Consider the following 72,089-nt stretch of genomic DNA (forward strand, 5'->3'; position numbering starts at 1 on the left):
GAAAACAGGAACCCTAGGACTGTGCAGCAATAAACAGTAGCACAAGGAAGATACATGGACTGTATGAACACTACTGTTTATATATTAGAAATTTTAATCAAATGCATGGAATAGAACCCATTAATGTAAAACTTGTGCAATGCAGTAAGCAAAGTATTTATTTCAGGTTACTAGCTTTCTGGAGACTTTGCTTTGTTTTACTACAAAGTGGTGATTTTTGATACTTGTGTGTTGTAGCCTACAGATAATGTTTAAAATCAATTCAGTACAATGAAAGAAAATAATTAAACATATCTGTCCTAGTTTGCTAATGCTGCAGAATGCAAAACACCAGAGATGGATAGGCTTTTATAAAATGGGGGTTTATTTCACTACACAGTTACAGTCTTAAGGCCACAAAATGTCCAAGGCAACACATCAGCAAGCAGGCACCTTCACCGGAGGATGGCCAATGGTGTCCAGAAAACCTCTGTTAGCTGGGAAGGCAGCCGGTGGCTGCTCCAAAGCTCCAGCCTCAAAACGGCTTTCTCCCAGGACATTCCTCTCTAGCAAGCTTGCTCCTCATCAAAACATCACTCCCAGCTGCACTCCTTTCCCTCTCTTTGAGTCAGCTCATTTATATAGCCCCACTGATCAAGGCCCACCCCAAATGGGCTGGGCCATGCCTCCATGGGAACATCTCATCAAAATGATCATTACTCACAGCTGAGTGGGGCACATTCCAAGCAAATCTAACCAGCACCAAAAACGTCTGCCCCACACAAGACCACAAAGATAATGGCATTTGGGGGACACAATACATTCAAACCGGCACAATATCATTTAAAAAAATCACCATGAAGGCACAATAATTTTTTGCCAATATATCTTCAAATATGTAAACTCAATTTCATCAGGAATAACCTCTGGGAAAAAAAAAAAACAAAATTTGAGGAATATTCTTTAAAAGGATGGTTTAAAACAGTTTTCTAATATGTCCAGATAAAGGAAATAATTGAGATATATTCAGATGAAAGAGAATAAATATACCTAAAAAGGAAATGCCATGTTTGATATGAGACTGGGAACTATTTTTGTTTTATGTCTTTCTACATTTCTATCATTATTATTACTCTTAACATTTTGCTTGATCTATAGCACATGATTTGGTAATTATTGAGTTGGGTTCCAGTCCCCTAGATGAGATAATATTACTGCACTGAGGCTAATTTAATGATTGTGGTAATGTTCCTGTGAATATGTAAAAGACTGTCTCTGTTCTTAAGTGAAATACTACAAGAATAATTAAAGAAACTGATATTTTTAAAACAAATTTAAAATTGTTAAAAATACCATATTATACAAGGTATATGAAACAATGTTAAATCAGTGATAAAAGAAATTAAATAAAGACACCTCACATGTGAAGTTTTTCCTCCTCATCTAGGCACAGGGTCAGATGAGGGTGAGGTTACACTGACCTTTTTCATGGGATATTAGAATAATGGTCACAATCAGTGTGACTTGGGCCTAGTCCTTTGGGTTTCAGCACATTCAGGAATGGAGAGGTTTGGGAAGTCTTCTTACTTTGCTAATAAACTTGCTTTGAGATCTGGAACAAAATATGTGCCACATTTGTGAATAGTATCTCCCAAGTCCAGCACCATGTATAAAGGGGTCTTGGGGTGTGCATTCAGTTACATATTTATCATTTCAACTGACAGATGGAAGGAATGTTGCATCCCAGGAAAGCTATAGCCCTCAGGGCAATGATAAATCTTGGACCAAGGAACAAACAATATTCAGTGTCCACTATCATGCCTGCCCTATGGGAGTCACCATTCCTATCCCCAGTCATTCCTCCAACACACTCAACAAAAAAATATCAGCCTCTCCACATATCATGTGTTCTCTTCATCACAGGAGCACGTTGACTGTCACTCAGGATTTAGGACCCAAATAAGACTTATGGCAAGCATTAATAGAGCAAGAAATCCCACCACTAAGACAGCCATGAGCCAATTCTCATGTCAGCTATAAACAGTGGAGAGGGTAGAAACATCAAAGTTGTCCAAATTTCCCTGACTTAAAGTGGGTTTACTCACTACACATGGGCATGCCTCATGGTAGCCTCTGCTAAGTCAGAACCCAGGATGATAAGCTGCATGTCTTAGATCCATCAGTAATTTCTGTGTCATTGGGAAAAAAAGGCAGGGCCAAGCTTGGCCATGGTCACTTCATTAAACTTCTGCCTACCCCATACAAAATATGAATATGCCCTTGGACATTCCTGTGCAGCATCCTCCAGGGAGAGTCAAACCCTCCCTATACATTGGGGCTGCAGGTGATCCTCAGGGCTGTAGAATCATCCTCATGTACTACAACAATTGCACAGGCCACAACACCTCTACAATCACTGGCAAACTTGGGGTGCCTATTATATTTTCAGACCACAAAGCAGCCATTGGGATAGAGCCCTGTTGCTGGGCATCCTGATGCCTATTGTGAGACAGGAGATGATCAGTGTAATTTGTGCATACAGATTCCAAGCACCCACCAGAATTCTTGGGCACTTTGTTACCTGGGCTGATGCTGTCTCCTCCACAAGTTTGAACCCCAGTGAGATTTCTTTCCTGAGCTTTCTTAACTTGGGATTACCTCCTGTATATTAGGCACACCTGGGTACAGTGTTTCCTATTTGGAGTAATGGGTTAGATTCAGAAACGCTTAGTGTGGTTTGTAGCTGATTCTGCACACAAGGATCAGCAGAGAAGCCTCTATTTGAAAGTGGATTGGAGGGATGGGAAGTCATGTAACTGGAACTAGATGATAAGAGGGGGAAACAGGAAACCAAGGACTGTGCAGCAATAAATACCACAAGGAATATACATGGATGTATGAAGAGTACTTTTTATAATAATAGAAATTTAAATCAAATGCCTTGAAGATATCCCATTAATGCAAACTTGTGCCATGTGGGAAGCAAGGTAGTTATTTTAGGTTACTATCTTTCCTGAGACTCTGCTGTGCTTTATTACAAAGTGGTGATTTTTTTAAATGATAAGTTTAACTTTTGTTTCTTTCATTGTATTGAATTCATTTTAAACATTATCTATAAGTTTCAAAAGCACACAAGTATCAAAAACCACCATGACGACACAATAGATTTCTGTCAATACAGCCTGAAATTCATAAATTCAATTTCATCAGGAAGAATCCCTGAAAAAAAAAACAATTTGAGGAATATTCTTTAAAAGGATGGTTCAGCAGTTTTCTATTATTTCCAGATGAAGGAAATAATTGAGATACATTCAGATGAAAGAGAATAAATATACCCAGAAAAGAAATGCCATGTTTGATATGAGACTGGACACTATATATTTTTGTTCCTTTCTACATTCCTATCATTATTATTACTACTAACATTTTGCTTGTTGGATAGCACATGATAGGGCAATTGTTGAGGTTGGGTCCAGGCCCTTGTTGGGATATTCTCACTGCAACCAGGTTAATTTAGTAATTGTGGTAAGTTCCTGTGAATACATAATAGACTGTCTCTGTTCTTGAGTGAAATACTACAAGAATAATTAAAGAAAGTGATGATTTATAAAACATAACTTAAAAAAATGTTAAAGAAACATTATACAAGGAATATGAAATAATGCTAAATCCATGATAAAAGAAATTAAATAAAACACTTCACCTACAATGATTTCCCTCCTCATGAAGGCATGGGGTCACATCAGGGTGAGATTACACTGACCTGATTTCACGAGATATGAGAAGAATGGTCACAGTCACTGCCACTTGGGTCTGTTACCTTTGTCTACAATGTATTCAGAATGAAGCATTTGTGGAAGTCTTCTTCCTTTGCTAATAAACTTGCTTTCAGATATGGAACAAAATAAGTGCCACATTTATAATTAATCTCTTCCAAGTCCAGCACCATGTAAAAAGCGGACTCGGGGTGGGTGTTCACAATTACACGTGTATCATTACAACTGACAGAACCAGGGAAGGTTGGTCCCCAGGACAGGGATATCCCTCAGGGCAATGATAATTCCTGGACCAAGGAACAAACAATATTCAGTGTACACCATCTTGCCTGTCCTCTGGGATTCTCCATCCCTTTCCCCAATCATGCTTATAACCCACTCAACACAAAATATCAGCCTCTCCACATATCATGTTTTCTCTTCATCACAGCGCCACCTTGATTGTCACTCAGCATTTAGGCCCAAAAATAGACTACAGCAAGCATAAATAGAGCAAGAATTCCCACCACTAAGACAGCCAATGAACCAATCCTCATGTTAGCTATAAACAGTGGTTGAGGAAGACACATCAAAGTTGTCCCAATTTCCCTGACTTAAGGTGAGTTCATTGATTGCACATGGGCATTCTTCCTGTTAGGTTCTGTTAAGTGAGCACCCAGGATGCTAAGCTGCATGTCTTAGGTCCAGCAGTAATTTCTGTGCCATTGGAAAAAAAGGCAGGCCCAAGCTGGGACAGGGACACTTCATTAAACTTCTGCCTACTGCAAGCTCAATTGGAATTTTCCCTTAGGCATTCCTGTACAGCATCCTCCAGGGAGTGTCAAACCCTCACCGTCCATCAGGGCTGCAGATGATCCTCAGGGCTGCAGAATATTCCTCATATACCTATAACAAACTGGACAGCCAACAACACCTCCACCATCACTGGCATACTTGGGGTGCCCATTATATTTTCAGACTGCAGGGCAGGCATTGGGATAGAGCCCTGTAGCTTAGCAAGCTGATGCCTATTGTGAGGCAGAAGAGGGACAACATCATTTATACATGTGTATTCCAAGCACCCACCAGAATTCTAGGTCTCTTTGGAACCTAGGCTAACTCTGTCTCCTCCACAGGATAGAGCCCTAGGGCGATTTCTTCCCTGAGGTTTCTTAACTTGAGATTCCCTGCTGTATATTAGACACCCCTGAGTCCAGGGTTTCCTATTTGGAAGTAATGGGAATGTTTCAAAAACACTTGTGGTATGTATCTGATTCTGAACACAAGTCTCAGTGGAGAAGACTCTATTTGAAAGAGGATATGAGGGATGTGAAGTCATGTAACTGGAACTAGATGACAAGCATGGGAAACAGGAAACCTAAGACTGTGCAGCAATAAACAATACCCCAAGGAAGATACATGGACTGTATGAAGAGTACTGTTTTAATATTAGAATTTTTAATCAAATGCCTTTAAGATAACCCATTAATGCAAACTTGGGAAAGGTGGGAAACAAAGCAGTTATTTCAGGTTACTAGCTTTCCTGAGACTTTGCTTTATTATAAATTGGTGATTTTTTATACCTGTGTGCTTTTGTAGCTTATATATTATGTTTAAAGAGATTTCAATACAATGAAAGAAAAAGTAAACTTATTATATAAAAAAAAACCCATGGGGGCACAATAATTTTCTGCCAGTACAGCCTAAAATTCATAAACTCAATTTCATCAGGATGGACATCTGAAGAAAAACACAATTTGAGGAATATTCTTCAAAAGATGGTGCAGCAGTTTCTAATATGTCCAGCTGAAGGAAATAATTGAGATTTATTCAGAAGAAAGGCAATAAAAATACCTGAAAAAGAAATGCCACGTTTTACATGAAACTGGACAGTATTTGTGTTTTGTGCATTTCTACATTTCTATCATTATTATTACTATTAAGACTTGCTTGTTCGATAGGACATGATTGGGTAATTGTTGAGGAGGACTCCATGCCCCTAGATGAGATATTTTTACTATAACCTGGTTAATTTAATGACTGTGGTAATATTCCTGTGAATACATAAGAGACTGTCTCTGGTTGTATGTGAAATACTACAAGAATAATTACAGAAACTGACATTTCTTAAAACATAAATTTTAAATTCTTAAAAATACCTTATTATACAAGGAATATGAAATAATGTTAAATTTGTGATAAAAGAAAATAAATAGAGATATTTTACATGTGTTGGTTTCCCTCCTTATGAAGGAACATTTCAGATCAGGGTGAGATTACACTGACCTGCTTTAATGGCATATGAGAAGAATGGTCAGAGTCAATGACACTTGGGGCTAAACACTTGGGCTTCAGTACATTCTGGAATGAAGAGGTTGGGGAAGCCTTCTTCCTTTGCTAATAAACTTGCTTTCAGACCTGGAACAAAACATGTGCCACATTTGTGGTTAATGTCTCACAAGTACAGCACTGTGTAAAAGTGGGACTTGGGGAGGGTATTCACAGTTACATGTGTATCACTCTAAGAGACAGAGCCATGGCATGTTGGTTCCCAGAACAGGGATATCCCTCAGGGCAATGATAATTGCAGGACCAATTAACAAACAATATTCTGTGTACACCATCATGCCTGCCCTCTGGGAGTCTCCATCCCTGTCCCCAATCATGCCTCCAAGCCACTCAACACAAAAAATACACTCTCCATGAATCATTTTTTCTCTTCATCACAGGTCCACCTTGACTGTCATTCAACATTTAGGCCTAAAATGAGATTTCTTGCAAGCATAAATAGACCAAGAAACACCACCACTAAGATAACCAAGGGCCAATCCTCAAGTCAGCTATAAACAGTTGACAGTGCAGACACCTCAAAGTTGTCCAAATTTCCCTTACATAAAGTGCATTCATTGACTACACATGGGCATGCCTGATGGTAGGCACTTGTAAGTGAGAACCCAGGATGCTGAGCTGCAGGTATAAGATGCAGTTGTAATTTCTGTGATATTGGGGAAAAAAAGGCAGTCTCAAGCTTGGACATGGAAACAATTATAGTTTCACTACACAACACCAAACTTTAATTTGCCCTTGGGCATTCCCATATAGCTGCCTCAAGGGAGGGTCAAACATTCACCATCCATCAGTGCTGGAGGTGATCCTCATGGCTGTAGATTAATCCTCATATACCTACAACAAACTGCACAGCCCACAACACCTCCACCATTACCAGCACACTTGGGGATCCCATTACATTTTCGGATCACAGGGCAGCCATTGGGATAGAGCCCTGTTGCTTAGCAATCTTATGTCTATTGTGAGGTAGGAGAGTGTCGGTGTAAATTGTGAATGTGCATTCCAAGCACCCACCAGAATTCTATGCCATTTTGGAACATGAGATGACACAGACTCCTCCACATGTTCAAGCCCCAGTGAGATTTCTTCACTGAGGTTTCCTAACTTGGGATTTCCTGCTGCATATAAGGCACACCAGGGTACAGTGATCCCTATGTGAACTAATGGAAAGATTCAGAAATTCTTGGAATAGTGTGTAGCTGCTTGTGCACACAATGCTCAGCAGAGAAGCCTGTATTTGAAAGTGGATATAAGGGATTTGAAGTCATGGAAATGGAACTAGTTGACAAGAGGGGGGAAAAGTAAACCTAGGACTGTGAAGCAATAAACAATACCCCAAGGAAGATACATGGCCTGTATGAAGAGTACTATTTATAATATTAGAAATTTTTAATCAAATGCCTTGAAGATAACCCATTAAAGCACACTTGTGCAATGTGGGATGCCAAGCAGTTATTTCACATTACTTGCTTTCCTGAAACTTTGCTTTGCTTTATTATAAGGTGGTGATTTTTGATACCTATGTCTTGTAGCTTATAGATAATGTTAAAAATGAAATCAATACAATGAAAGAAAAAAAGTTTAACTTGTCATTTAAAAGAAAATCTCAATAATGGCACAATAATTTTCTGCCAATACAGCCTAAAATTCATAAACTCAATTTCATTAGGAAGAACCTCTGAAAAGAAACACAATTTGAGGAGTATTCTTCAAAGGAAGTTTCAGCAATTTTCTAATATGTCCAGATGAAGGAAATGATTGAGATATATTCAGATGAAAGAGAATAAGCATACCTGTAAAAAGAAAGGCCATGTTTGATATGAGACTGGGCATTATTTTTTTGTGCATTTCTACATTTCTATCATTATTTTTACTATTGACATTTTCTTGGTCAATAGGACATGAATGGGTAATTGTTGAAGTGGGGCCTGGCCCTTATATGAGATACTTATACTACAACCTGGATAATTTAACGACTGTTGTAATTTTCCTGTTAATACATAAGAGAATGCCTCTGTTCTTAAGTGAAATACTACAAGAATAATTAAAGAAACATGTTTTTTAAACATAAATTTAAAATTGTTAAAGATAACCTTATTACACAAGGAATATGAAACAATGTTAAATCAGTGAAAAAAGAAATTAAAAAAGACGGTTCAAATGTTTTTGTTTCCCTCCTCTTGAAGGCAGATGGTCAGATCAGGGTGAGATTACACTGACCTGCTTTCATGGGATATGAGAAGAATGGTCACAGTCACTGCCACTTGGGCCTAATCCCTTGGCCTTCAGCAAATTTGGAAATGGAGAGGTCAGAAAGTCTTCTTTGCTAACAATCAAGCTTTCAAATCTCAAAGAAAATATGTGCCACATTTATGATTAATCTGTCACAAGTCCAGCACCATGTAAAAAAAGGACTTGGGGTGGGCATTACCAGTTACATTGTGTCATTCTAACTGACAGAGCCAGGGAATGTTGGCTCCAAGACAGGTATATCCCTCAGTACAATGATAATTCCAGGACTAAGTAAAAAGCAATATTCAGTGTAAACTATCATGCCTGCCTTCTGGGAGACTCCATCCCTTTCCCCAATCATGCCTCCTACCCACTCAACCAAAAAATACAAGCCTCTCAATGTATCATGTGTTCTCTTCATCACAGGATCACCTTAACTGCCACTCAGCAATTAGGCCCAGAATGAGATTTTGAGCAAGCATAAATAGAGCAAGAAATACCACCACTAAGACAGCCATGAGCCAATACTCATGTCATTTGTAAACAGTGGACCATTCATAAACCCCAAAGTTGTCCAAATTTCTTTGACATAAAGTGATTACACAGACTGCACATGACCATGCCTCATGGTAGGCTCTGCTAAGTGAGCACATGGGATGATAAGCTGCTTGATCTAAATCCAACAGTAATTTCTGTGCCATTGAAAATAAAAGGCAGGACCAAGCTTGGCTAGGGGCACTTCAATATAGTTCCCCCTACAATACACACAATTGTAATTTGCCTTTGGGCATTCTTGAGTAGATTCCTCCAGAGAGAGTCAAACACTCACCATTGAGCAGTGCTGCAGGTGATCATCAGGACTGCAGAATCATCCTCAACATAAAACAAATCATCCTCAACCTACAACAAACTGCACAGCCCACAACACCTCCACCATCACTTGTACACTTGGGGATCCCACTATATATTCAGACCACAAGGCAGCCATTGTGATAGAACCCTGTTCCTTAGCAACCTGATGCTTATTGTGAGGTAGGAGAGGGTTGGCACAATTTATGTATGTGCATTCCAAGCATTAGAATAAAAGGCAGGACCAAGCTTGGCTAGGGGCACTTCAATATAGTTCCCCCTACAATACACACAATTTTAATTTGCCTTTGGGCATTCCTGAGTAGATTCCACCAGAATTCTAAGCTGCTTTGGAACCTGGGCTGTCACTGTCTCCTTCACAGGTTTGAGCTCCAGTAAGATTTCTTCCCTCAGGTTTAACTTGGGATTTCCTGCCATATATTAGGAACACCAGGGTACAGGGTTTCCTATTTGGAGTAATAGGATAGATTCAGAAACACTTGACGTGGGGTTTAGCTGCTTGTGCACACAAGGCTCAGCAGAGAAGCCTCTATTTGACAGTGGATAAGAGGGATATGAAGTCATATAACTGGAACAAGATGACAAGAGGGGGAAAAAAGAAACCTAGGACTGTGCAGCTATAAAAAATACCCCAAGGAAGATACATGGACTGTATGAAGCATACTGTTTATAATATTAGAATTCTTTAATCAAATGCCTTTAATTTAATCCATTAATGCAAACTTGTGCAATGTGTGGAGCAAAGAAGTTATTTCAGGTTCCTTGCTTTCCTGAACCTTTGCTTTTTTTTTATAAAGTGGTGATTTTTGATACCTGTGTGCTGTTTTAGGTTATAGGTAATGTATAAAATGAATTCAATACAATAAAAGAAATAAGAATTAAACTTCTCATTTAAAAGAAAATCACCATGATGGCACGATAATTTTCTGCCAATACAGCCTAAAATTCATAAACCCAATTTCATCCAGAAGAACCTCTGAAAAGAAACTCAATTTGAGGAACTTTCTATAAATGGATGGTTCAGCAGATTTTTATGTCCAGATGAAGGAAATAATTGAGTTATATTAAGAAGAAAGAGAATAAATATACCTGCAAAAGAAATGCTTTATTTGATATGAGACTGGACACTTTCTACATTTCTATCATTATTATAACTATTTTTTTTCTTTTTTATATATTCATTTTATTGAGATATATTCACATACCACAAAGTCATACAAAAGAAATTGTACATTCAATTGTTCACAGTACCATTACATAGCTGTACATTCATCACCAATATCAATCCCTGACACCTTCAATACCACACCCAAGAAAATAACAAGAATAATAATTAAAGTGAAAAAAAAGAATTAAAGTAAAAAGAACACTGGGTGCTTTTGTCTGTTTGCTTCTTTCCTTCCCCCATTTTTCTACTCATCCATCCATAAACTAGACAAAGGGGAGTGTGGTCCTTATGGCTTTCCCAATCACATTGTCACCCCTCATAAACTACATTTTTATACAATCATCTTCAAGATTCATGTGTTCTTGGTTATAGTTTGATAGCTTCAGGTATCCACCACCAGCTACCCCAATTCCTCAGAACCTAAAAATGGTTGTCTATATTGTGCATAAGAGTGCCCACCAGGGTGACCTCTTGGCTCCCTTTGGAATCTCTCTGACACGGAAGCTTATTTCATTTCCTTTCATTTCCCCCTTTTGGCCAAGAACATGTTCTCCATCCCATGATGCCAGGCCTAAATTCCTCCCTGAGAATCATATTCCACATTGCCAGGGAGATTCACTCCCCTGGGTGTCTGATCCCATGTAGGGGGGATAAGCAGTGATTTCACCTGACAAGTTAGCTTAGCTAGAGAGAGAGGTCCACAACATAGCAAAAAAGAGGCACTCAGGAGGAGGCACTTAGGCCCAATTATAGGTAGGCCCAGCCTCTCCATTGCAGCAACTGTCTTCCCAAGGGCAAGTCCTGTGGTAGAGGGCTCAACCCATCAAACCACCAGTCCCCTATGTCTGTGATCACATTAGCAAGAATCAAGGTGGAGCAGGCCAATACTCCTGCATTCTACACCAGCTCCTCAAGGGGCAGTCTGCATATTTTTTCCTTGTTTTTCTTTAAACTTTTTTTAAATCAACTGTATAAAAAATAAAAAAATAAAAAAATTTTAAAAAAACATACAATAAAAGAACATTTCAAAGAGACCATAACAAGGGAGTAAGAAAAAGACAACTAACCTAAGATAACTGCTTTACTTCCAACATGTTCCTACTCTACCTCAAGAAAGTAACCTAATATAGCAACATTTCTGTGAAATTGTTCCTACTATACCCATCAGAAATTAACAGACCATAGTCATTACTGGGCATTCGCAGAACTTTAAATTTACCCATGATAGCTTATCTGTTCTAATTGGATTATTGTTCCCCCTTCCTTAATTGCTCTCTATCACTAGTTCCCCTACGTTCTACATTGTAAACCATTTGTTTTACATTTTTCAAAGTTCACATTAGTGGTAACATATAATAATTCTCTTTTTGTGCCTGGATTATTTCACTCAGCATTATGTCTTCAAGGTTCATCCATGTTGTCATATGTTTCACATCATTCCTTCTTACTGCTGCATAGTATTCTGTTGTGTGTATATACCACATTTTATTTATCCACTCGTCTTTGAAAGGACATTTGGGTTGTTTCCATTTCTTGGCAATTGTGAATAATGCTGCTATGAACATTGGCATGCAGATAACTGTTTATGTCACTGCTTTCAGATCTTCCAGGTATATATTGAGAACTGTAATTGCTGAATCAAAAGGTAACTCTATATCTAGTTTTCTAAGGAACTGCCAGACTGACTTCCAGAGTGGCTGAACCATTATATAGTCCCACACACAATGAATAAGAGTTCCAATTTCTCCACATCCCCTCCAGCATTTGTAGTATCCTGTTTGTTTAATGGCAGCCATTCTAATTGGTGTGAGATGGTATTTCATTGTGGTCTTAATTTGCATCTCTCTAACTGTTAGCAAAGCTGAAATTTTTTTGTGTTTCTTGGCCATTTGTATTTCCTCTTCAGAGAAATGTCTTTTCATAACTTTTGCCCATTTTATAATTGGGTTGAGTGTACTATCATCATCGAGTTGTAGGATTTCTTTATATATGCAAGATATCAGTCTTTTGTCAGATACATGGTTTCCCCAAAATTTTCCCTCTGAATTGGTGGCTTCTTTAGCTTTTTGACAAATTCCTTTGAGGTACATAAACCTCTAAGCTTGAGGAGTTCCCATTTATCTATTTTTTCTTCTGTTGCTTGTGCTTTGTGTGTAAAGTCTAGGAAGTGGTCACCTAATACAAGGTCTTGAAGATTTTTCCCTACATTATCTTCTGGGAGTTTTATGGTACTTTCTTTTATATTGAGATCTTTGGTCCATTTTGAGTTATTTTTTGCGTAGGGTGTGAGGTTGGGGTCCTCTTACATTTTTTGGATATGGATATCCAACTCTCCCAGCCCCATTTGTTGAAAAGACCATTATGACCCAGTTCAGCGACTTTGGGGCCCTTATCAAAGATCAGTTGGCCATAGATCTGGGGTTCTATCTCTGAATTCTCAATTTGATTCTATTGATCAATATGTCTATCTTTGTGCCAGTACCATGATGTTTTGACAACTGTGGCTCTATAATAATGTTCAAAGTCAGGGAGTGTAAGTCCTCCCACTTCGTTTTTCTTTTGTAGAGTGTCTTTAGCAATTTGAGGCATCTTCCCTTTCTAAATAAATTTGATTACTAGCTTTTCCAAGTCTGCAAAGTAGGTTGTTGGAATTTTGATTGGGATTCCATTGAATCTGTAGATGAGTTTGGATAGAATTGACATCTTAATGACATTTAGCCTTCCTATCCATAAACATGGAATATTTTTCTATCTTTTAAGGTCCCATTCTATTTCTTTTATTAGACTTATGTAGTTTTCTTTGTATAGGACTTTTACATCCTTGGTTAAGTTTATTCCTAGGTACTTGATTTTTTAGTTACTATTGAAAATGATATCTTTTTCTTGAGTGTCTCTTCATTTGTTCATTTCTAGCATATAGAAACATTACTGACTTATGTGTATCCAGCTACTTTCTAAATTTGTTAGCTCTAGTGGTTGTATCATTGATTTCTCAGGGTTTTCCAGATATAAGATCATATCATCTGCAAACAATGACAGTTTTACTTCTTCTTTTCCAATTTAGATGCCTTGTATCTCTTTGTCTTGCCAGAATGCCCTGGCTAGCACTTCCAGCACAATGTTGAATAACAGTGGCAATAGCAAGCATCCTCATTTTGTTCCTGATCTTAAAGGGAAGGCTTTCAGTCTCTCACCATTGAGTACTATGCTGGCTGTGGTTTTTTCATATATGCTCTTTATGATATTGAGGGAGTTTCCTTCAATTCCTAACTTTTGTGGTGTTTTTATCAAAAAGGGATGTGAGATTTTGTCAAATGTTTTTTCAGCATCTATGGAGATGATCATTTGATTTTTCCCTTTTGATTTATTAATGTGTTGTAATACATTGATTTTTCTTATGTTGAACCATGCTTGCATGCCTGGAATGAACCTCACTTGGTCATGGTGTATGATTATTGTAATGTGTCTTTGGATTCAATTTGCAAGTATTTTGTTAATGATTTTTGCAACTATATTCATTTGGGGGACTGGCCGGTAGTTTTCCTTTTTTGTTGCCTCTTTGCCTGGTTTTGTATTAGATTGAATGTTAGCTTCATACAATGAGTTAGGTAGTGTTCTATCTTCTTCGATGTTTTAAGAGAGTTTAAGTAATATTGGTGTCAGTTCTTTTTGGAAAGTTTGGTAGAATTTCCCTGTGAAGCAATGTGGCCCTGGGCATTTATTCATGGGAAGCTTTTTGGTGACTGAGTCTCTTTGTTTTGATTGGTTGATTGAGGTCTTCTGTTTCTTGTCTGGTCAATCTAGGTTGTTCATATGTTTCCAGGTAATTGTCCATTTCCTCTACATTATCCAGTTTGTTGCCATACAGTTGTTCATAGTATCCTCATATTTTTTTTTATTTCTTTGTGATCCATAGTAATGTCACCTTTCTCATTCATTATTTTGTTTATCTGGGTATTCTCTCTTTTTTATTTTGTCAGTCTAGCAAGGGGCTTGTCAATCTTGTTGATCTTCTCAAAGAACCAACTTTTGGTGTTATTTATCCTCTCTGTTTTTTTTTTTTTATTGTTGTTGTTCTCTATGTCATTTATTTCTGCCTTAATACTTGTTATTTCTTTTCTTCTACTTGGTTTAGGATTGGTTTGCTGTTTATTTTCTAGCTTCTTCAGTTGATCAATTAGTTCTTTGATTTTAGCTCTTTCTTCCTTTTTAATGTATGCATTTAGTGCTATAAATTTCCCCCTCAGTACTGCTTTTCTGCATCCCATAGGTTTTTCTATGTTCTGTTCTCATTATCATTCATCTCTTTATATTTAGCAATTTCTCTCGCTATTTCTTCTTTAACCCACTGATTGTTTAGGAGAGTGTTGTTTAACCTCCAGGTATTTGTGAATTTTCTAAGCCTCTGACAGTTATTGACTTCTAATTGTATTCCATTGTGATCAGAGAATGTGCTTTGAATAATTTCCATTTTTTAAATTTATTTAGCTTTGTTTTATGTCCCAGCATATGATCCATTCTGGAGAAAGTTCTGTGGGCACTAGAGAAGAATGTGTATCCTGGTGATTTGGGATGTAATGTTCTATAGATGTCTCTTAAATCCAAATCATTTATCAGATTGTTCAGGTTTTCAATTTCCTTATTGGTCTTCTGTCTGGTTGATGTATCTATAGGAGAGAGTGATGTGTTGAAGTCTCCCACAATTATTGTGGAAACATCAGTTGCTTCCTTTAGTTTTGCCAGTGTTTCTCTCATGTATTTTGTGGCACCTTGATTGGGTGCATAGACATTTATGATTGTTATTTCTTCTTGTTAAATTGACCTTTTTATTGGTATGTAGTGGCTTTCTTTGTTTCTTATAACATCCTTGCATTTAAAGTCTATTTTATCTTAGATTAATATTGTTACACCTGCTTTCTTCTGGCTGTAGCTTGCAAGAAATATTTTTTCCTTCCTTTCACTTTCAATTTCTTTGTGTTCCTGTGTCTAAGATGAGTCTTTTGTATGCAACATATTGATGGTTCATTTCTTTTATCCATTCTGCCAATCTATATCTTTCAATTGGGTAGTTTAATCCATTTCCATTCAACATTATAACCATGACGGCATTTTTTGAATCAGCCATCTTCTCCTTTAGTTTATGTTTGTCATATATATTTTTCCCCTCTCTCTATTAATATCCTTCAATTTACCCACACTGAATCTCTTTAGTACTGAACTTTTCTCCATATCTCTCTCTCCTTTCTTTGTTTCCCTGTCTGTAGGGCCCCCTTTAGTGTCTCAAGTAGGGCAGGTCTCTTGTTAGCAAATTCTCTCAGCATTTGTTTGTCTGTGAAAAATTTAAGCTCACCATCAAATTTGAAGGAGAGCTTTGCTGATAAAGTATTCTTGGTTGGAAATTTTTCTCACTCAGAAGTTTAAGTATTTCATGCCACTGCCTTCTCACCTCTATGGTGGCTGCTGAGTAGTCACTACTTAGTCCTATGCAGTTTCCTTTGTATGTGGTGCATTGCTTTTCTATTGCTGCTTTCAGAACTTGCTCCCTCTCTTCCATATTTGACAGTGTGTTCAGAATATGTCTCAGAGTGAGTTTATTTGGATTTATTCTATTTGGAATTTTCTGGGCATTTATGATTTTTGTATTTATGATGTTTAGAAGATTTGGGAAGTTTTTCCCCAAAATTTCTTTGAATACACTTCCAAGAATTTTACCATTCTCTTCCCCTTCTGGAACACCAATGAGTCTTATATTTGGACAATTTATATTATCTATCATATCCCTGAGATCCATTTCAATTTTTTTTATTTTTCCCCATTCTTTCTTTTGTGCTTTCACTTTCCATTCTGTCATCTTCCATGTCACTGATTCATTGTCCAACTTCCTTTAGTCTTGGACTATGGGTATTCAGAATCTTTTTAATTTAGTCATCATTTTCTTTAATTCCCATAAGATCATCTATTTTTTTATTTAGTCTTGCAATGTCTTCTTTATGCTCTTCTATGTTCTTGATGTCCTTTATATCCTGTGCCATGCTTTTCTTCATGTCCTTTATATCCTGTGCCATGGTCTCATCATTCTTCTTTAGTTCTTTGATTAATTGATCCAGGTACTTTGTCTCCTCTGATCTGTTGATTTGGATGCTTGGGCTTGGGTTATCCATTTCATCTGGTTTTTCATATGCTGTAAAATTTTCTGTTGTTTTTGGCCCTATGGCATAGGGTTCTTTTAGGATTTGTAGAATGTTTTAAATCCTTATCTGTAATTTGTCAGATCTACAGCTTTGTGGCGTGCACTTTCTCTAACTAACTGGCATGTAGCATCCATAAACCATCTGTTCCCCTCAAGCCAGTTCTCCCTCATGTTTTCTTTGTGGTGAGTGGGAAATGAGTCTTGTAGGGTCCAATTGGTATATCAAGCTTGCATGTGTAGTTGGTGTTGCTCACCCTGTATATGGGGCATGTGTCTGGGTGGTCAGGGAGGGGTTGGCTCTTACAATCATATCTCCCTGGTGTTCCTGGATCTTTAAAGCTGCTGCAATAGTCTAATCCTTCAGTTCAGTCTTGCCACAGTTTGGCTCTGTCACTGACTCACAAGTCCTTGGTATTGGCCCCTGAGACTTGCAAGTGGGTCCCTCTTCCAGGCCATGCACCCCCAGGTCCTCTGTTGAGGGATGACTGGGCTATGTTACAGGTGAGTGTCATCCCCGCAGGGCAATTCCGGGCTGCAGGGGTGTGTAGGGATGCTCCCAGTCTGCTGAAATAATGGCTGAATGGGACATGTTAATTCACACTGCTCTGCCTTCCCAACTCTGGGACAACAAGCTGAGGGTGCAGGGAAGGCTAATTTCCACACCCAAGTTTCTGGTGTGTGCATGTCATTGGAAGAACTTATATCACACTCAGTTGTCTGAGGCAGCTCTGGGCTATGGGGCCAGTGATGGGCAGGAGTGTTCCCTGTCCACCAGGATGATGGCTGTGAGAGGATGCCCCAATTTTCTTGGGAGGTTGTGGTGTTTAGTGAATTTTCTCAGACACTGGATTATTGCCTTTTGTCTCAGAGCTCTCTTAGTTCTGCTCTTGTCTTGATTTGCCCAAATTGCAAGTCTCTGAGGCTTTCTGTATTGGGCTTCTTAGAGTAATTGTTTTAGAAAAAGAAAAAAGGATAAGAAAGTGCCCTCCTTGCAGATCTAATGGGTTATTGAAATGCTAAGAGACAAAACAATTAGGGCCATTAAGGAAAGGTCCAGGGGGCAGAGAGATCAGTTTTTCTTTGGGATTTGCATATAAGCCTCAGGGCCTGAGCTCTGCCCTTCCCATTTCTATGTTCACCAGAATTCCAAAAAGCCTCCAGTTATATTTTTGGGTATTTCTTGCTGTTTTTGCTATCCCTATCTCCTCTCTGCCAGGCTGGTTGCTCCTAGATTCTTTGGTGCTGAGTTGAGACAGACCCCAAGATGAGATATTTGTACTACAAACAGCTTGATTTAATGATTGTTTTAATGTTCCTGAGAACACATAAAAGAATGCCTCTGTCATTAAGTGACAAACTACAGGAATAATTAAAGAAACTGACATTTTTTAAACATAAATTTTAATTTGGTAAAGAAAACCTTATTATACAAGATATATGAAACAATGTTCAACTGGGGAAATAAAATTAAATAAAGACATTTCACATGTGTTAATTTCCCTCCTCATGAAGGCAGAGGGTCAGATAAGGGTGAGATTGCACTCACCTGCTTTCATGAAATATGTGAATAAAGATCATAGTCAGTGCCAATTGGGCCTACTCTCCTGGAGTTCAGCAAAATTGTGAATGAATAGGTCACAGAGTCTTCTTCCATTGCTAATAAACTTTCTTCAGATCTGTAACAAACTGTGTGCCACATTAGTTGTTAATCTCTCCAAAGTCCAGAACTGTGCAAAAGGGTGACATGGGGTGGGCATTTGCAGTAACATGTGTATAATTTTAACCCACAGAGCCAGGGTATGTTGCCTCCCAGCACAGGGTTATCCCTCAGTGCAATGATAATTCCTGTACCAAGGAACAAACAATATTCTGTGTACACCATCATGCCTGCCCTCTGGGGGTCTCCATCACTGTCCACAATCATGCCTCTAACCCCCACTACACAAAAATTATCATTTTCTCCATGAATCATATGTTCTGTTCATCACAGGAACACCTTGACTATCACTCAGCATTTAGGCCCAGAATGAGATTTCTGGCAAGCATAAATAGACCAAGAAATCCCACCTCTAAGACAGCCATGAGCCAGTCCACATGTCAGCTATAAACAGTGGACAGGGCAGACACCTCAAAGTTGTCCAAATTACCCTGACTTGAGTTCATTGACTGCACATGGAGAGTCCTCATGGTAGGCTCTGCTAAGTGAGTACACAAGCTGTTTGTCTTAAGACCCAGTGGTTATTTCTGTGCCATTGGAAAAAGAGGCAGGCCGAAGCTTGGCCAGGGGCACTTCATTAAGATTCCCCCACCCCAAACCCAACTGGAATTTGCCCTTGGGCATTCCTGTATAGCTTCCTTGACAGAGAGGTAAACACTCACTGTCCATCAGTGCTGAAGGTGATCCTCATGGCTGCAGAATCATCATCATATACCTACAACAAACTGCACAGGCCAGAACACCTCCACCATCACCTGCACACTTGGGATTCCCATTATATTTTCAGACTAGTGGGCAACCATTGGGTTAGAGCCCTGTTGCTTAGCAACCTGATGCCTATTGTTAGGTAAGAAGGGGTTGGAATAATTTGCAAATGCTCATTCCATGAACCACCAGAATTCTATGCTGCTTTGGAACCTGGGCTGACTCCGCCTCCTTCACTGGTTCAAGCCCCAGTGAGATTTCTTCCCTGAGGTTCCTTAACTTGGGTTTTCCTGCTGTATACTAGGCATATTGGGGTACAGTGATTCATATTTGGAGTAATTGGAAAGATTCAGAAACACTTGATGTGGTGTGTAGCTGGTTGTGAACATAAGGCTCTGCAGAAAAGCCTCTATTTCAAAGTGGATATGAGTGATGTGAAGTATTATGACTGGAACCAGATGACAAGAGGGGGGAAAGGAAACCTAGAACCGTGCAGCAATAAACAATACTCCAAGGAGTGTACATGGAGAGTGTGAAGAATACTGCTTATTATGTTAGAAATCTTTAATCATATGCCTTGAATTTAACCCATTGATGCAAACTTGTGCAATGCAGGAAGCAAAGAAGTTATTTCAGGTTACCTGCTTTCCTGAAACTTTTCTTTGCTTTATTATGAAGTGGTGATTTTTGATACTTGTGTGTTGTTGTACCTTATAGATAATTTTAAAATGAATTCAATACAATGAAAGAAACAAAAATTAAGCTTCTCATGTAAAAAAATCACCATGATAGCACAATAATTTTCTTCCAATACAGCCTAAATTTCATAAATTCAATTTCATCAGGAAAAACCTCTGAAAGAAACACAAATTGAAGAATATTCTTTAAATAGAAGTTTCAGCCATTTTCTAATATGTTCAGATGAAGGAAATAATTCTGATATATTCAGATGAAAGAGAATAAATCTACCTGTAAAAGAAATGCCACACTTAATATGAGACTGGACACTAATTTTATTTTCTGCCTTTCTACATATCTATCAGTCTTATTACTATTAACATTTTGCATCATCAATTCCACATGACTGGGTAATTGTTGAGGTGGGACCAGGCCTCTAGATGAGATATCTGTACTACAACCAGGTTAGTTGTTATAATGTTCCTGAGAATACATAAGAGAATGCCTCTGTTCTAAAGTGAAATACTACAGGAATAAAGAAACTCACATTTTTAAAAACATGAATTTAAAATTGTTAAAGAAAATCTTATTACACAAGGAATATGAAACAATGTTAAATCAGTGAAAAAAAATTAAAGAAAGACAGTTCAAATGTGTTGGTTTCCCTCCTCATGAAGGCACAGGGTCAGATCAGGGTGAGACTGCACTGACCTGTTTTCATGGGATATGAGAAGAATGGTCACAGTCAGTGCCACTTGAGGCTTCTCACTTGGGCTTCAGCACATCTGGGAATGGAGAAGTAAGGGAAGTCTCCTTCCTTCACTGAAAATTTGGTTTCAGATCTGGAACAAAGTATGTGCTACATTTGTGGTAAATCTCTCCCAACTCCAGCACCATGTAAAAGGGCAAATGGGGTGGGCATTCACAATTACATGTGTATCATTCTGACAGAGCCAGGGAATGTTGGCTCCCAATGCAGCAAAATCCCTCAGTGCAATGAGAATTCCTGGACCAAGAAATAAACATTATTAAGTGTACACCATCATGTCTGACCTTTGGGAGTCTCCAAATCTGTCTGCAATCATGCCTCCAATCCACTCAACACAAGAAATATCAGCCTCTCCAGGTATCATGTGTGCTCCTCAACACAGGACCACTTTGAGTGTCACCCAGCATTTAGGCCCAGAATGAGATTTCTGGCAAGCATAAATAGACCAAGAAATTCCACTACTAATACCAACCTGAGCCAATCCTCATGTCAGCTTTAAACTGGACAGGGCAGACACCATAAATTTGCCCAAATTTTCCTGACTTATAGTGGTTTCACTGGCTGTACATGAGCATGCCTCATGGAGGGCTCTGTTAAGTGAGCACAGTGGTTGCTAAGCTGCTTGTCTTAGATCCAGCAGTAGTTTCTGTGCCATTGATAAAGAAAGGCAGGACCATGCTTGGCCAGTTACACCTCATTAAGTTCCCCCTGCCACACACCCAATCAGAATTTGCTCTTGAGCATTCCTGTATAGATTCCTCCAGGGAGAGTCTAACTGTCACCATCCATAAGGGTTGTAGGTGATCCTCAGGACTGCAGACTAATCCTCATACACCTACAACAAACTGCAGAGCCTACACCTCCACCATCACCTGCATACTTGGGGATCTCATTATACTTTCAGGCCACAGGGCAGCCATTGGGATAGAGCCTTGTTGCTTAGCAACCTGATGCCTAATGTGAGTTAGGAGATGTTCAGTTCAATTTGCACATGTGCATTCCAAACACCCACTAGAATTCTATGCCACTTTCTAACCTGTGTTGACACTCCCTCCTTCACAAGTTCAAGCCCCAGTGAGATTTCTTCCTTTAGGTTTCTTAACTTGGGATTTCCTGCTGTATATTAGGCCCAATAGTGTTCAGGGTTTCCTATTTGGAGTAAGGGGAAAGATGCAGAAACATTTGGTTTCATGTGTAGCTGCTTGTGTACACAAGGCTCAGCAGAGGACACTGTATTTGAAAGTGGATGTGTGGGATGTGAAACCCTGTATCTGGAGCTAGATAACAAGAGGGGGGAAAAGGAAACCTAGGACTGTGACACAATAAACAGTAACCCAAGGAAGATACATGGACTGTATGAAGAGTACTGTTTACAATACTTGAAATCTTTAACCAAATGCCTTGAAGATAACCCATTAATGCAAACTTGTGTAATGTGGGAAGCAATGAAGTTATTTCAGGCTACTTGCTGTCATGAATCTTTGCTTTGCTGTATTATAGAGTGGTTATTTTTGTTACATTTGTGTTGTAGCTTATAGATAATGTTTAAAATGAAATCAATACAATGTAGAAAGAAAGTTTAAACTTCTCATTTAAAACAAAATCACAATGAGGGCACAATAATTTTATGCCAATACTTCTTAAAGTTCATAAACTCAATTTCATCTGGAAGAAACTCTGAAAAGAAATGCAATTTGAGGAATATTCTTTAAAAGGACGTTTTAGCAGTTTTCTAATATGTCCAGATGAAGGAAATAATTGAGATATATTCAGATGAAAGAGAATAAATATACCTGTAAAAGAAATGCCACACTTGATATGAGTTGACACTCTTTTTCTATTGTGACTTTCTACATTTCTATCATTATTATTACTATTAATATTTTGCTTGTCTGATAGGATGTGACTGGGTAATTGCTGAGGTGTGGCCAGGACCCTAGGTGAGATATTTGTACTATAACAAGGTCAATTTAATTATTGTTGTAATGTTCCTGAGAATACAGAAGAGAATGTCTCTGTTCTTAAGTTGAATATTACAGGAATCATTAAAGTAGCTGACATATTTTTAAACATAAATTTAAAATTGTTTAAGAAAACCTTATTATACAAGGTATATGAAAAAATATACCTTGTATAATATCAGTTAAAAAATTAAAGACAGTTACAAGTGTTGGTTTCCTTCCTCATGAAGGCACAGGGTCAGATTAGTGTGAGATTACATGACCTGCTTTCATGGGATATGAGAATTATGGTCACTGTCAGTCCCAATTTGAACTACTCCCATGGGCTTCAGCAAATTCAGGAATGGTGAAGTCGAGGAAGTCTTCTTCCTTTGCTAAAAATCTTGCTTTCAGATCTGGAAAAAATATGTGCCACATTTTTGTTAGTCTCTCCCAACTCAAGCACCATGTAAGAGGGAGACATGGGGTGGGCATTCACAGTTACATGTGTATCATTCTAACTGACAGAGCCAGGGAATGTTGTCTCCCATTCAGGGACAATCCTCAGTGAAGTGATAATTCTTGGATGAAGGAACAAACAATATTCAGTGTACACCATCATGCCTGCCCTCTGGGAGACTCCATTCATCTCCCCAAGTATGCCTCCAATCTACTCAATACAAGAAATATGTGTCATATGTTCTTTTCATCACAGGACCACCTTGACTGTCACTCAGCATTTAAGCCCAGACTGAGATTTCTGGCAAACATAAATACAGCAAGAAATCCCAACAATAAGACAGCCATGAGCCAATCCTCATGTCAGCTGTAAACAGTGGACAGGGCAGACACATCAATGTTGTCCTAATTTCCCTGACTTAAAGAGTGTTCATTGACTGCACATTGGCATGCCTCATGGTTGGCTTTGCTAAGTGAGCAACACAGAATACTAAGCTGCTTGTCTAAGATCCAGCAGTAATTTCTGTGCCATTGGAAAAATAGGCAGGCCCATGCTTGGTCAGGGGCACTTCATTAAGTTTCCCACTACCACACACCATTTAGAATTTGCCCTTGGGCATTCCTGTATAGCTTCCTCCAGGTAGAGTCAAACCCTCACCATCCATCAGGGCTGCAGGTCATTCTATGGGCTCCTGAAAAATCCTCATTTACCTACAACAAACTTCACAGGCCACAAAATCTCCACCATCACCTGTGCACATGGGTAATCCATTGTATATTCAGAGCACAGGGCAGCCATTGAGATAGAGCCCTGTTGCTTAGCAACCTGATGCATATTGTGAACTAGGCGAAGCTCTGTGTAATTTCCAGATGTGCATTCCAAGCACCTATCAAATTTCTATGATGCTTTGGAAACTGGGTTGACATTGTCTCCTTTATAGTTTCAAGACAAAGTGAGATTTTTTCCTTGAGGTTTCTTGAGATTTCCTGCTGTATATTAGGCACCCTAGGATTCATGGATTCCTATTTGTAATAAAGGGAAAGATTCAGAAAGAGATGGTGTATTGTGTAGATACTTGTGCACACAAGACTCAGATTAGAAGACTCTATTTGAAAGTGGATATGAGGGATGTGAAGTTGTGTAACTGGAACTAGATGACAAGAGCGGAAAATGGTAACCTAGGACTCTGCAGCAATAAAAAGTACCTGAAGTAAGATACATGGACTGTATGAAGAGAACTGTTTATAATATTAGAAATCTTTAATCAAATGCCTTGAAGATAACCCATTAATGCAAACTTGTGCAATGTGGGAAGCAAATAAGTTATTTCAGGTTACTTGCTTTCCTGAAACTTTGCTTTTCTTTCTTATAAGGTGATTAGATTTGATACCTGTGTGCTGTGGTAAGTTATAGACAATGTTTAAAATGAATTCAATACAAGGAAAGAAAAAAAATTAAACTTCTCATTTATAAGAAAATCACCATGAGGACACAATAATTTTCTGCCAATTCAGACTAAAATTGATAAAATAAATTTCATCAGGAAGAATCTCTGGAAAGAAACACAATTTGAGGAATGATATTTAAAAAGATGGTTCATCAGTTTTCTAATATGTAATGATGAATGAAAGAATTGAGATATATTCAGATGGAGGAAAAAAAATGAACCTGTAAAGAAATGCCACATTTGATATGAGACTGGACACTATTTTTGTTTTGTGCCTTTCTACAATTCTATCATTATTATTACTGTTAACATTTTGCTTGGTAGATAGGACATGATTGGGTTATTATTGAGGTGGCACCAGGTCCCTAGATATCTGTAATACAACCAGGTTAATTTAACGATTTTTGTAATATTCCTGAGAATACATAAGGGAATGCCTCTATTCTAAAGTGAAATACTACAGGAATAATTAAAGAAACTGACATTTTTTTAAATATAAAATTAAAATTGTTAAAGAAAACCTTATTAAACAAGGAATATGAAACAATGTTAAATTGGTGAAAAAAATTAAATAAAGATGGTTCACATGTGTTGATTTCCTTCCTCGTGGAGACACAGGATCAGATCAGGGTGAGAAGACACTGACCTGCTTTAATGGGATATGAGAATAATGGTCACAGAAAGTGCCACTTGGTTCTACTCCCCTGAGCTTCAGAAAATACAGAAATGTAGAGTTTGGTGATGTCTTTTTCCATTACTAGTAAACTTTCTTTGATATGGAACAAAACATGTGCCACATCTGTGCTTAATCTCTCCCAAGACCAGCATCATGTAAAAGGGTACCTTGTGGTGGGCAGTCACAGTTACAGCCATATCATTTTAACAGACAGAGCCAGGGTATGCTGGCTCCAAGGACACTGTTTTCCCTCAGTGCAATGATAATTCCTGGACCAATGAACAAAGATCATTCAGTGTACACCATCATGCCTGCTCTCTGGGAGTATCCATCCCTTTCCCCAATCATGCCTCCAACCCACTCAGTGAAAAAATATCATCCTCTCCATGAATCATGTGTTCTCTTTATTACAGATCCACCTTGAATGTCCCTCAGTGTTTCCACCCAGAATGAGATTTCTGGCAAGCATAAACTGACCAAGAAATCCAACCCATAAGACAACCATGAGTCAATACTCATGTCAGCTATAAACAGTGGACAGGTTAGACAGTCCAATGTTGTCCAAATTTCCCTGACTTTAAGTGGGTTCATTGACTGCACATGGGCATGCTTCATGTTAGGCTCTGCTAAGTGAGTACACGGGATGCTAAGCTGCTTGTCTTAGATCCTTTGGTTATTTCTGTGCCATTGGGAAAAAAGGCAGGCCCAAGCTTGGACAGGGGCACTTCATTAATGTTCCCCCTACCACACAACCAATTGGGATTTGCCCGTGGGTATTCCTGTATAGCATCCTCCAGGTAAAGTCAAACTCTCAGCACCCAATGTGGCTGCAGTTGATCCTCAGTGCTGAAGAATCATCCTAATATACCTTTAACAAACTGTACAGGCCTCAACAGCTCCACCACCATCTGCACTCTTGGGGATCCCATTATATTTTCAGACCACAGGGCAGCCATTAGATAGAGTCCTGTTGCTTAGCAATCCGATGCCTATTGTGAGGTAGAAGATGTTCAGCATAATTTGCACATGTGCATTCCAAGCACCCACCAGATTTCTATGCTGATTTGGAACTAGGGATGACACTGTCTCCTACACAGATTTGAGCCCCAGTGAGACTTTTCCCCTGAGGTTTCTTAACTTTGGATTTCCTGCTGTATATTAGTCACACCAGTGTTCACAGATTCCTATCTTGAGAAAAGGGAAAGGTTCAGAAACACTTGATGTGGTGTGTAGATGCTTGTGCACACAAGGTTCAGTAGAGTAGCCTGTATTTGAAAGTGGATATGACAGATGTGAAGTCATGTAACTAGAACAAGATGACAAGAGGGGGAAAATGGAAATGGAAGACTATGCGGCAATAAACAATTCCCCAAGGAAGATACATGGACTGTATGAAGAATACTGGTTATAAAATTAGAAGTCTTTAATCAAATGCTTTGAATTCAACCCATTAATGCAAATGTGTGCAATACAGGAAGCAAAGAAGTTACTTCAGGTTACTTGCTTTCCTGAAACTTTGCTTTGCTTTATTATAAAGTGGTGATTTTTCATACTTCTGTGTTGTACCTTATAGATAATGTTTAAAATGAATTCAATAAATGAGAGAAACAAGAATATAACTTCTCATTTAAAAATAAACACCATGACGGTAAATAAGTTTCTCCTAATACAACCTAAAATTCATAAACTCAATTCAATCAGGAAAAGCCCCTAAAAGAAATACAATTTGAGGAATATTCATTAAAAGTATGTTTCAGCAGTTTTCTGATATGTCCAGATGAAGGAAATAATTGCAATATCTTCAGAAGAAAGGGAATAAATATACCTGAAAAAGAAATGCCACTTGTGATATGAGACTGGACACTATTTTTGTTTTGTGCCTTTCTACATTTCTATCAATATTATTACTTTAACATTTTGCTAGGTCGATAGGATATGATTGGTTAATTTTAGAGGTGGGGACCAGGCCCCTAGTTGAGATATTTTTACTAAAACCAGGTAAATTTAATGACTGTGGTAGTGTTTCTGTGAATACATAAGAGAATGTCTCTCTTCTTTATTGAAATACTTAAGAATAATTAAAGAAACTGACAGTTTTTAAACATAAATTTTGATTTACTAAAGAAAACCTTGTTATACAAGGAATATGAAACAATGTTAATTCTGTGAAAAAAGAAATTAAATAAGACAGCTCACATGTGTTGGTTTCCCTCCTCATGAATGCACAGGGTCAGATCAGGGTGACATTACACTGACCTGCTTTCAAGGGATATGAGAAGAACGGTCACAATCAGTGCCCCTTGGAACTACTACACTGGGCTTCAGCAAAATAGGGAATTGAGGGTTCAGGGGTGTCTTCTTCCATGCTAATAAACTTCCTTCAGATCTGGAATGAAATAAGTGGCATGTTTTTGGCACCCATTGGGATAGAGCCCTGTTGTTTAGCAAACTGATGCCTATTTTTATATAGGAGATGTTCAGCATAATTTGAGCATGTGCATTCGAAGCACCCACCAGAATTCTGTGCTGCTTTGGAACCTGGGATGACACTGTCTCCTCCACAGGTTTGAGCTCCAGTGAGATTTTTTCCCTGAGGTTTCTTAACTTGGGATTTCATGCTCTATATTAGGCACCCCATGGTTCAGAATCCCTGAATTTGGAGTAAAGGGAAATATTCAGAAACAGTTGCTGTAGTGCATAGCTGTTTGTACACACAAGGATCAGCATAGAAGCCTGTATTTGAAAGTAGATATGAGGGATGTGAAGTCATGTAACTGCAACTAGGTGACATGAGGGGGAAAAAGGAAAAGCAGGACTCTGCAGCAATAAACAATACCCCAACAAATATCCATGGAATTTATGAAGAGTACTTTTTGTAATATTAGAAATTGTTAATCAAATTCATTGAAGAGATCCCATTAATGCAAACTTCTGCATTTTGGGAAGCAAACATGTTATTTCAGGTTACTTGCTTTCCTGAGACTTTGGTTTTCTTTATTACAAAGTGATGAGTTCTGATACTTGTGTGTCATTGTAGCTAGTAGACAATGTTTAAAATAATTCAATACCATGAAAGAAACAAAAATTAAGCTTCTCATTTAAAAAAGTATCACCATGAGGGCACAATAATTTCCTGCCATTACAGCCTAAAATTCATAAATTCAATTTCATCAGGAAAAACCTCTGAAAAAAAAACAAAACTTGAGGAATATCTTTAAAAGATGGTTCATCAGTTTTCTAATATGTACAGATGAAGGAAATAGTTGACATATGATCAGATGAAAGAGAATAAATATACCTGAAAAAGTACTGCCATTTTTGATATGAGACTGAGCACAATTTTTTTTGTGCCTTTCTACATTTCTATCAATATTATTACTATTAACATTTTGCTTGGTCTATAAGACATGATTGGTTAATTGTTGAGGAGGGGACAAGGCCCCTAGATGAGATGTTTTTACTACAATGAGGTTAATTTAATGATTGTGGTAATGTTCCTGTGAATACCTAAGAGACTGTCTCTGTTTTTAAATGAAATACTGCAAGAATAATTAAAGAATCTGACTTTTTTTAAAACATAATTTTGAAGTTTTTATAGAAAACCTTCTTATACAAGGAATATGTAACAATGTTAAATCAGTGATAAAAGAAATTAAAGACACTACACATGTGTTGCTTTCCCTCCTCATAAAGGCACAGGTTCATATCAGGTTTTGATTACACTGACATGCTTTCATGGGATATGAGAAAAATGGTCACAGTCAGTGCCACTTGGACCTACTCCCATGGGATTCAGCAAATTCAGGAATGGTGTGGTCAGGGAATTCTTCTTCCTTTAGTAATAAACATGCTTTCATATCTGGAACAAAATATGTGCCTCATTTGTGATTAATCACTCCCAAGTTCAATGCCATGTAAAAGGGGGACTTGGGGAGGACATTCACAGTTACATGTGTATCAGTCTAACTGGCAGAGCAAGGGAATTTTGGCTCCAAAGACAGGGATATCCTTCAGGTCAATGATAATTCCAGGAGCAAGTAACAAACAATAATCAGTGTACACTATCACACCTGCCCTCTGGGAGTTTCCAAACCTTTCCCCAATTATGCCTCTAATCCAGCCAACACATTAAATATCAGCATCTCCACATGTCATGTGTTATCTTCATCACAGGACCACTTTGACTGTCACTCAGCATTTAGACCCAGAATGAGACTTCTGGCAAGCACAAATAGAGCAATAAATCCCATGGTAAGACAGCCATGTGCCATACCTCATGTCAGCTATAAACAGTGGACAGGGCAGACACATCAAAGTGGTCCAAATTACCCAGACTTAAAGTGATTTCATTGACTGCACATGGGCATGCTTCACAGTAGGCTCTAAGTGAGTACATGTTATGCTGAGCTACATGTCTTAGACCAGCAGTAACTTCTGTGCCATTGGAAAAAAAGGCAGAAGCAAGCTTGGTCAGAGGCACTTCATTAAACTTCTGCCTAACCCAGACCAAATTGGAATTTGCCCTTGGGCATTCCTGTATAGAATCTTTCAGGGAGAGTCAAACCTTCACCTTCCATCGGGGCTGCAGGTGATCCTTGGGTCTGCAGAATAATCCTCATATACCTACAACAAACTTGACAGGCCACAACACCTCCATGATTACATGCATACTTCAGGTGCCTATAATATTTTCAGACCACAGGGCAGCCATTGGGATTGAACCCTGTTGCTTAACAACTTGATGCCTATTGTGAGGCAGGAGAGGTTTGGCATCACTTGCACATGTGCATTCCAGGCTCCCAGCAGAATTCTAGGCCACTTTAGAACCTGGTCTTGTTTGTCTCCTCCACAGGTTTGAGCCCAATGATATTTCTTCCATGAGGTTTCTTAACTTGGGATTGCCTGCTGTATATTAGGCACACCTGGGTACAGGGATTCCTCTTTGGAGTAATGGGAAAGATTCAGAAACACTTGGTGTGGAGTGTAGCTGATTCAGCACCCAAGGCTCAGCAGAGAAACCTCTATTTGAAGGTGAACACGAGGGATGTGAAGTCATGTAACTGGAACTAGATGACATGGGGGAAACAGGATACCTAGGACTGTGCAGCAATAAACAATACCCATAGGAGGACACATGGACTGTATGAATAGTGCTCTTTATAATATTAGAAATCTTTAATCAAATGCCTTGAAAATAACCCATTACTGCAAACTTGTTCAATCCAGGAAGCAAAGTATTTACTTCAGGTTACTTGATTTCCAGGGTCTTTGCTTTGCTTTATCATAGAGTGGTGAGTTTTGATACTTCTGGGCTGTTGTAGATGATAGTTAATGTTAAAAGGGTGTTCAATACAATAAAATAAACAATTAAACTTTTTTTATTAAAAAATATCACCAGAAGGGCACAATAATTTTCTGCCGATACAGCCTATAATTCATAAATTTGATATCATCAGGAAGAACCTCTGGAAAAAAATTTGAGGAATATTCTTTAAAAGGCTGGTTAAGCAGCTTTCAAATATGACAAGATGAAGGAAGTAATTAAGATATATTTAGATGAAAGTGAATAAATAGACCAGAAAAAGAAATGCCATGTTTGATTTGAGACTGGACACTATTTTTGTTTTGTGCCTTTCTACATTACCAGCATTATTATTATTATTAACATTTGCTTCTTTGATAGGACATGATTGGGTCATTGTTGAGGAGAGTTCCAAGCCCATGATGAGATATTTTTACTACAAGCAGGTTAATTTAATGATTGTGATAATGTTCCTGTGAATGGATAAGAGACCACCCCTGTTGTTAATTAAAATACTACAAGAATAAGTAAAGAAACTGACATTTCTTAAAACATAATTTCAAAATTTTTGTAGGAAACCTTATTATACAAGGAATATGAAACAATGTTAAATCAGTGATAAAATAAATTTAATAAAGACTTTTCACATGTGTTGGTTTCCAACCTCATGAAGGCACAGATTCATAGCAGGTTGAGATTGCACTGACATGCTTTCTTGGATATGAGAAAAATGGTCACAGTCAGTGTCACTTGGGCCTACTCCCATGGGTTTCAGCAAATTTGGGAAAACAGAGCTTGGGGAAGACTTCTTCCTTTGCTAATAAACTTGTTTTCAGATCTGGAGCACAATATATGCTTCATTCGTGGTTCATCTCTCCCAAGTCCATCACCATGTAAAAGGGGCTTTTGGGGTTGGCATTCAAAGTTACATGTGTATCATTCTAACTGACACAGACAGGGTACATTGACTCCCTGGACAGGGATATTACTCAGTGCAATAATAATTCCTGAAACAAAGATCAAACAATATTCAGTGTACACCATCATGCCTGCAATCTGGGAGTATTCATCCCTGTCCCCAATCATGCTTCCAATACACTCAACACAATAATTATCAGGCTCTCCCCATATCATGTGTTCTCTTCATCACAGTTCCACCTTGACTCCACTCAGGGTTTAGGCCCAGAAGGAGACTTCTGGCAAGCATATATAGAGCAAGAAAGCCCACCACTAAGACAGCCATGAACCGGTCCTCATGTCAGCTATAAACAGTGGACAGGGCTGAGACATCAAAGTTGTCCAAATGTCCCTGACTTAAAGTGGTTCCTTGATTGCACATGGGCATGCCTCATGCAAGGCTCTGCTAAGTGATCACCAAGGATGCTAAGCTTCATGTCTTAGATCCAGCAGTAATTTCTGTGTCATTGGAAAAAAAAAAGCAGCCTCAAGCTTGGCCAGGGACACTTCAGTAATCTTCCCCCTTCCCCAGATGCAATTGGAATTTGCCATTAGGCACTCTTGTGTAGCATCCTCCATGGAAAGGCAAATCCTCCACCATCCACTGGGGCAGCAGATGAAACTCATAGCTGCAGATTCATCCTGATTTACTTACAACAAATTTCACAGTACACAATACCTCCACAATCACCTGCACACTTGGTGAGCCCATTATATTTTCAGAACACAGGGCAGCCATTTTGATACAGCCCTGTTGCTTAACAACCTGATGCCTATTGTGAGGCAGGAGAAGGTCAGCATAATTTGTGCATGCACATTCCAAGAAACCACCAGAATTCTAGGCCAGTTTGGAACCTGTGCTTACTGTGTCTCCTCCACAGGTACAAGACCCTGTGAAATTTCTTACCTGTGGTTTCTTAACTTCAGGATTCCTGCTGTATATTAGGCACACCTGGGTACAGGGATTCCTATTTGGAGTAGTGGGAAAGATTCAGAAACACTTGATGTGCTTTGTAGCTGATTCTGCACACAGGGCTCAGCAGGGAAGCCTCTATTTGAAATTGGTTATGAGGGATGTGAAGATTTTTAACTGGAATTAGATGTGAAGTTGGGGAAACAGGATACTTAGAACTGTGCAGCAATAAACAATATGCCAAAGAATATACATGGACTGTATGAAGAGTACTGTTCATAATATTAGAAATTTTATTCAAATGCCTTGAAGATTACCCATTAATGCAAACCTGGGAAAGGTGGGAAGCAGAGAAGTTATTTCAGGTTACTAGCTTCCTGAGACTTTTCTTTGTTTATTATAAAGTGGTGAGTTTTGATACTTGTGCATTGTTGTAGCTTATAGATAATGTTTAAAATGAATTCAATTCATGAAAGAAAAAAATTACACATTTAAGTAAAAAAAGTCACCATGAGGGCACAATCATTTTCTGCCAATAGAGCCTAAAATTCATAAACTCAATTTCATCAGGAAGAACCTCTGAAAAATCACAATTTAAGGAATACTCTTTAAAAGGATGGTTCAGCAGTTTTCTAATATGTCCAGGTGAAGGAAATAATTGGGATATATTCAGATGAAAGAGAATAAATGTAACTGACAAAGAAATGCCATGTTTGATATGAGACTGTACACTATTTTGTTTAGTGAATTATTACATTTCTATTATTATTGGTATTAACATTTTGCTTGGTCTATAGGACATGATTGGGTAATTGTTGAATTGGGGACAAGGCCCCTAGAAGAGATATTTTTACCGAACTAAATGATTGTGGTAATGTTCTTGGGAATACATAAGAGACTGTCTCTGTTCTTAAGGGAAATACTACAAGAATAATTAAAGAAACTGGTATTTTTAAAACATAAATTCATAATTGTTAAAGAAAACCTTATTATACAAGGAATATTAGAGATTGTTAACTCATTGATAAAAGAAATTAAATAAAGACTCTTCACATGTCTTGGTTTCCTTCCTCAGGAAGGCATAGGGTCAGATCAGAGAGATTCCACTGACCTGTTTTCATGGGATATAAGAATTATCACAATCAGTGCCACTGGGGTCTACTACTTTGGGTTTCAGCAAATTCAGGAATTGAGAGGTCAGGGAAGTCTTGTTCCTTGGCTAATCAACTTGCTTTCAGATCTGGAACAAAATACATGCCACATTTATGGGTAATCTCTTCCAAGTCCAGCACTGTGTAAAAGGGGGACTTGGGGTGGGCATTCACAGTTACATGTGTATCATTGTAACTGACAGAGCCAGGGAATTTTGGCTCCCAGGAGAAACATATCCCTCAGGGCAATGATAATTCCTGGACCAAGGAACAAAAAATATTCAGGGTACACCATCATACCTGCCCTCTGGGAATCTCCATCTCTGTCCCCAATCATTCCTCCAACCCACTCAACACAAAAAATAACTGCCTCTCCACATATTGTGTGTTCTGTTCATCACAGAACCACCTTGACTGTCACTTAGTATTTATGCCTAGAATGAGACTTTTGGAAGCATAAATAGAGCAAGAAATCCCACCACTATGACAGCCATGAGCCAATCCTCATGTCAGCTATAAAGAGAGATGGGGCAGACTCATCAAAGATACCAAATTTCTCTGACTTGCTGTGGGTTCATTGACTGCACATGGGCATGCCTCATGGTAGGCTTTGCAAGATGAGCACCTGTGATGCTATTCTGCATGTCTTAGATCCAGCAGTAATTTCTGTGCCATTCAGAAAAAAAAAGGGAGGCTCAAGCTTGGCCAGAGCACTTCATTAAACCTCTACCTATCCCACACTTTATTGGAATTTGCCCTTGCATATTCCTGTATGGCATCCTCCAGGGAGAGTCAAAACCTCAGCATACATCAGGGTGGCAGTTGATCCTTGGGGATGCAGAATCATCCTCATATACCTACAGCAAATTGCACAGTCCACAACTCCTCCACTATCCCCTGCACACTTGGGGAGCCCATTATATTTTCAGTCCACAGGGCAGCCATTGTGTTAGAGCCCTGTTGCTTAGCAAACTGATGGCTATTGTCAGGCAGGAGAGGGTCAGCTTAATTTGTGCATGATCATTCCAAGCACCCACCAGAATTCTAGGCTACTTTGGAAAGTGGACTGACTCTGTCTCCTCCACAGGTTTGAGCCCCAGTGAGATTTCTTTCCTAAGCTTTCTTACCTTGGGATATCCTGCTGTATATTAGTCATACCTGGGTACAGGGATTCCTATTAAGAGTAATGGGAATGCCTCAGAAACACTTGGTGTGTTTTGTAGCTGATTCTGCACACAAGGTTCAGTAGAGAAGCCTCTATTTGAAAGTGGATATGAGGGATGTGATGTCGTGTAACAGGAACTAGATGAGAAGAGGGGAAAAAGATAACCTAGGCCTGTACAGCAATAAACAAAACCCCAAGGAAGATTCATGCACTGCATAAAGATTACTGTTGATAGTATTAGAAATCTTTCATGAAATGCTTTGAAGAAAACACGTTAATGCAAAATTGTGCAATGTGGGAAGAAAAGTAGTTATTTCATTACTTGGTTTCCTGAATCTTTGCTTGCTTTATTATAAATTGGTGAGATTTTATACTTGGGTGTTGTTTTAGCTATAGATAATGTTTAAAATGAATTCAATAAATGAAAGAAAAACATAATCTTCTCATTTAAAAAAATCACCAGGAGTGCAAAATGATTTTCTGCCAATACAGCCTAAAATTCATAAATTTAATTTCATCAGGAAGAACCTGTAAATAAAAACACAATTTGTGGAATATTCTTTAAAAGGATGGTTCAGCAGTTTTCTAATATGTCCAGATGAAGGAAATAATTGAGATATATTAAGATGACAGAGAATAAATATACCTGAAAAAGAAATGCCATGTTTGATATGAAACTGGACACTAATTTTTTTGTGGCTTTATACATTTCTACCATTATTACAATTAACATTTTGCTTAGTCCATAGGACATAATTGGTTTATTGTTCAGCTGGGGACAAGTCTCCTGGATGAAATATTTTTACAACAACCAGGTTTATGTAATGATTGTGGTAATGTTCCTGTGAATACATAGGAGAGTGTCTCTGTTCTTAAGTGAAATACTACAACAATAACAAAAGAGACTGACATTTTAAAATATCAATTTAAGAATGTTAAAGAAAACCTTATTATACAAGGAATATGAAACAATGTTAAATTAGTGATAAAAGAAATTGAATAAAGACCCTCCACATGTGTTGGTTTACCTCCTCATGAAGGAACAGGGTAAGATCAGGGTGAGATTAAACCTACCTGCTTTAATGTGAGATGAGAATAATGGTCACAGTGCCACTTCAGCCTTCAAACTTGGGCTTCAGCACATTTGGGAATGGAGAAGTTGGGGAAGATTTCCTTTGTGAATAAACTTGCTTTCAGATCTGGAACAAAATATGTTCCACATTTGTGGATAAACTCCCCCAAGTCCAGCACCATGTAAAAGGTGGACTTGGGGTGGGCATTCACATTTACATGTGTAACATTTTAACTGACAGTGCCAGGGTATTTTATCTCACAGGACAGTGATATCTCTCAGGGCAATGATAATACCTGGAACAAGGAACAAACAATATTCAGTATACACCATCATGCCTACCCTCTGGGAGTCTCCACCCCTGTCCCCAATCATACCTCCAACCAACTCAATGCAAAAATTATTGGCCTCTCCACATATCATGTGTTCTCTTCATCACAGGACAACCTTGACTATCACTCAGCATTTAGGCCCAGAATGAGTCTTCAGGTAACCATAAATAGAGCAAGAAATTCCACCACTAATACAGCCATGAGCCTATCCTCATGTCAGCTATAAACAGTAGACAGGGCAGACACATCAAAGTTGTCCAAATGTCCCTGACTTAAAGTGGGTTCATTGACTGCACATGGGCATGCTTCATGGTAGGCTCTGTTAAGAGAGCACCTGGGAATCTAAGAAGAATGCCCTAGATCCAGCAGTAATTTCTGTGCTATTGGAATAAAAAGGCAGCCCAAGCTTGGCTAGGGGAACTTCATTAAACTTCTGCCTACCACACACCCAATTACAATATGCCCTTGGGCATTCCTGAATAGTATCCTCCAGGGAGAGTCAAACTGTCACCATTCATTGAGGCTGCAGGTGATCCACAGGTCTGCAGAATCATCCTCATATACCTACAACAAACTGTACAGGCCAAAACACCTCCACCATCACCTGCACATTGGGGAGCACATTATATTTACATACCTCAGGGCAGCCATTGGGACTGAGTCACGTTGCTTAGCAACCTGATGCCTATTGTGAGGAAAGATGTAATTTTGCCCATGTGCATTCCAAGGACTTGACAGAATTTTAGGCTGCTTTGTAACCTGGGATGACTCTTTCTCCTCCACAGGTTCAAGCCCTGGTGAGATTTCTTCTCTGGGGTTTCTTAACTTGGGATTTTGTGCTGTATGTTAGGCACACCTGGGTTCATGGATTCCTATTTGGAGTAATGGGAAAGATTCAGAAACACTTGGGGTGGTGTGTAGCTGATTCTGCACACAAGGCTCAGCAGAGAAGACTATACTTGAAATTGGATATGAGGAATGTGAAGTTGTGTAACTGGAACAAGCTGACAAGAGAGGGTAAAAGGAACCTAGGGCTGTGCAGCAAGAAACAATACTCCAAGGAAGATACATGGACTGTATGAAGGGTACAGTCTATAATATGAGAAATCTTTAATCAAATTCCTTGAAGATAACCCATTAATGTAAATTTGTGCAATATGGAAGGAAAGCAGTTCTTTCAGGTTGCTTGTGCTCTTGAGACTTTGTTTGCTTTATTTTAAAGTACTGAGTTTTGATACTTGTGTGTTGTTGTAGCCTATCAATAATGTTTAAAATGAATTCAGTAAAATGAAAGAAACAAAAATTAAGCTTTGTATCAAAAAATCACCATGAGGGCATAAAAAACTGTCAATAAAGCCTAATATTCATAAATTCATTTTCATCAGGAAGAACCTCTGAAAAAAAAAACACAATTTGAGGAATATTCTTTAAAAGATGGTACAGGAGTTTTCTAATATGTCCAGATGAAGGAGATAATTGAGATGTATTCAGATAAAAGGGCATAATTATACCTGAAAAAGAAATGCCATGTTTTATATGAGACTGAACACTATCTTTGTTTTGTGCCTTTCTACTTTTCTCTCATTATTATTACAATTATCATTTGGCTTGCTCAATAGGACGTCATTGGGTAAGGTTGAGTTCAGGGCAAAGACCCTAGATGAGATATTTTTATTACAACCAGGTTAATTTAATGATTGTGTTAAAGTTCCTGTGAATACATAAGAGAGTGTCTCTTCTTAACTGAAATACTACAAGAATAAAGAAACTGACATAGTTTAAAACATAAATTTAAAACTGTTATAGAAAACCTTCTACAAGGAAAATGAAACAATGTTAAATCAGTGATAAAATAAATTAAATAAAGACAATTCACATGTGTAGTGTCCCCCTCAGGAAGGCACAGGATCAGATAAGGGTGAATTTACACTGAACTGCATTCATAGGATATGAGAAGTATGGTCAAGGTCAGTGCTACTTGGGCCTACTCCCTTTGACTTCAGGAAAATGAGTAATGGAGAGGTCAGAGAAGTCTTCTTTACTTGCTAATAAACTTGTTTCAGATCTGGAACAAAATATGTGCCAGATTTGTGGCTACTCTCTCACTAGTTCAGCATGATGTAAAAGGGGTCACAGGGTGGTCATTCACAGTTACATGTGTATCTTTTTTACTGACATAACAAGGGTATGTTGGCTCCCAGGACAGAGGTATCCCTCAAGGCAGTGATAATTCCTGGACCAAGAATCAAGCAATATTCCATGTAAACCATCATGCCTGTCATCTGGGAGTCTCCATCCCTGTCCCCAATCATGTCTCCAACCCACTCAACACAAAATCAGCCTCTCCAAATATCATTTGTTCTCTTCCTCACAGGAACACCTTGACTGTCACTCAGCATTTAGGCCCAGAATGAGATTTCTGGCAAGCATAGAGAAAGAAATCCCAACACTAAGAAAGCCATGAGCCAATCCACATGTCAGCTATAAACAGTGGACATGGCAGACACATCAAAGTTCTCCAAATTTTCCTTACTTAAAGTGGGTTCATTGATGGCCTAAGGATATGTCTCATGATAGAGTCTGCTAAGTGAGTGCCCAGGATGCTAAGAAGCATGTCTTAGACCCAGTGGTAATTCCTGTGCCATTGGAAAAAATAAGCAGGTGGAAGCTTGGCCAGGGGCACTTCATTAAACTTCTGCCATCCCCAAACCCAACTCGAATTCACCCTTGGGCATTCCTGAATTGCATCCTCCAGTGAGACAGAAAGCCTCACCATCCACTGGGGATGCAGGTGATCCTCAGGGCTGCAGATTCATACTCATATATCTACAACAAACTGCACAGGCCACAACACCTCCAAAATAACCTGCATACTTGGGGAGAAAATTATATTTTCAGACCACAGGCAGCCATTTTGATAGAGACCTGTTGCTTAGCAACCTGATGCCTATTGTGAGGAAGGAGAGTGACAGCATAATTTTCACATGCACATTCCAAGCACCCACCAGAATTCTAGGCCACTTTGTAACCTGGGAAGACTCTGTCTCCTCCAGAGTTTCAAAATGCAGTCAGATTTCTTCCCTGAGGTTTCTTAATTAGGGATTTCCTGCTGTATATTAGGCAACCTGGGTACAGAGAACCCTGTTTGTAGTAATGGGAAAGATTCAGAAATACTTGGTGTGGTGTGTAGCTGATTCTGCACACAGGCTCTGCCATGAAGCCTCTAATTGAAAGTGGATATGAGGGATATGAAATCATGTAACAGGAACAATATAATGGGGGTGAAAAAGGAACCTAGGACTGTGCAGCAATAAATAACCCAAGGAAGATACATGGACAGTGTGAAAAGTATGGTTTATAATATGAGAAATCTTTAATCAAATGCCATGAAGATAACCCATTTATGCAATTTTCTGGAAAGTGGGAATCAAAGTATTTATTTCAGGTTACTTGCTTTCCTGAGACTTTGCTTTGCTTTATTATGAAGTGCTGAGTGTGCTGCTGTAGCTTATAGATAATGTGTAAAATGAATTCACTACAATGAAAGAAAAAAATTAAACTTCTCATTAAAAAAAATCACCATGAGGGCACAATAATTTTCTGCCAATACCACCTAAAATTCATAAATTCAATTTCATCAGGAAGAAACTGAAAAAAACATAGAATTCGCGGATAATTCTTTAAAAGGATTGCTCAGCAGCTTTCTAATATGTCCAGATGAAGGGAATAATTGAGATATATTTGGATGAAAGAGAATAAATATATCTGAAAAAGAAATGCCATTTTTGATCTGATACTGGACACTGTTTTTATTTTGTGCCTTTCTACATTTCTATTACTATTATTATTAACATTTTGCTTGGTCAATAGGACATAATTGGGTAATTTTTGAGTTGAGGACCCTAAATGAGATATTTTTACTACAACCAGGTTAATTTAATTATTGTGGTAATGTTCATGTGAATACATAAGAGACTGTCTCTGTTCTTAAGTGAAATACTACAACAATAATTAAAGAAACAACCATTTTCTAAGAATAAATTTAAAATTGTTAAAGAAAACCTTATTATAAAAGGAATATGAAACAATATTAATTCAGTGATAAAAGTGATTAAATAAAGGGAAGTCACATGTGATGGTTTCCCTCCTCATGAAGGCACAGGGTGAGGTCAGGGTGAGATTACAGTGACCTGCTTTCATGGGATATGAGAAGAATGGTCACAGTCAGTGCCACTTGGGCCTACTCTTTGGGCTTCAGAAAATTCGGGTATACAGAGGTTGGGGAATTCTTCTTCCTTTGCTAACAAACTTGCATTCATATCTGGAACAAAATATGTGCCACATTTGTGGTTAATCTCTCCCAAGTCCAGAACCAAATAAAAGGGGGACTTGGGGTGGGCATTCACAGTTACATGTGTATATAACTGACAGAACAAGTGTATGTTGGCTCCCAGGCCAGAGACATCCCTCAGGGCAATGATAATTCCTGGACCAAGAAACAAGCAATAATCAGTGTACATAATCGTGCCTGCCCTCTGAAAGTCTCTATCCCTGCACCCAACCTTGCCTCCAACCCACTCAACTTAAAATGTAATAGGTCTCCACATGTCATGTGTTCACTTTATCACAAGAACCCCTTGACTGTCACTCAGAACTTAGGTCCAGAATGAGACATCTGGCCAGCATAAATAGAGCAAGGAATCCCACCACTAAGACAGCCATGAGCCAATCCTCATGTCAGCTATAAACAATGGACAGGGGTAGAGACATCAAAGTTATCCAAATTTCCCTGATTTAAAGTGGGTTCATTGAATGCACATGGGCATGTATCATGGTAGGCTCTGCTAAGTGAGCACCCAGGATGCCAAGATGCATATCTTAGATCCAGCAGTAATTTCTGTGCCATTGGAAAAAAAAACTTGTGGCCCAGTTTTGCCAGGGACACTTCATTAAACTTCCATCTATCCCACAGCCAAGTGGAATTTGCCCTTTGGAATTCCTGTAAAGCATCCTCCAAGGAGAGTCAAACTGTCAATGTCAATTGGGGTTCAGGTGATACTGAGGGTGGCAGAATCATCCTCATATACATACAACAAACAGCACAGACCACAACGACTTCCAACATCACCTGCATCCTTGGTGCACTCATTATATTTTCAGAATTCAGGGCAGCCATTGGGATAGATCCCAGTTGCTTAGCAACCTGATGCCTATCCTGAGGCAGGAGAGGGTCAGCATCATTTGTGCATGCACAGTCTAAGCAACGACAGGATTTCTAGGCAGCTTTCAAACCTGGGCTTTCTCTGTCTCCTCCACAGGTTTGAGCACCAGTGATTTCTTTCCTGAGGTTCCTTGACTTGGGATAACCGGCTGTATGTTTGGCACACCTGGGTACAGGGATTCCTATTTGGAGTAATGTGAAAGATTCAGAAACACTTGGTGTGGTGTGTAGCTGATTCTGCACACAAGAATCAGTAAAGAAACCTCTACTTGAAATTGGATATAAGGGTTCTGAAGTCATGTAACTGGAACTGGATGACAAGAGGGAAAAAGGAAACCTAGGACTGTGCAGCAATAAATAATACCACAAGGAAGATACATGGACTGTATGATGAGTACTGTTTATAATATTAGAAATCTTTAATTAAATGCCTTGAAGATAACCCATTAAGGCATATTTGTGCAATGTGGGAAGGAAAGTATTTATTTCAGTTTACTTGCTTTCCTGAGACTGCTTTGCTTTATCATAAAGTGCTGAGATTTGATACTTGTGTGTTGTTGTAGCTTATAGATTGTGTTTAAAATGAAATCAACACAATGAAAGAAACAAAGATAAACTTATCATTTAAAAAATCACCATGAGGGCACAATAATTTTCTGCCAATATAGCCTAAAATTCATAAATTCAATTTCATAGAAAGAAGCTCTGAAGAATATCACAATTTGTTGAATATTCCTTAAAAGGATGTTTCAGCAGTTTTCTAATACATCCAGATGAAGGAAATAATTGAGATAAATTCAGATGAAAGAGAATAAATATAACTGAAAAAGAAATGCCATGTTTGATATGAGACTGACATTATTTTTGTTTTAGGCCTGCCTGGATTTCTATCATTATTATTACTATCAACATTTTGCTTTGTTGATAGGACATGGTTGGGTAATTTTTGAGGCAGGGACCAGGCACCTAGATGAGATATTTTTACAACAAACCAGTTAATTTAATGATTTTGTTAATGTTCCTGTGAATAAATTAGAGACTGCCTCTGTTCTTAAGTGAAATACTACAAGAATAATTAAAGAAACTGATATTTTTTAAAACATCAATTTTAAATTGTTAAAGAAAATCTTATACAAGGAATATGAAACAATGTTAAATTGGTGATAAAAGAAATTAAATAAAGACACTTCACTTATGTTGATTTCCCTCCTCATGAAGGCACAGTGTCAGATCAGGGTGAGATTACACTGAACTGCTATCATGGGATATGAGAAAAATAGTCACAGTCAGTGTCACTTGGGCCTACTCCCTTGGGCTTCAGCAAATTCGGGAATGGAGAGGTTGGGTAATTCTAACTTTGCTAATAAACATGCTTTCTGATATGTTACAAAATATGTGCCACATTTGTGATTAATCACTCCCAAGTCTGGCAACATGTAAAAGGGGGACTTGGGGTGGTCATTCACAGTTACATGTGTATCATTCTAACTGACAGAGACATGGTATGTTGGTTCCCAGAAGAGTGATATCCCTCAGGGTAATGATAATTCCTGGATTAAAGAACAAAAAATATACAGTGTACACCATCATGGCTGCCCTCTGGAGGTCTCCATCCCTGTCCCAAATCATGCCTCCAACCCACTCACTCAATAAAATGAAATCCTCTCCATATATCATCTGTTCTCTGCATATCAGGACCATCTTGACTCTCTCTCAGAATTTAGACCCATAATGAAATTCTGTCAAGCATAAATAGAGCAACAACCCCACCACTAAGACAGTGATGAGCCAATCCTCATGTCAGCTATAAACAGTGGACAGGGCAGACACATCAAATTGTCCAAATTTTCCTGACTTAAGTGAGTCATTGACTGCACATGGGTATGCTTCAAGGTAGGCTCTGCTAAGTGTGCACCAGGGATGCTAAGCTGCATGTCTTAGATCCAGTGGTAATTTCTGTGCCATTGGGAATATAAATCAGGCCAAAGATTGGCCAGGGGCACTTCATTAAGCTTCTGCCTACCCCACACACTATTGGAATTTGCTCTTGGGCATTCCTGCATAGCATCTCCCAGGGAGAATCAAACCTCACAAACCATCAGGGCTGCAGGTGATCCTAGGAGCAGCAGAATCATCCTCATATACCTACAACAAACTGCAAATGTCACAACACCTCCACTATCACCTGCACACTTTGGGAGCCCATTATATTTTCAGACCACAGGGCAACCATTGGTATAGAACCCTGTTGCTAGCATCCTGATGCCTATTGTGAGGTAAGAGAGGGTCAGTGTAATCTGTGCAAGTGCATTCCAAGCACCCCCCAGAATTCAAGTCTGCTTTGGAATTGGGGCAGTCTCTGTCTCTTCCACAGGTTCAAGCCCCACTGGGATTTCTTCCCTGAAGTTTCTTAACTTGGGATTAACTGCTGTATATTAGGCACACTTGGGTACAGGGATGCCTATTTGGAATAATGGGACAGAATCAGTAACACTTGTGTTGTGTAGCTGATTCTGCACCCAAGGCTCAGCAGAGAAGCCTCTATTTGAAAGTAGATATGAGGGATGTGAAGTCATGTAACTGAAACTAGATGATGAGAAGGGGAAACAGGAAACCTAGGACTGTGCAGCAATAAACAATACCTCAAGGAAGATTCATGGACTGTATGAAGAGTATGGTTTATAATATTAGAAACTTTAATAAAATGCCTGGATGATAACCCAATATTCAAACTTGTGCAATGTGGGAAGCAAAGTAGTTTTTTCAGGTTACTTGCTTTCCTGAGACTTTGCTTTTCTTCCTTATAAAGTGGTAATATTTGAAACTTGTGCATTGTAGCTTATAGATAATGTTTAAAATGAATTCAATACAATGAAGAAGAAAATTAATCTTCTATTTAAAAAAATCACCATGAGGTCACAATAGTTTTCTCCCAATACAGCCTAAAATTCATAAACTCAATTTCATCAGGAAGAACCTCTGAAAAAAAAAAAAAAAACACAATTTGAGAAATGTTCTTTAAATAGATGGTTCAGCAGTTTTCTAATCTGCCCAGATGAATAAATAGTTGAAATATATTCAGATGATAGAGAATAAATATACCTGAAAAAGAAATGCCAACTTTGATATGAGACTGCATGATAGTTTTCCTTGTGTCTTTCTACATTTCTATCATTATTATTACTACTACTAATAATGCTTGGTTGATAGGACATGATTGGGTAATTTTTGAGGTGGGGAACAGACCCCTAGATGAGATATTTTACTAGAACTGGGTTAACTAAATGATTAATGTAATGTTCCTGTGAATACATAGGAGACAGTCTCTGTTCTTAAGTGAAATACTACAAGAATAGTTGCAGAAACTGACATTAATTAAAATGTATATTTAAAGTTTTTAAAGGAAACATTATTATACTATGAATATGAAACAATGTTAAATAGGTGATAAATGAAATTAAATAAAGACACTTCACATGTGTTGGTTTCCTCCTTATGAGGCACAGGGTCAGATCAGCATGAGATTACACTGACCTGCTTTCATGGGATATGAGTAGAATGGTCCCAGTCAGTGCCACTAGGCCTACTCCCTTGGGTTTCAGCACATTTGGGAATGGAGAATTCAGGGGAGTCTTCTTCCTTTGCTAATAAACTTGCTTTCAGATCTGGAATAAAATATGTGCCACATTTGTGGTTAATCTCTCCCAAGTCCAACAACATGTAAAATGGGGACTTGGGGTGGACATTCACAGTTACATGTGTATAATTCTAACTAATATAGACAGGGTATGTTGCTTCAGGACAGGTATATCCCTCAGGGCAATGATAATTCCTGGACCAAGGAACAAACAATATTAAGTGTACACCATACTGCCTGCCCTATGGGTGTCTCAATCCCTTTCCCCAATAATGCCTCCAAACCACTCAAAACAAAAATATCAGCCTCTCCACATATCATGTGTTCCCTTCATCATGGGACCACCGTGAATGTAACTCTGCATTTAAGCCCAGAATGAGATATCTGGCAAGCATAAACAGAGCAAGAATTCCCATGACTAAGAAATCCATGAGCCAATCCTCATGTCATTTATAAACAGTGGACAGGGCAGACACATCAAAGTTGTCCAAATTTCCCCATTTTAAAGTGGGTTCATTGTATACACATGGGCATGCCTCATGGTCAGCTCTGCTAATTGAGCACAAGGGATGCTAAGTTGCATGTCTTAAATCCAGTGGTAATTTCTATTCCATTGGAAATAAAAGGCAAGCCCAAGCTTTCCCAGGAGATCTTCATTACACTTCCAACTACACCACACCCAACAGGAATTTGCCCTTTGGCATTCTTGTATAGAATCCTCCAGGGAGAGTCAAACCCTCACCATTCATCAGTGCTGCAGGAGATACTTGGCGCTGCAGATTCATCCTCATATACCTACAACAAACTGCCAGGCCACAACACCTCCACCATCACCTGCACACTTGGTAAGCCCATTATATTTTTAGACCACAGGGCAGCCATTGGTATAGAGCCCTATCGTTTAGCAACCTGATGTTTATTGTAAGACAGAAAAGGTTCAGCAACATTTCTGCATGCACATACCAAGTACTCACCAGAATTCTAGGTCACTTTGAAACCTGGGTGGACTCTGTCTCCTCCACAATATCAAGCCCCAGTGAGATTTCTTACCTGAGGTTTCTTAACTTGGATTAACTGCTGTATATTAAGCACACCTGTGTCAAGTGTTCCTATTTGGAGTAATTTCAAAGATTCAGAAACACTTGGTGTGGTGTGTAGATTATTCTCACACAAGGCTCAGCAGTGTAGCCTCTATTTTAAAATGGATATGAGGGATGTGAAGACATGTTATTGGAACTAGATGCCAAGAGGGGTAACAGGAAACCTAGGACTGTGCAGCAATAAAAAATAGTCCAAGGGAGATACATTGACTATAGGAAGACTAATGTTTATTCTATTATAAATTTTAATCAACTGCCTTGAAGGTAACCCATTAATGCAAACTTGTGCAATGTGGGAAGCAAAGTAGTTATTTCATGTTAGTAGCTTTCCTGAGACTTTGCTTTACTTTATTATAAAGTGGTGATTTTTGATACTTGTGTGTTGTAGCTTATAGTGAACGTTAAATATGAATTCAATACAATGAAACAAAAAGTAAAGTTACCATTTTTAAAAAATCACCATGATGGCAAAATAATTTTCTGCCAATACAGCCTAAAATTCATATACTCAATTACATCAGGAAGAACCTCTTAAAAAAACAGAATTTGAGGAATATTCTTTAAAAGGATGGTTCAGCAGTTTTCTAGTATGTCCAGATGAAGGAAATAATTGAGATATATTCAGATGAAAGAGAATAAATATATCTGAAAAAGAAATGCTATGTTTTATATGAGACTGGACAGTATTGTTGGTATGTGCCTTTCTGCATTTCTATAATTATTATTGCAACTAACATATTGCTTGCTCAATAGGACATGTTTGGGTAATTCTTGAGGGGGTCCAGGCCCCAAGATGAGATATTTTTACTGCAACCAAGTTAATTTATTGATTGTGGTAATGTTTCTGTGAAAACATGGGAGACTCATTCTGTTCTTAAGTGAAATACTACAAGAATAACTAAAGAACCTGACTTTTTTAAAACATAAATTTAAAAATGGTAACTTATTATACAAGGAATATGAAACCATGATAATAGGTGATAAATTAACTAAAGACACTTAACAGGTGATGGTTTCTCTCCTCATGAAGGCACAGTGTAAGACCAGGGTGAGATTATACTGACCTCCTTTCATGGGATATGAGAAGAATGGTCAAAGTAAGTGTCACCTGGTCCTACTCCCTTGTACTTCAGATTTGGGAGTGGACAAGTCAGGGGATTCCTCTTCCTTTGCTAATAAACTTGCTTTCAGATCTGGAGCAAAATCTGTGTCACATTTGTGGTTAATCTCTCCCAAGTCCAGTATCTTGTAAAAGGGGGACTTGATGTGGGCATTTACAGTTACATGTGTATCAATCTAACTTACAGATCTAGGGTATGTTGGCTCCAAGGACAGGGATATCTCTCAGGGCAATGATAATTCCTGGATCAAAGAACAAACAATATTCAGTGTACACCATCATGCCTATCCACTGGGAGTCTCCATCCCAGTCCCCAATCATGCTTCCAACCCACTTAACAAAAAAAATAAGCCTTTCCACATATCATGTGTTCTCTTCATCCCAGGACCACCTTGACTGTCACTCAAAATTTAGGCCCAGAATGAGACTTCTGGCAAGCATGCATACAGTAAGAATTCCCACTGCTGATACAGCCAAGAGCCAATCCTCATGCCAGCTATAAATAGTGGACAGGACAGACACATCAAATTTGTCCAAATTTCTCAGACATAAACTGGTTTCATTGACGGCACATGGACATGCATCATGTTAGGCTTTGCTAACGGAGCACCTGGGAGGCTGAGATGCATGTCTTAGAACTAGTGGTGATTTCTGTGTCATTTGAAATAAAAGGCAGGCCCAAGCTTGGCCAGGAACACTTCATTAAAGTTTCACCAACCCCACACCCAATTGGAATTTGCCCTTGGGCATTACTGAATAGAATCTTCCAGGGATAGTCAAACACTCTTCATTAATTGGGGCTGCAGATGATCCTCAGGGCTGCAGAATCATCCTTATATACCTACAACAAGCTGCATAGGCCACAATATCCCCACTATCACCTGAAAATTTAGGGAGACCATTATATTTTCAGACCTCAAGGCAGCAATTGTGATAGTGCCCTGTTGCTTAGCAACCTGATGCCTATTGTGAGGTAGGAGATGTTCAGCATAATTTGCACATGCACATTCCAAGCATCTGCCAGATTTCATGCTGCTTTGGAACCAGGAATGACACTGTCTACTACACAGGTTCAAGCCCCAGTGAGACTTTTTACCCTGAGGTTTCTTGACTTGGGACTTCCTGCTGTATATTAGGCACACCGGGGTTCAGGGATTCCTATTTGGAGTAATGGAAAAGATTCAGAAATACTTGGTGTGTTATGTAGCTGATTCTGCACACAAGGCTCAGCAGGGAAGTCTCTACTTGAAAGTGGATATGAGGGCTGTGAATTCCAGTAACTGGAACAAGATTACAAAGGGTGAAACAGGAAACCTAGGACTGCGTAGCAGTATACAATACCCCAAGGAAGATACATGGACTGAATGAAAATGACTGCTTATAATATTAGAAATTTTAATCAAATGCCTTGAAAATAACCCATTAATGCAAACTTGTGCAATGCAGGAAGCAAAGAAGTTATTTCAGGTTACTTACTTTTCTGAAACTTTGCTCTGCTTTATTATAAAGTGGTGATTTTTGATTTTTGTGTGTTGTTGTACCTTATAGATAATGTTAAAAATGAATTCAATTCAGTGAAAGAAATAAAAATTTAACTTCTCATATAAAAATGATCACCATGTGGGCACAAAAATTTTCTGCCAATACAACCTAAAATCTATAAACTCAATTTCATCAGGAAAAAAACCCTAAAAGAAATACAATATAGGGTATATTATTTAAATGATTTTAGCAGTTTTCTAGTCTTTCTAGATGAAGGAAATAATTAAGATATCTTCAGATGAAAGAGAATAAACATAACTGTAAAAGAAAAGCCATGTTTGATATGAGACTGGGCACTATATTTCGTTGGTGTCTTTCTACATTTCTATCACTATTATTACTGTTAACATTTTGCGTGGTCGATAGGACATGATTGGTTAATTGATGAGGTGGGGAAAAAGCCACTAGAAGAGACATTTTTCATATAACTGGGGTTAATTTAATGATTGTGGTAATGTTCCTGTGAATGTATAAGAGAATGCCTCTGTTCTTAAGTGAAATAATACAAGAATAATTAAAGAAACTTACATTTTTAAACATAAATTTAAAATTCTTAAAGAAAACCTTATTATACAAGCAATATGTAACAATGTTATATCAGTGAAAAAAGAAATTTAATAAAGACAGTTCACATATATTGGTTTCCCTCCTCATGAATACTCAGGGTCAGATAAGAGTGAGATTTACACTGACCTGCTTTCAAGGGATATGAAAAGAATGGACACAGTCAGTGCCACATGGGGCTACTCCCCTGAAATTCAGCAAATTTGGGAATGGAGAGGTCAGGAAAGACTCCTTCCCTTGCTAATAAATGCTTTCAGATCTGGGAAAAAACATGTGCCACACTTGTGGACAACCTCTCCCACCTCCAGCATGATGTAAAAGGGGGAGATGGTGTGGGCATTCACAGTTATATGTGTATCTCTCTAACTGACAGAGCCAGAGAATGTTGGCTCCCAAGACAGGGATATCACTCAATGTAATGATAATTCCTGGAACAAGGAACAAAAATATTCAGTGTACACCATCATGTCTGCCCTCTAGGAGTCTCCATACCTGTCCCCAATCATGCCTCCAACCCACTCAACACAAGAAATATCAGCCTCTCCACATATCATGTTTTCTCTTCATCACAGGAACACCTTGACTGTCACTCAGCATTTAGGCCCAAAATGAGATTTCTGGTAATCATAAATAGAGCAAGAAATCCCACTATTAAGATAGCCATGAGCCAATCCTCATGTCAGCTATAAACAGTGGACAGTACAGACACCTCAAAGTTGTACAAATTCCCCTGAGTTAGAGTGGGTTCATTGAATGCACGTGGGCATGCCTCATGGTAAGCTCTGCTAAGTAAACACATGGGATGCTAACAGCTTGTCTTTGATTCAGCAGTAATTTCTGTGCCATTGGAAAAAAAAGGCAGGCCCATGCTTGGCCTGGTTCACTTCATTAAAGTTTCCCCTGCCCAAACCCAACTGGAATTTCCTTGTGAGCTTTCCTGTATTGCTTCCTCCAGGGAGAGTCAAACAATCACCGTCCATTAGGGATTCAGGTGAACCTTGGGGCTGCAGAATAATTCTCATACCTACAACAATCTGCACAGGCCACAGCACCTCCACCATCTCCTGCACCATTGGGGATCCCATTAGATTTTCAGACCACAGGCCAGCCATTTGGATAGATCCCTCTTGCTAAGCAACCTGATACCTATTGTGAGGTATGAGATGTTCAGCATAATTTGTGCATATGCATTCCAAGCACCTACCAGAATTCTATGCCACTTTGGAACCTGGGCTGACACTGTCTCCTCCACAGGTTCAAGGCCCAGTGGGATTTCTTCCCTGAGGTTTCTTAACTTGGAATTTCCTTCTGTATGTAAGCCACACCAGGTACAGGGATACCTATTTAGGGAATTTAGAAAGATTCAGAAACATTTGATGTGGTGGGTAGCTGCTTGTGCACACAAGGCTCAGCGTAGAAGCCTCTAATTGAAATTGGATATGAGGGATGTGAAGTCATGTAACTGGAACTAGATGACAAGAGGGGGAAAAAGGAAACCTAGGATTGTGCAGCAATAAATAATACCCCATGGAAGATACATGGACTATATGAAGAGTACTCTTTATAATATTAGAAATCTTTAATCAAATCACCTGAATTTAACCCATTAATGCAAACTTGTGCAATGTGTGGAGCAAAAAAGTTATTTCAGGTTACATGCTTTCCTGAAATTTTGCTTTGCTTTATTATAAAGTGATGACTTGTGATACTTGTGTTGTTGAACCTTTATAGATAATGTTTAAAATGAACTAAATGCAGTGAATGAAACAAAAATTTAACTTCTCATTTAAAAATAATCACAATGAGGGTACAATAATCTTCTGTCAAAACACTCTAAAATTTATAAACTAAATTTCATCAGGAAGAACCTCTGAAAGGAAACACAGTTTAAGGAATATACTTTAAATGTATGGTTCAGCAGTTTTCTAGTATGTCAAGATGAAGGAAATAATTGAGATATATTCAGATGAAAGAGAATAAATATACCTGTAAAAGAAATGCCACATTTGTTAAGAGACTGGACACTGTTTTTGTTTTATTTCTTTCTACATTCCTATCATTATTATTACTACAAACTTTTTGTTTGGTCGATAGGAAATGATTGGGTAATTGTTGAGGTGGGGCCAGGAAACTTGATGAGATATTTGTACTACAAACAGGTAAATTTAATGATTGTTGTAATGTTCCTGAGAATACATAAGAGAATGCCTCTGTTCTTAATGGACATCCTACAGGAATAATTAAAGAAAGTGACATTTTTAAAATGTAAATTATAGATTGTTAAAGAAAACCTTATTATACAAGGAATATGAAACAATGTTAAATCAGTGAAAAAAATTAAACAAAGACATTTCACATGTGTTGGTTTCCCTCCTCATGAAGGCACAGGGTCAGATCAGGGTGATATTGCAATGACCTGCTTTTATGGGTTATGAGAAGAATGGTCACAGTCAGTGCCACTAGGGCTGAATCCCATGGGCTTCAGCAAATTCAGGAAAGGAGAAGTCTGGGAAGTCTTCTTCCATTGGTAATAAACTTCCTTCAGATCTGGAACAAAATGTGTGCCACATTTGTGGTTAATCTCTCCCAAGCCCAGCACTATGTAAAAGGGTGACTTTTGGTGGCCATTCACAGTTACAAATGTATCATTTAACTGACAGAGCCAGGGTATGCTGGCTCCCAGGACAGGGGTATCCCTCTGGGCAATGATAATTCCTGGACAAAGGAACAAACAAAATTTAGTGTACACCATGATGCCTGCCCTCTGGTAGTCTCCATTCCTGTCCCCAATCATGTCATGAAACCACTCAACACAAAAGTATCATCCTGTCCATGATTCATGTGTTCTGTTCATCACAGGACCACCTTGACTGTCACTCAGCATTTAGACCCAAAATGAGATTTCTGGCAAGAATCGATTCCAAGAAATCCCACCACTAAGACAGCCATGAGCCAATCATCATGTCAGCTATAAACAGTTGACCAGGTAGACACCTCAAAGTTGTCCAAATTTCCCTGACTTAAACTGGGTTCATTACTTACATGGGCATGCCTAATTGTAGGCTCTGCTAATTGAGTACACTGGATGCAAAGCTGCATGTCTCAGATCCAGCAGTTATTTCTCTGCCATTGGAAAAAAAAGGCAGACCCAATCTTGGACAGGGGCACTTCAGTAAATTTCCCCCTACCACACACCCAATTGAAATTTGCCCTTGGGCATTACTGTATAGCTTCCTCAAGGGAGTCAAACCCTCACAATTCATCAGTGATGCAGGTGATCCTCAGGACTGCAGAATCATTCTCATATACCTACAACTAACTGCACAGGCCACAACAGCTCCAACATCACCTGCACACTTGGGGATCACATTATATTTTCAGACCACAGGGCAACTATTGGGATAGAGCCATTTTGCTTAGCAAACTGATGCATATTGTGAGGTAGGAGAGGGTTGGCCTAATTTACATATGTGCATTCCAAGCACAGGCCAGAATTTTATGCTGCTTTGGAACCTGGGCTGACACTGACTTCTCCACAGGCTTGAGGCTCAGTGAGATTTCTTCCCTGAGGTTTCTTACCTTGGGATTTCCTGCAGTATATTAGGCACACTGGGGTAAAGGGATTCCTATTTGAAGTAATGGGAAAGATTCAGAAAAATGTTTTATGGTGTGTAGCTGCTAGTGCACACAAGTCTCAGCAAAGAAGCCTCTATTTGAAAATGGATATGAGGGATGTGAAGTTGTGTAACCAAAATTAAAAGACAAGAGGGGGGAAAGGAAACCTAGGAATATGCAGCAATAAATAATTCCCCAAGGAAGATACATGGAGTGTAAGAAGAGTATTGTTTATAATATTAGAATTCTTTAATCAAATGCCTTGAATTTAACATAATAATGCAAACTTGTGCAATGCAGGAAGAAAAGAAGTTATTTCAGGTTACTTGCTTTCCTGAAACTCTGCTTTGCTTTATTATAATGTGATTTTTGTACTTGTGTGTTGTTGTGCCTCATAGATAATGTTTAAAATGTATTCAACACGATGAAAGAAACAAAAATTAACTTCTCATTTAAAAATAATCACCATGAGGGCACAAAAATTTTCTGCCCATACAACCTGAAAATCATAAACTCAATTTCATCAGGAAAAACCCCTAAAAGGAACACAATTTGAGGAATATTGTTTAAAAAGATGATTTAGCAGTTTTCTAATATGTCCAGATGAAGGAAATAATTGAGATATATTCAAATGAAAGGGACTCAATATACTTGTAACAGAAATGCCACATTTGATATGATAATGGACACTGTTTTTTGTCTTGTGCTTTTCTATATTTCTATCATTATTAGTACTATTAACATTTTGCTTTGTCCACTGGACATGATTGGGTAATTGATGAGATGGGGACCAGACACATAGATGAGCTACTTTTACTACAACACAGTTATTTTTAATGATTGTGATTATGTTCCTTGGAATATATAAGAGAATGCCTCTGTTCTTAAGTGAAATACTCCAAGAATAATTAAAGAAACTGATGTTTTTTAAACTTAACATTAAAATTGTTAAAGAAAACCATATTATGCAAGGAATATGAAACACTAAATCAGTGAAAAAGAAATTAAACAAACACAGTTCCCATGTGGTGTTCTCTGTATCCATGAAGGCACAAGGTCAGATCAGGGTGGGATTACACTGACCTGCTTTCAAGGGATATGAGAAGAATGGTCATTGTCAGTGACACTTGTGTCTACTCCCCATGGCTTCAGGAAATTCGGGAATGGAGAGGTCAGGGAAGTCTTCTTCTTTGTTAATAAGCTTGGTTTCATATCTGGAACAAAATATGTGCCACATTTGTGGTTAATCCCTCCCAACTCCAGCACCTTGTAAAAGGTGGTCATGGGGTGGGCATTCACAGTTACATGTGTATCATTCTAACAGACAGAGACAGAGAATGTTGACTCCCAGGACAGTGATATACCTCAGTGCAATGATAATTCCTGGACCAAGAGCAAACAGCATTCCATGTACATCATCATGCATCCCCTCTGGGTGTCTCAATACCTGTCCCCAAGCATGCCTCCTAACCACTCAACACAAGAAACAAGAGCCTCTCCATATATCATGTGTTATCTTTATCACAGGATCACCTAGACCATTACTCAGCATTTGGGACAAGAATGAGTTTTCTGGCAATCATCAATAGAGCAAGAAATACCAACACTAAGACATCCAGTGAGCCAATCCTCATATCAGCTATAAACAGTGGACAGGACAGACACCTCAAAGTTTTACAAATTTCTGTGACTTAAAGTAGGTTCTTTGAATGCACATGGGAATGCCTCATGTTAGGCTCTGTTAAGTGAGCACATGGGATGCTAAGCTGCTTGTCTTAGATCCAGTGGTAATTTCTGTACCATTGGAAACAAAATGACATGTCCTTGCTTGGTCAGGGTCACTTCATTAAAGTTCCCTGTACCACACACCAATTTGGAATTTGCACTTGGGCATTCCTGTATAGATTCCTCCAGGGAGAGTCAAACCCTCCCCATCTGTCAGGGCTGCAGGTGATCCTCAGTGATGCAGAATATTCCTCATAAACCTACAACAAACTGCACAGGCCACAACACCTCCATCATCACCTGCAAGCTTGGGTATCCCATCATATTTTCAGACCACAGGGCAGCCATGGGGATAGAGACCTGTTGTTTAGCATTCTGATGCCTATTGTGAGGTAGGAGAGGGTCAGTGTAATTTCCATATGCACATTCCAAGCACCTGCCAGAATTCTATGCCACTTTGGAACCTTGGCTAACACTGTCTCCACCACAAATTTGAGCCCCAGTAAGATTACTTCCCTTAGGCTGTTTAACATGGGATTTTCTGCTGTATATTAGGAACACCAGGGTGCAGGTTTTCCTATTTGGATTAATGGGAAATATTCAGAAAAACTTGATGTGGTGTTTACCTGCTTGTGCACACAAGGCTCAGCAGAGAAGCCTGTATTTGAAAGTGAATATGAGATATGTGAAGTTGTGTAACTGGAACTACATGCCAAGAAGGAGAAAAAGGAAACCTAGGAATTTGCAGCAATAAACAATACCCCAAGGAAGATGCATGGACTGTATGAAGAGTACTGTTTAAAGTAGCAGAGATTTTAATCCAATGCCTTGAATTAAACACATTAATGCAAACTTGTGCAATGTGGGAAGCAATGAAGTTATATCAGGTTGCTTGCTTTCCTGAAACTCGGCTTTGCTTTATTAAAAAGTGGTTATTTTGATACCTGTGTGTTGTATCTTATAGATAATGTTTAAAATGAATTCAAAACAATGAAACAAACAGAAATTAAAGTTCTCATTTAAAAGAAAATCACCATGAGGTCACAATAATTTTCTGCCAATACAGCCTAAAATTCATAAACTCAATTTCATCAGGAAGAACCTCTGAAAAGAAACACAATTTGAGTGATAATCTTTAAAAAGATGGTTCAGCAGTTTTATAATCTGTCCAGATGAAGAAAATAATTGAGATATATTCAGATGAAGGAGAATAAATATACCTGTAAAAGAAATGCCATGAATGATATGAGACTGGACACTGTTTTTGTTTTGTGCCTTTCTACATTTCTATCATTATTATTACTATTAACATTTTGCTCAGTCGATAGGACATGATTTGTTAATTGTTGAGGTGGTGCCAGGACCCTAAATGAGATATTTGTAATTCAAAGGGGTTAATTTAATGATTGTTATGTTCCTGAGAATACATAAGAGAATGCCTCTGTTCTTAAGTGAAATACTACATGAATAATTAAAAAATCTGACACTTTCTTAACATAAATTTAAAATTTTTAAAGAAAACCTTATACAAGTAATATAAAACAATGTTAAATTAGCTAAAAAATTAAATAATGACTGTTCACATATGATGGTGTCCCTCCTCATGAAGGCATAGGGTCAGATAAGGGTGAGATTACACTGACCTGCTTTCAAGGGATATGAGAATGGTCACAGTCCATGTCACTAGGCATACTTCTCTGGGTTTCAGCAAATTCAGGAATGGAGAGGTTGGGGAAGTCTTCTTCCTTTGATAATAAACTTGCTTTCAGACCTGGAAAAAATATGTGTCACATTTGTGGTTAATCTCTCCCAATTCCATCACCATGTAGAAGAGGGACTTGGAGTGAGCATTCACAGTTACATGTGTATCATTCTAGCTGAAAGAGCCAGGGAATGTTGCTTCCCAGACCAGGGTACACCTCAGTGCAATGATAATTTCTGGACTAAGGAACAAACAATATTCAGTGTACCCCATCATGCTTGCCTCTGAGAGTCTCCATACCTGACCCCAATCATGCCTCCAACCCACTCAACAGAAGAAATATCAGCCTCTGCATGTATCATGTGTTCTCTTCATCACAGGACCACCTTGACTGTCACTCAGCATTTAGGCCCAGAATGACATTTCTGGCAATCATAAATAGAGCAAGAATTCCCACCACTATGACAGCCATGATTCAATCCTCATGTAAACTGTAAACAATGTACAGGGCAGACACCTCAAAGTTGTCCAAATTTCCTTGATATGAGGTGGGTACACTGAGTGCACATGTACATGCCTCATGGTAGGCCCTGGTAAGTGAGTACATGAGATGCTAAGCTGCTTGTCTTAGATCCAGCAGTAATTTCTTTGTCATTGGAAAACAAAGGCAGGCCCAAGCTTGTACTTTGGCACTTCAATAAAGTTCCCCCTACCAAACACATAATTGTAATTTACCCTTGGGCATTCCTGTATAGCTTCCTCCAGGAAGAGTCAAACCCTCACCATCCATCACTGCTGCAGTTGATCCTCAGAGTTGCTGATTCATCCTCATATACCTACAACAAACTGCAGAGACCACAACACCTCCACCATCAGCTGCACACATGTGGATTCCATTATATTTTCAGACTACAGGGCAGCCACTGGGATAGAGCACTGTTGCTTAGCAACTAGATGCCAATTGTGGGGTAGGAGTGGGTCTTTGTAATTTGCATATGTACATTCCAAGCAACCTCCAGAATTCAATGCTGCTTTGGAACCTGGTCTGACAATGTCTCCTCCACAGGTTCAAGCCCCAGTGAGATTTCTTCCCTGAAGTTTCTTAAATTGGGATTTCCTGCTGTATATTAGGCACACTGGGGTAGAGGGATTCCTATTTGGAGTAATGGGAAAGATTCAGAAACACTTGATGTGGTGGGTAGTTGCATGTGAACACAAGGCTCAGGAGAGAAGCCTCTATTTGAAAGTGGATATGATGGATGTGATTTCATGTAACTTGAACTAGATGAGAAGAGGGGGATAAAGGAAACCATGGACTGTGCAGCAATAAACAATACCCCAAGTAAGATACATGGACTGTATGAAGAGTACTGTTTATAATATTAGAAATCTTTAAACAAATGCCCTGGTTTTAACCCATTAATGCAAATCTGTGCAATGTTTGATTCAAAGAAGTTATTTCAGGTTACTTGCTTTCCTGAAACTTTGCTTTGTTTTATTATAAAGTGGTGATTTTTGATATTTGCATGTTGTTGTACCTTATAGATAATGTTTAAAACAAATTTAATGCAATGAAAGAAAAAAACTTAACTTCTCATTTAAAATAATCACCATGAGGGCACAATTTTCTGCCAATAACCTAAAAATCATAAACTCAATTTCATCTGGAGAAACCCCTAAAAAACACAATTTGAGGTACAGTCTTTAAAAGGATGTTTCTGCAGTTTTCTAATATGTCCAGATGAAGGAAGTAATTGAGATTTATTCAGAAGAAAGAGAATAAATGTACATGTAAAAGAAATGCCACATTTGATATGAGACTGGACACTATTTTTGTTTTGTGCCTTTCTACATTTCTATCATTAGTTTTACTATTAACATTTGCTTAGTCGGTAGGACATGCATGGATAATTGATGAGGTGGGAAAAGGCCCATAGATGAAATATATTTGCTACAACCTGGTTAATTGAATGATTGTTGTAATGTTCCTATGAATACATAAGGGAATGCCTTTGTCCTTAAGTGAAATATTACAAGAATAATTAAAGAATCTGACATTTTTTAAACATAAATTCACAATTGTTATAGAAAGCCTTATTATACAAGGAATATGAAACAATGTTACATTGTTGAAAAAAGGAATTAAATAAAGACAGTTCACATGTGTTGGTTCCCCCTCATGAAGGCACAGGTTCAGATTGTAGTGAGATTACATTGACCTGCTTTCAAGGAATATGAGAAGAATCATCCCAGTCAGCACCACTAGGACACACTCCCCTGGGTTTTAGCAAATTTGGGAATGGAGTTTGGGGAATTCTTCTTCCTTTGCTAATAAACTTGATTTCAGATCTGGAAAAAAGTATGTGTAACATTTGTGGTAAATCTCTCCCAACTGAAGCACCATGTAAAAGGGGGCCAAGGGGTAGGTATTCACAGGTACATGTGTACCATTCTGACAGAGCCAGGGAATGTTGGCTCCCAGACCAGGGGTATACCTCAGTGCAATGATAACTTCTGGATCAAGGAACAAACAATATTCAGTGTACACCATCATGCCTGCCTCTGAGTGTCTCCATACCTGTCCCCAATCATGCCTCCAACCCACTCAACAGAAGAAATATCAGCCTCTCCATGTATGGTGTGTTCTCTTCATCATAAGACCACCTTGACTGTCACTCAGCATTTAGGTCCTGAATGAGACTTTTGTCAATCATAAATAAAACAATAAATCTCACCACTAAGACAGCTATGAGCCAATCCTCATGTTAGCTATAAACATTGCATAGGGCATACACCTCAAATTTGTTCAAATTTCCATGACTTAAAGTGGGTTCATTGACCGCACATGGACATGCCTCATTGTAGGCTCTGCTAAGTGAGCACCCAGGATGCTAAGCTGCATATCTTCAACCTAACAGTAATTTCTGTGCCATTGGAAAGAAAAGGCAGGCTCAAAGTTGGCCAGGGTCACTTCATTAATCTTCCACCAATTCCACACCCGATTGTAGTTTGCCCTTGGGCATTCCAGTATAGCATGGAATTCTCTCCAGGGAGAGAAACCCTCACCATCCATCAGGGATGCAGGTGATCCTCAGGACTGCAGAATCATCCTCATATACCTACAACAAACTGCAGAGGACACAACTCCACCATCACCTGCACACTTGGGGGGTCCATTATATTTTCAGACCACAAGGCAGCCATTGAGATAGAGCCCTGCTGATTAGTAATCAGATGCCTGTTGTGATGCAGAAGAGGTTCAGCATAATTTGTGAATGCACATTCCATGCATGGCAGTTTTCCAGGTAGCTTTGGGGCCTTGGCTGACTGTCTCCTACACAGTTTTGAACCCCTGTGAGATTTCTTCCATGAGACTTCTTAACTTGGGATTTTCTGCTGTATATTAGGCATACCTGTTTACAGGATTCCTATCTGGAGTAACTGGAAAGATTCAGAAACACTTGGTGTGGTGTGTAGCTGATTCTGCACACAATGTTCAGCAGAAAGTGGATATGAGGGATGTGAAGTTGGATAACTGGAACTAGATGACAAGAGGGGGAAACAGAAAACCTAGGATGGTGCAGCAATAAAAAATACCCCAATGGAATATATGAAGAGTACTATTTATAATATTAGAAATTCCATTCAAATTCCTTAAAGATAACTCATTAATGCAGGTTTAGGCATTGCAGGATGCTAGGTTACTAGCTTTCCTGAAACTTTGCTTTGGGTTATCATAAAGTGGTGATATTTGACACTTGTTTGTTGTTGTAGCTTGTAGATAGTGTTTAAAATGAATTCAATACAATAAAAGAAACAGAATTCAATCTTATTAAAAAAATCAACATGAGGTCACAATAATTTTCTGCCAATACAGCACAAAACTCATAAACTTGATTTCATTGGGAAGAATATCTGAAAAAAAAAAACACAATTTGAGGAATACTCTTTAAAAGGATGGTTCAGCAGTTTTCTAATATGTCCAGATGAAGGAAATAATTGACATATATCCAGATGAAAGAGAATAAATACCCTTGAAAAAGAAATGCCATGTTTGATATTAGGCAGGACAGTATTTTTGTTTCATGCCTCTCTACATTTCTATCTTTATTATTACTATTAACATTTTGCTTGTTCTATGGTACATTACTGTGTAATTGTTGAGGTGGGGTCCAGGCCCCTAGAAGAGATATTTTTAACTGCAATCAAGTTAATTTAATGGTTGTGGTAATGTTTCTGTGAATACATCAGAGAATGTCTCTTTTCATAAGTGAAATACTAAAAGAATAACTAAAGAAACTGACATTTTAAAAACATAAATTTAAAATTTTTAAAGAAAACCTTTTTATAAAAGGAATATGAAACAATGTTAAATCAGTGATAAAAGAAATTAAATAAAGAAAATTCACATGTGTTGGTTTCACTCCTCATGAAAGGACAGGGTCAGATCAGGGTGAGATTACACTGACCTGCTTTCATGGGATATGAGTAGAATGGTCCCAGTCAGTGCCACTAGGCCTACTCCCTTGGGTTTCAGCACATTTGGGAATGGAGAATTCAGGGGAGTCTTCTTCCTTTGCTAATAAACTTGCTGTCAGATCTGGAACAAAATATGTGCCACATTTGTGGTTAATCTCTCCCAATTCCATCACCATGTAGAAGAGGGACTTGGAGTGGGCATTCACAGTTACATGTGTATCACTCTGACAGAGCCATGGTATGTTTGCTCCCAGGGAAGGGATATGTCTCAGGGCAATGATCATTCCTGGACCAAGGAACCAACAATATCCAGTCTACACTGTCATGTCTGCCCTTTGGGAGTCTCCATTCCTGTCCCCAATCATGCCTCAAGCCCACTCAACACAAAATGTATAATTCTCCAATAACATAGGTTCTCTTCATCACAGGACCACCTTGATTTTCACTCAGCATTTAGGCCCAAAATGAGAATTCAATCAAGCATAAATAGAGCAAGAAATTCCAACAATAAGACAGCCATGAGCCAATCCTCATGTCAGCTATAAACAGTGGACAGGGCAGACACATCAATGTTGTCCAAATTTCCCTAACTTAAAGCAGGTTCATTGAATGCACATAGGCCTGCCTCATTGTAGACACTGCTTGGTGAGCTTCCAGGATGCTAAGGTGTATTTCTTAGAACCAGTGTAATTTCTGTTCCATTCAGAAAAAAAGGCAGTCCCCAGCTTGACCAGTGACACTTCATTAAACTTCCACCAACACTGCACCCAATTTAAATTTGCTCTTGGGCATTCCTATATAGCATCCTCCAGGGAGAATCAAAGCCTCACCAACCATCAGGACTGTGGATGATCCTTGGGGCTGCAGAAACATCCCCATATTCCTATAACAATCTGCACAGGCCACAACTTCACCCTCAACTGAATATTTGGGGAGCCATTATGTTTTCAGGTCACAGGGAAGACATTGGGTTAGAGTACTGTTGCTTAGTAACCTGAAGCCCACTGTGAGGAAGGAGAGGGTCAGTGTAATTTGTGCATATGCATTCCAAGCACCCACCAGATTTCTAGGGTGCATTGGAACCTGGGGTGACTCTGTCTCCTTCACTGGTTCAAGCTGCAGTGAGATATCTTCCCTGAGGTTTCTTAACTTGGGGTTAACTTCTGTATATTAGGCACACCTCGGTACAGGGAGTCCTATTTGGAGTAATGGGAAATATTCAGAAACACCTGCAGTAGTGTGTAACCAATTCTGCACACAAGGCTCAGCAGAGAATACTCTATTTGAAAGTGGATATGAGGGATATGAAGTTGTCTATCTGGAACTAGATGGCAAGAGAGTGAAACAGGAAACCTAGGACTTTGCAGTATTAAAATATATCTCATGGAATATACATGGACTGTATGAAGAGAACTGTTTATAATATCAGAAATTTTATTCAAATGGCTTTAGGATAACCTGTTATGCAAACTTGGGCAATGCAGGAAGCAAAGTAGTTATTTCAGGTTAATAGCTTTCCTGAGACTTTGCTTTGCTTTATTATAAATTAGTGATTTTTGATACTTGTGTGTTGTAGCTTACAGACAATGTTTAAAATGATTTCAATACAATGAAAGAAACAAAAATGAAACTTATCATTAAAAAGATCACCAAGGGGACACAATAATTTTCATACAATACAGCCAAAATTTCATAAACTCAATTTGATCAGAAAAAGCTCCTGAGTAAAAACACAATTTGAGGAATATTCTTTAAAATTATGGTTCAGCAGTTTTCTAATATGTCCAGATGAAGGAATAAATTGACATATATTCAGAAGAAAGAGGATAAATATAGATGATCAAGAAATGACATGTTTCATAAGAGAATGGGCACTATTTGTGTTTTGTGCCTTTCTACATTTCTATCATTGTTTTTACTATAAACATTTTGCTTGTACCTTAGAACATGATTGGATCATTGTTGAGGTGGGTTCTAGGCCCCTAGATGGATATTTTTACTACAACCAGGTTAATTTAATGATTGTGGTAATTTTCCTGTGAATACATAAGAGACTGTCTCTGCTCTTAAGTGAAATTATAAGAATAATGAAAGAAACTGTCATCTTTTAAACATAAATTTATAATTGTTAAAAGAAATTATATTATACCAGGATTATGAAACAATGTTAAATCGGTGATAAAATAAACTATATAAAGACACTTCAAATGTGTTGGTTTCCCTCCTGATGAAGGCACAGGGTCAGATCAGGGTAAGATTACAATGAGCTGCTTTCATGGGTTATGAGAAGAATTGTCACAGTCAGTGCCACTTGGGGTTACTCCCTTGGGCTTCAGCACATTTGGGAATGGAGAGGTTGGGGAAGTCTTCTTCCTTTAATAATAAACTTGCTTTCAGATCTGGAACAATATATGTGCCCCAATTGTGGTTAATCTCTCCCATGTCCAGCACAATGTAAAAGAAGGACTTGGGGTGGGCAATCACAGTTATGTGTGTGTCATTCTAACTGACAGAGCCATGGTATGTTGGCTCCCAGGCAGGGATATCCGTCAGGGCAATGATAATTCCTTGACCAAGGATCAAACAATATTCAGTGTACACCATCATGCCTGCCCTCTGGGAGTCTCTATTCCTGTCTCCAATCATGCCTCCAACCCACTTAACACAAAAAATATCAGCATCTCCACATATCATGTGTCCTCTTCATCACCTGAGCACCTTGACTTTCACTCAGAATTTATGTGCAAGATGAGAGTTCTTGCAAGCAGAAATTGAAAAAGAAATCTCACCACTAAGAAAACCAAGAGCCAATCCTCAAGTCAGCTATAAAGAGTTGACAGGGCAGACACATCAAAGTTTTCCAAATTTCCCTGACGTAAAGTGGGTTCATTGACAGCACATGGGCATGCCTCATGGAAGACTGTGCTGTCAGCTCCTGGGATTCTAAGGTGCATGTCTTAGAAACAGTGGTAATTTCTTTTCCATTGGGAAAAAAAGGCAGGCCAAAGCTTGGCCAGGAGCACTTCATTAAAGTTCAGCCTACACCACACCCAATTGCAATTTGCCCTTGGGCATTCCTGTATAGCATCCCCAGGGAGAATCATACCCACACCATCCATTGGGCCTCCAGGTGATCCTTGGGGCTGCAGAATCATCCTCATATACCTACAACAAACTGCACAGGCCACAACCCCTCTAACATCACCTGCACACTCATTCTGTTTTCAGACCACATGTCAGCCATTGGTATAGGGCCCTGTTGCTTGGCAACCTGATGCCTACTGTGAGGCAGGAGAAGGTCAGCATTATTTGCACATGTGCGTTCCAAGCACCCTCTGGAATTCTAGGCCACATTGGAAACTGAGCTGACTCTGTCCCCACCAAAGGTCGAGCCTCAGTGAGATTTCGTCCCTGAGGTTACTGAACTTGAGATTTCCTGCTGTATATTAGGCACATCTTGGTAGAGGGATTCCTCTTTGAAATAATGGGAAAGTTTCAGAAACACTTGTGGTGCTGTGTAGCTGATTTTGCACACAAAGCTCAGCAGATAAGTCTCTATTTGAAGGTTTATATGAGGGATGTGAAGTTGTGTAACTGGAACTAGATGAGAAGAGGGGGAAAATGGAACCTAGACCTGTGCAGCAATAAACAATATATCAAGGAAGATGCATGGGCAGTATGAAGAGTACAGTTTATAATATTAGGAATCTTTAATCAAATACCCTGAAGATAACCCATTAATACATACATGTGCAAAGTGTGAAGAAAAGTAGTTATTTCAGTTACTTGCTTTCCAGAGGGCTTGCTTTGCTCCATTAAAAAGTTGTGAGATTTGATAACTGTGTGTTGTAGCTTATACATAATGTTTAAAATGAATTCAATACAATGAAAGAAAAAAAAATTTAACTTCCCAATTTTAAAAATTTCACCATGAGGGCACAATAACTTTTGGCCAATGCAGCCTAAAATTCATACATTCAATTTCATCAGGAAGGAACTCTGAATAAAAAGCACATTTTGAGGAATAATCTTTAAAAACGGTTCAGCAGTTTTCTAATATCTCCTGAAGAAGGAACTAAATGAGATACATTAAATGAAAGAGAATAAATATGCTTGAAAAATAAATGTCATGTTTGATATGAGACTACACACAATTTTTTTTCATGCCTTTCTAAATTTCTATTATTACTATTATTATTAACATTTACTTGTTTGATAGAACAAGATTGGGTAACTTTTGAGGTATGGAACAAGACACTAGATGACACATTTTTACTACAACCAGGTTAATTTAATTATTTTCATATTGTTCCTCTGAATACATAGGAGACTGTCTCTGTTCTTAAGTGAAATACTACAGAATAATTAATAAACTAACAATTTAAAACATAAATTTTAAATTTTTAAAGGGAACCTTATTATACAAGGAATGTGAAACAATGTAAAATCAGTATTAAAAGAAATTAAATAAAGACACTTCAAATGTGTGAGTTTCCCACCTCATGAAGACACGTGGTCAGATCAGGGTGAGATTACACTGACCTGCTTTCATGAGACATTAGAAGAATGGTCCCAGTCTGTGACACTTGGGCCTACTCCCATTGGCTTTAGCAAATTCGGAAATGGAAGGTTCAGGGAATTCTTCCTTTGCTAATAAACTTGCTTTCTTATCTGGATCAAAATATGTGACACATTTGTGGTTAATCTCTCCCAAGTCCAGCACCATGTAAAATGGGGACTTGGGGTGGGCATTCTCAACTGCATGTTTATCATTCTAACTGATAGAGCCAGTATATGTTGGCTCCCAGAACAGTGATATCCCTCAGGGCAATGATAATTCCTGGACCAAGGAAAAAACAATATTCAGTGTACACCATAAAGCATGCCCTCTGAGAGTCTTCACCATGTCCCCAGTCATGCCTGCAACCCACTCAATAAAAAAAATCAGCCTCTCCACATATCATGTGTTCTCTTCATCACAGGTGAACCTTGACTGTCACTCAGCATTTAGGCCCAGAATGAGACATCTGGCAAGTATGAATAGAGAAAGAAATCCCAACACTAAGACAGCCATGAGCCAATCCTCATGTCAGGTATAAGCAGTGGACAGAGCAGACATATCAAAGTTGTCCAAATTTCCCTGACTTATAGTGGGTTCATTGACTGCACTTGGGCATGTCTTGTGGTAGGCTCTGCTAAGTGAGAACCTGGGTTGCTAAGCTGCATGGCATAAATCCAGTGGTATTTTTGTGTCATTGGTAAGAAAAGACAAGCCTGAGCTTGGCCAGGGTCACTTCAGTAAACTTCTGCCTACCCCACACCCAATTGGAATTTGCCCTTGGGCCTTCTTGCATAGCATTCTCTGGGGAAAGGCAAAACCATCACCATCCATCAGGGATGCAGGTGTTCCTCGAGGCTGCAGAATCATCCTCAAATATCTACAACAATCTGCACAGACCACAACACCTCCAGCATCACCTGCACCCATGGGGAACCCATTATATTTTCAGGCCACAGGGAAGCCATTGGGATAGAGCCCTGTTGCATAGCAACACAATGCCTACTGTGAGGCAGGAGAGGGTCAGCTTCATTTGTGTATGTGCATTCCAAGCACCCATGAGAATTCTAGATCACATTGGAAACTGGGCTGTCCTGGTCTCCTCAAAAAGTTTGAGCTCCAGTGATATTTCTTCCCTCAGGTTTCTTAACTTGAGGTTTCCTTCTGTATATTAGGCACATCTGGGTACAGAGTTTCCTATTTGGATTAATGGGAAAGATTGAGAAACACTTGGTGTGTTGTGTAGCTGATTCTGCACACAAGGCTCAGCAGAGAAGCCTCTATTTGAAAGTGGATATGATGGAAGTGAAGTTGTGTAACTGGAATCAGATGACAAGAGGGGAAACAGGAAACCTAGGACTGTGCAGCAATAAACAATACTCCAAGGAATATACCTGGACTCTATGAAGTGTACTGTTTATAATATTTGAAATTTAATCAAATACCTTGAAGATAACCCATTACTGTGAACTTGTGCAATGTGGAAGCAAAGTAGTTATTTCAGGTTACTTGCTTTCCTGAGACTTTGCTTTGCTTTATTATAAAGTGATTTTTGATACTTGTGAGTTGATATAGCTGATAGATAATGTTTAAAATGTGTTCAGGAGTGTACTCTGGCAGTCTTCATGTGAATTGCCCTGGTGGGATCCCCTGCCTCATGATTCAAATCCAGCACCAAGAGTTAGTGAAATTTAAAGACGCAGTTATAGACCTCCCAGTAAGTGTGTGCTCTGCTGGATGCACTCCAGGAAATGCTGTTCAGAGATGTCATGGTGGAGAATATCAGTCATCTCTTTTCAGTGGGAAATCTGATCTGCAAATCTGATGTGGCCACCAAGTTTAATCAGGTAGACAAACTGATGAAAGATGGAATTGGATTTTTCCAAAGTCAGAATTCAGGCAGTGAAGTTGAGTTTAAAAAACAAGAAATGCTTTCCATGCAACGTATCTGCAGGAAAGACACATTTACCATCATATCATTGAAGCCAAATTCTAATACTCAAGAGAATGGAATTATGTGTAGTGAATTGCCAGAAGATTTTACTCAACCTGTGTTAAATCACAAGGGAAAGAAAACCTACTTCAGCAATCTATTTGGAAAACCCCATGATGACCAGTCATCTTTTAATCAACAAAAGCATTTTCACACTACATGTAAATCATATGAATGTCTTCTAATTGATAAATCCTTTGTTGATAGCTCTGTTCTTACACATTACAATGGAACTTACATTGGACAGAAACCCTATGAATATCATCTGTGTGAGAAAGCCTCCACTCATTATCCTGGCATCAGAGTCCATGAGAGACCTCATACTGGAGAGAAACCTTATGAATATCACCTACATGAGAAAGCCTTAACTCATTTCTCTACCTTGAAACAACGTGAGAGAACTCACACTGGAAAGAAACCATATGAATGCCATCTATGTGCAAAAGCCTTCACTCAATGCCCTGCCCTTGGAACTCATGAGAGAACTCACACTGGAGAGAATCCTTATGAATGCCATCTATGTGGGAAAGTCTTCAGTCATTTATCTAACTTGAGACAGCATAAGAGAACTCACACTGGAAAGAAACCATACAAATGCCATGTATGTGGGAAAGCCTTCACTCGATATGATGCCATTAGAGAACATGAGAGAACTCACACTGGAAAGAAACCATACAAATGACATCTTTGTGGGAAAGCCTTCCCTCAGTGTTCTTCCCTTATAGCTCATGAGATAACTCACACAGGAGAGAAAGACGATTGTCATCTGTGTGGGAAAGCCTTTTCTTATCTCTTTTCCCTGAAATGACATGTGAGAACTCATACTGGAGAGAAACCTGATGAATGTCATCTATGTGGGAAAGCCTTCAACCATTGTTCTAATCTTAGAAAACATGAGAGGTCTCACACTGGTGAGAAACCACATGGATGTCTTCAATGTGGGAAAGCCTTCCCTCACTATGGTCACCTGAGACAACATGAGAGAACTCACACTGGAGAGAAACCTTATGAATGCCATCTATATGGAAAAGTCTTCACTCACTATTATTTCCTTAGCAGAGATGAGAGAATTCACTGGAGAGAAACCTTATGAATATCATCTATGTGAGGTCTTCACCTGTTATTCTAGCCTTAGAGTACATGGTAACACTCACACATGAGAGAAATGCTACGAATGTCTTTTGTGTGGGAAAGCTGTCACAATATGTTCATCTGAGACAGCATGGAGAACTGACACTGGAAAGAAACCTTATTAATCTCATCAATGTTGGAAAGCCTTCACCCACTCTTCTGGTTTTAGAAAACATGGCAAAGTATCCAGGGGAAAGATACCATAAGAATATCATCTGCATGGGAAACTTAGTTTATTTTTGTAAACTTAGACAACATGAGAGAACTTGAATTGAGTGAACCCTTATGAATGGCATATGTGGAAGTCTTCAGCCAATGTTCACTTATTATATTATGTGAGAGAATCATACCATAAATGATTTGAATATTGAAGGGATTTCAGCCTTTGACTTATCCTTTAAATGTACCAGACAACTTACACTTTGAGGAAACACCATTTGTAATCAATCTGGTAGAGCTTTAAATCATTCTTTCTACATCAATGTAAGCCAATTCATACTGGAGAGAATCAATATCATGTCACCTTTGTGGCAAAGAATTTAGTAAGAAGGTCTGATATACAATGTGAGAGAACTCATTTTATACATTTAATGAAAGTTGGAGGGTCTTCATCCTCTGATCCTATCGATAGACAAATCTTTACCAGATGAAAGATCTTCATGACGAATTTCCAGGTACTTCATGCTGGCGATGTTATTCATGAAAAATCACAAAATTCTTAATTTTGCCACACTTATAGAGCGATTGAGAATTCACACTTTATAAATCTCTTATCAGTGTCATGAATGCAGGCATGAAATCAGTGATCACTCATTCCTTTAGGATTAGTTTTCATATGCAGAGGAAAGAAAAATCCTAAAATCCATTTAGAAACATCTGCAACTTGATTTCACATCAGAAAATTCATAGTGGAAAATGAAATACTTTATGTTGCCCATTAGCAGAAAATTCAGCAGAGAATCAGGGTTTTGAACAAGACTTACTGTTGATGTTATGTAGGATAACAGTAAAAAGTGTGAAGTGAAATGGGTATACTGACTTTTGAATTTGTAAAAACTATTGTGAAGTAGATTAATTCACTTATCAGTTCTTGCATATATAGAAGCAACAAATATTGTTGCTGAAAATCTGTTTGCCATATTCTAATTTTCTTTTTAGGCAGTTGCAGTCAGAAAGATTTGAAACCATCAGAAAGTAACTTGGAATGATAACTCAAAAATCTAGAACACTATTATTATTTACTATTGTCTTAGTATTATAGATGTTCATGGCAAGGATGAATGCAAACACTGGTAAATGAAAACACTTTACAACTATAGTGTGCTGGTTTAAGTCTCTTATGCACCCCATAAAAATCCATGTTTGTAATGCAATCTTGGGACAGACTTGTGGGTGGGAACTTTTGATTAAGATTTTTCCATTGAGTTGTGACCCTGCCCGTTCAAGGAGGGTCTTGATTAGTTACTGGATTCCTTAAGAGACCTAAGAGGCAGGCACAGGTGTCAGACACTTGTAGATGCAGACAGAAAGCCTTTTGGAGATACTAACCTCAAAGAAGAACCCTAGAGTTTGCCCTGAAGAAGCTAAGAAGACCCCCAGACACTTAGATCTGCACTGAGAGAATAAGCATGGATGCACAGGACCTGAGAGAGAAAAGTTAAGAGAGAGGAGCCCAGAGACATTTTAGAGAAATCCACTTTGAAACCAGAACCCCAGGGCAAAGGACCAGCAACCAAATGCCTATCTAGCTGACAGAGGTGATGTATTTCCCAGGCCTTTCTTCAGTGATGGTTTCCTCTTGTTGATGCCTTAGTTTGTACATATTTATGGCCTTAGAACTCTGAACTTGTAACCTAATAAGTCTCCCTAATAAAAGCTAATCCATTTCTGTTATTTTGCATAACATCAGATTTAGCAAACCAGAAAAAGAATTTTAAGATATGTAAATACTCCTCTTTTAAAATACTTTATGTTTTCATTATTTAGTAAGAAATTAAAAACAAAAGTATTTAAATAACACAGAACATGGCATGGGGGCTTGTGGTTTCACTGGCCAGAAGATTCCCAAGTTCAGAACCTGTCAGTGTCATTCTATACATTAATATTTTATTGCAGAAAGGCTTTTGCTGACAACACAGAGATCACACCAAACAAGGAACAGAATGTATTTTGTAGTCAGAGGGAGTGTTCAATTTACAGAATGCCAATAATCAGAGTGTTTAATTTTCTGGAAGGCAACATCTGCATCATCTCCAATTTAGAATCAGGGTGCCTTTCTGGTAATACACTGCAGGCTACCAATGGTGAATGCATTCCAGTGAGAAAATAGAACAGGTACACTGAGACTGGAATTTTGAACTCGTGGCCTAAATAGGGACCTCCCTGGTCCTCCACTCCCTCAAAGTCCAATATTTCCTATCATGTGTTCCAGTGCCTTGATTTCCTTACACTGCAATATTTAGTGCTGAAATACTTTTAGGTGCAGTCACCACACAGTAAGTTCTTCATGATGGAATTTTTTTAGGTGTTATTTGAGTTATCCACTCTAGTATACTCTCATCCCAACTCTGTTGGGTGGGAGTGTGCCATTTTTGGGGGTCACATGCTATAAACGAGATACAAGGAACTGACTGGTGTGTACTTGGATATCTGAACACTTTGCACATGTGTTTCTCCACGGCTACAAAACTGTATTCATCTGCCATATGATGCATGAGAATTACTGCCTCTTACCCATAGTATGTGCCTACAAAGTCTTTTGACAGTGAAAAAACTCATCTCAGTACCCTTCCCCCTATGGGAGGCATGATTCCCAGTGTGTAAGTCTCCCTGCCAACATGCCTTCCTGGAATGAGCCTGGCCCTAGAATTGTGGGATTGAGAATGCCTTCTTGACCAAAAAGGGGAATAGAAATAAAATAAAGTTGCAGTGGTTAAGGGATTTCAAATAGAGTTCAGAAGTCATTCTAGAAATGAATTCTATGCATTATATAGATATTCCTTTTTATCTTCTAGTGCATTAGAATAGCTAGAGGGAAATAATCTGATTCTGTTGAACTCATTCATTAGACTTCGTTCTTCATTATATAGCTATGTAACTTATATTGTGTGACCATGTGATTGTGAAAACCTTGTGACCACCACTGCTGGATCCAGTGTATGGGCAGATGAATAATAAAATAAAGACATATATAAGGCAAATCTATATATAACACTAGGGGGTATGATTATAGGATATTATTTTGGGTGTTTTTTTTTCCTTTATCTGAAGTAATGAAAATATTCTAAAATTGATTGTGGTGATGAAAGCACAACTATATGATGATACTGTGAACCATTGATTTTATACTTTGGATGAACTATATGGTATATGAATATATCTCAATAAAATTGCACTAGAAAACTACAAAAAATGAAATCAATACAATGAAAGATAGAAAATTTAAACTTATTTAAAAAAAATCACCGAGAGAGCATAAGAATTTTCTGCAAATACAGCCTAGAATTCATAAACTCAATTTCAACAGGAAGAAACTCTGAAAAAAATTCATGAATATTCTTTAAAAGTATGGTTCAGCAGTTTTCTAATAGGTCCAGATGAAGGAAATAATTGAGATATACTCAGATGAAAGAGAATAAATATACCTGAAAAATAAATGCCATGTTTGATATGAGACTGGACACTATTTTTGTTTTGTGCCTTTCTACATTTCTATCATTATTATTACTATTAACATTTTACTTGGTTTATAGGACATGATTAGGTAATTGTTGTGGTGGGGACCAAGCACCTAGATGAGATATTTTTATTACAACCAGGTAAATATAATTATATTTGGCAATGTTCCTGTGAATACGTAAGAGACTGTCTCTGTT

The sequence above is a fragment of the Choloepus didactylus genome, chromosome 26 (assembly GCF_015220235.1).
Source record: "Choloepus didactylus isolate mChoDid1 chromosome 26, mChoDid1.pri, whole genome shotgun sequence".
In the NCBI taxonomy this organism is placed as follows: Eukaryota; Metazoa; Chordata; class Mammalia; order Pilosa; family Megalonychidae; genus Choloepus; species Choloepus didactylus.